This window comes from Zophobas morio, unplaced genomic scaffold (genome assembly GCF_036711695.1).
Source record: "Zophobas morio isolate AGI-343-1 ecotype UQ-CSIRO unplaced genomic scaffold, CSIRO_AGI_Zmor_V1 ptg000014l, whole genome shotgun sequence".
Lineage (NCBI taxonomy): Eukaryota > Metazoa > Arthropoda > Insecta > Coleoptera > Tenebrionidae > Zophobas > Zophobas morio.
In genome coordinates this window covers 2,034,988-2,089,087 of record NW_026972119.1, presented here as the reverse complement: position 1 = coordinate 2,089,087, position 54,100 = coordinate 2,034,988, and the positions used below count along the sequence as shown (strand labels likewise).

At 32.2% G+C, this 54,100-nt stretch overlaps 5 protein-coding genes across 15 annotated transcripts; 4 read left to right on the top strand and 1 right to left on the bottom strand.

Moving 5' to 3' along the window:
* The first annotated feature begins 559 nt into the window (after positions 1–559).
* LOC135129157 (poly(A) RNA polymerase gld-2 homolog A-like) lies at positions 560–15,830 on the top strand. Of its 4 annotated transcripts, none has more exons than XM_064056264.1 (8): positions 560–1,040; positions 1,123–1,912; positions 2,030–2,455; positions 2,510–2,633; positions 2,684–2,948; positions 3,322–3,490; positions 12,583–12,855; positions 14,407–15,830. In XM_064056264.1, the coding sequence occupies exons 3-8, from the start codon at positions 2,086–2,088 to the stop codon at positions 14,856–14,858; spliced, it is 1,653 nt and encodes a 550-aa protein (XP_063912334.1). In that variant the 5' UTR covers positions 560–1,040; positions 1,123–1,912; positions 2,030–2,085; the 3' UTR covers positions 14,859–15,830. The 4 variants fall into 4 exon arrangements, with proteins under 4 accessions (XP_063912334.1, XP_063912333.1, XP_063912332.1 ...); XM_064056263.1 differs by having other exon boundaries at positions 561–713; positions 2,030–2,461; XM_064056262.1 differs by having other exon boundaries at positions 561–1,040; positions 1,123–1,872; positions 2,030–2,461.
* Positions 15,831–16,136: 306 nt separating this feature from the next.
* On the bottom strand, positions 16,137–19,412 carry LOC135129160 (DDB1- and CUL4-associated factor 12 homolog). The gene is made up of 5 exons (XM_064056267.1): positions 18,633–19,412; positions 18,180–18,578; positions 17,918–18,133; positions 16,376–16,564; positions 16,137–16,327 (listed from the first exon to the last, which is right to left on the bottom strand). Exons 1-5 carry the CDS (start codon positions 19,038–19,040, stop codon positions 16,172–16,174), a joined length of 1,368 nt encoding a protein of 455 aa, XP_063912337.1. The 5' UTR covers positions 19,041–19,412; the 3' UTR covers positions 16,137–16,171.
* Positions 19,413–19,433: 21 nt separating this feature from the next.
* LOC135129159 (U3 small nucleolar RNA-associated protein 15 homolog) lies at positions 19,434–21,336 on the top strand. Its single transcript, XM_064056265.1, has 3 exons — positions 19,434–19,709; positions 19,759–20,015; positions 20,065–21,336. Exons 1-3 carry the CDS (start codon positions 19,620–19,622, stop codon positions 21,293–21,295), a joined length of 1,578 nt encoding a protein of 525 aa, XP_063912335.1. The 5' UTR covers positions 19,434–19,619; the 3' UTR covers positions 21,296–21,336.
* A 621-nt stretch (positions 21,337–21,957) lies between these two features.
* LOC135129156 (anaphase-promoting complex subunit 15) lies at positions 21,958–22,825 on the top strand. The gene is made up of 3 exons (XM_064056260.1): positions 21,958–22,375; positions 22,429–22,488; positions 22,547–22,825. Exons 1-3 carry the CDS (start codon positions 22,250–22,252, stop codon positions 22,700–22,702), a joined length of 342 nt encoding a protein of 113 aa, XP_063912330.1. The 5' UTR covers positions 21,958–22,249; the 3' UTR covers positions 22,703–22,825.
* Positions 22,826–23,074: 249 nt separating this feature from the next.
* On the top strand, positions 23,075–44,479 carry Ctr1a (Copper transporter 1A). 8 transcript variants are annotated; one of them, XM_064056255.1, is made up of 7 exons: positions 23,075–23,212; positions 23,879–23,944; positions 36,014–36,141; positions 39,564–39,691; positions 39,756–39,851; positions 41,068–41,097; positions 43,361–44,479. In XM_064056255.1, the coding sequence occupies exons 3-7, from the start codon at positions 36,019–36,021 to the stop codon at positions 43,560–43,562; spliced, it is 579 nt and encodes a 192-aa protein (XP_063912325.1). In that variant the 5' UTR covers positions 23,075–23,212; positions 23,879–23,944; positions 36,014–36,018; the 3' UTR covers positions 43,563–44,479. The 8 variants fall into 8 exon arrangements, with proteins under 8 accessions (XP_063912325.1, XP_063912328.1, XP_063912326.1 ...); XM_064056256.1 differs by lacking the exon at positions 23,075–23,212 and adding an exon at positions 23,322–23,340; XM_064056257.1 differs by lacking the exons at positions 23,075–23,212; positions 23,879–23,944 and adding exons at positions 24,013–24,031; positions 24,084–24,124.
* Positions 44,480–54,100: the final 9,621 nt, after the last annotated feature.

The window sequence follows — 54,100 nt, the reverse complement described above, 5'->3', positions numbered from 1 at the left end:
CTGGATTTATATTTATTGATGACGTGTTTTACAATGATTTTCGAGATCCAAATGCAATTGATTATTCATTTCCCATTATGGAGTGGGCAACAAAGGAAAAGAAAATTAAAAATCTTCAAGCTAAAAGTATGGAAGAGGTAAGTCTTCACAATATCTCATCATTAAACTAAACCACTAATACAAAATAGGTATCAATAAGCAATCTCACACCAAGACTTGGGTACCCATATGTATACATGCACCAAGGTGACTGTGAACATCTATTTGTTTTTGCTGATGCAAGACTTTTAGATTCTAGTGATTGTTTACACTCTGAATGTTATCCTCATGTATTAAAGTTGAATCGTAGTGCCAACAAAATGTGTTTCATGTGCTCAGTATCTTTTGCAAAGTGGATTTGTGTTGGTAGCAATAGATTACCTCAGCATAAAGTATTTTTATGTACTGACTGTTGCAATGCTTACAATTATGTAGATGGTAAAAAACTTGGAAATTTTAAATTATATCCATATTACGAAAAGCATGTTATTGTGTAAACTGAGAAAGAAATAAAAATTTTATTACCCTCGAAAAATTTGAATTTAGCGCCATTAACAGCTGTGCTGTGCCCTGACATGTGTGGTTATGGCAGATGCGGATGTTCCAGCGCTTTCAGTTCTGAACATCTGTTATGACTCCACATGATTCCAGTTCTCTTTTTCAAGCCGTTCCATGTATGTTCGTTAATTATTTCCCACATTGTTAACTTCTACATTAAGCCATAATAATTTGTATACATTATTAAGTTGTTAGAACATTTAAAAAAAAAATTTAATCGTCAAATAGTTATTTGTTAAATAATATTAGCCTAAAAGTAATTAACACAAATCGTGTCGACATATTCTGGAATTGTCAACTCCATGTCAGGAAGAAGAGGAACGTAAAGAGAAAATTTTCAAAAATGAGCTTAATAGAGATAATCTGTGACGATGAACCTGTTGATGACCCTTCGGAAGAAAAAGCTAAATTAAATTCCTTAACACTGAACAATTTATCAAATGGTACATACAAATAAAACAACAAAAATTAGAAATGATATTTAAAAAGATGTATATAATTGTAACTGTAATGATTTATTTTAAGGTGGCAAAGAAGAAGCTCCCAGTGTTGACAAAGTTTCTCAGTCTGACATGATTACAAGTGCTGAAAAAAGTGAAAGGCGTTCTAACATTAGTAGTACTGTGATTACAGAATGGAGTGATAAAGAAACAAAGTATCTACTAAAAAAGTATAACAAATATATCCTCCATACAGGACATAACAAAAAGTTTCGTACAAAAAAAGAATTGTGGAATCACATTGCATATGAGATACAAAGGGATCTAAAAGCTGATAAATCAGGATTTCAGTGTGAAAATAGATATAAAACCATATTAAGAAAATGGAGAAAAAAAGAAAAATCTAATAAAGGAAAACAATATATTAATTCTGTGGGTCCCCAATTAAATACGAATGGTCCTAATATATCAAAAAAAGTTACTGTAGTTGAAGAAAATAAGAAGAAGGAGCTGCCAGATGTAATGTGGGAGATCTTTAAACAAAAAGAAGAAAGCAGGGAGAGAAGACATAAAGAGAAAATGCAGTTGATTAAATCGTTACTTCAGAATTATATATAATTTTGTAAATTATTCCTAATGTAATAAATACAGTATTTTTGTCTACGGTAAAGAAAAACAGTTTTAAAATTATTGGGATTTGCACCTCTGATAGTTGGTATTTAGTTACTGAAAATTTGACATTAACCAGAAATGAATGCGCAGGCGTTGTTTGGCGGCAATCGTCGAAAATAAATTGTAAAAGATGTGTTGATTTGTTATGTTATTGTTTTCAAAGGTAATAATTTGTTATTGTTAATAAAATTTAATCCCTAGAGGTGAGTGGCTTGTTCGTAGTTGTTTCCCAGATCAGTAAGTTTTTAACCCCCATTTTCATTTTTTTGCCATTGAAAAAACTTTGTAAAAACCATTTTGAATTATGGTATATTTTATAGAATGTGCTGCAATTGTTGTAAGTGGACAGTTTAATAATATTTGAGAACACTGTATAATGGCATCTGGAGTTCATACAGTATCTCCCCAAAATAGTATTAATCTCATCAACGAAGCTCTAGGATATGATGGTTTACCAAAAAAAGAATTCAGTTTACACAATTTTGTCAACTTTGAGGAAACCCAGGAATGTCCTTTGTTTCGAGAGAGTCCAGATGTCTATGGTTATGTAAATGATTCATCAGGAGTCGAAATGAACATTTCACTTAATTTACCAGCACTTGCTCCACAAACAGTCATTACATGCAGCAATAATAACACGTCAATAACCAGCTGCGAAACAACAACTACATGTATGAGAATTTGTCCTCATGGTTATGATAGTGATGAAAGCAGCATTTCTTATTCATCTAGGGAAACTTCTGAAAGTAAAGGTAAGATGACATTAAAATTAAATGGGATTTACCAATCCACTGTTACAGAAACAAAGTTTCAGTGTTCCATGACAGAGAAAAATACTGCAAAAGATCAAAGTGAATCTTATTTGAGGTCTTGTGTATTTCAGCCTAATTTGTATCAACCTAACAACTATTATCAGAAAAGCAGGTATTATTGTCATGATAGGTTTGACTGTAAAAAACATTACAATGCTTCAGCAAGTACTATTTTCGTGGGGGACAACGAACAAAATTTCTTAAAAATTCAGAAGAAATTGAAAGAAAAGCTAATGGATTAATGAGAAGATTCAAATCAAGGGCTCATAAAATGAAAATTAATTCTCTTCCCCAAATTTTATTTAATGGTGGTCCATGGGATTCACTTAATCAAGCAGTATGGGATGTTTTTATTAACAAAATTCAAAGAGCAGAAACATATATCAACAAATTGAATTTCTGGAAAGAAGTTTTTTTATTTTTTAAGGTAGTGTATATCAGTGTTTCTCAATCACCTCACCAGCCAATAAAGAAGATTTGACCATTTTACAAAAAAACATTAATGCAACAGTAAATATTTCATTAATATAAAGTATGTTTATTTTTCAACTTCAGTTAAAAAAAATTGATAGGTTATATTGGTTGGCCTGCTATATGAAGCAAAAAAAAAGAGAAAACAGCTTATTGCCACATTAAATTCAACATATGTAGAACATGTAAATTCACAAAAAAATATTTTTTCAGCAATAGAGAAAAGGTTGAGAAATACGAGAACATTAAACAAAAAAAAAACTGTTAATTGTTACAAGATTCAAATATCAAGACACAGACAATACATTTAAATCCAGTCCCATTTCTAGGTGTGTCTCAACAACTGTGGACTGTACTTAGTAGGATCGACAATGTCAGGTTTTGCTCTAGAGGGAAGTGATATTGATATATGCTTTTTAATAAAACCCTACAGTCATGAACCACGAATAGATTCACTACATCATTTAAACTACCTTCAACAAGGACTTCTTAAGAGTGGTATGTCAGACATTTATTCTTTATATACAAAACTTCGTGCTTTACACTAAACTTAAATTTTCATTTATTGGTTTACTTTATTAATATGGAAAGCTAATTAAAAGTTAATCGCGATTAACTTTTAAATGAGGTCCGTTGCTATGCAACGTGTATGTTTACGAGGACTGTTTGATAAGTACCCGTTTTAAGAAAGAGAAAGCATTTTTTTTAAATTCTGTATATTTATTTCTCAACATAGTCTCCTTTCAACTCTATACACCTCGACCAGCGATATTCTAACTTTTTTAACCCATTCAAAAAATATGATTTATCAAACTCTGCAAAATAAGCCTGTTTCATTGATTACTTCGCCGTTTGAAGTAAACCGCCTTCCTTCAAGCCATTTTTTTAGATTTGGAGATAGATAAAAGTCATAGGGTGCTAAATCTGGCGAATAGAGAGGTTGCAGCAGTAATTCATAGCGTAATTCAACCAGTTTTGCCATGGCAATTGCAGACGTGTGAGCCGGTGCGTTATCATGGTGAAACACGACTTTTTTTTCGACAAATGGGGCCGTTTTATTTTTAATTCAGCATCTAATCGGCTCAATAGGCTAGCATAATACTGCCCCGTGATTGTTTTGCCATTTTACAAATAGTCTATGAAAATGATGCCATGCGAATCCCAAAAAACAGTATCCATAACTTTTCCGACCGAAGAAACCGTTTTCGCTTTCTTTGGAGCACGTTCGCCGGGAAGAGTCCCTTGTTTTGACTGTTCTTTGGTCTCTGGAGTTAGTGGTGTATCCACGTTTCATCAACACTCACGTAACGCCTTCGAAACTCCTTCGAATTGTGCTTAAACATATTCAAGCAATGTTCCGAAGTTGTAACGCAATTCCGTTTTTGCTCCACTGTGAGCAAACGGGGCACCCATCGTGCCGATAGCTTTCTCATGCCCAGTTTTTCTCGAAGAATGTTGTGCACACGTTCGGTTGAGATGTTTGCAATCTCAGCAATCTTTCTGATCTTCACCCGATGGTCTGCTAAGACAATATCGTGGATTTTGTTGACCATTTCCTCAGTAGTTACTTTAATCGGACGACCTGGGCGCTCTTCATCCAAAACCGATGTTCTGCCACGTTTGAATTCGTTGAACCAGTATCTGATGGTAGTCATCGAAGGTGCTTTGTCCTTATAAACTACCTGCAACTTGATTTTGATTTCTTCACACGTTTTCCCATCCAAAAAAAGAAATCGAATCACAGATCTATACTGCTCTTTTTCCATTTTTGCAAAAAAAACAAAATTGTCAAGTTTCAATAAGTGCTGTAACAAAACTACTTGACAAATTTGACTGAAATTTTGACAAGCCTCGTTTGAAAGATGGCATTAGACCATGGCATACAAATTTTGGGTCAGTGGTACCCACAGTCCTCAAACACGGGTAGTTATCATACAGTCCTCGTAAACCAATCACGGGCTCATATTCTACATTTTAATCATCTGTCAAATTAATCGAGGATTAAATATTTAATTCGCTTTCACATATCTACACATCATTGTTTTGTGAAGACAGATTCTTGTGTTAATTATATTTGACAAAATTGGTATGGAATTTTTTTTGCACGTGTAGTGTGCGATAGAAAACTAGAAAACTTTCAAAATTTAAAATTACTTATACTTAATACTTCAAATAAAAAATTCTTACATCTCAATATATCTATGAAGTTTTCTTGGAATATTTGAATCTTTCTTGTGTACTTGTTTGTCTTAGTAGCTTTAATTTAAAATGCATGAAAGAGTGATTACAGAATTATAAAATATATGTTAATTGTGGTGAAAATTACTGTAATTTTATCAACTAAAACAAAAACTTTCAATTTGACATTTACGGACAGGTAGTGTTCATTAAGTGCATTGCAAAGATCAATATTGTAAAAATAAATTGTTACGCCATTCAAACGTGAGAGTCGGTGATCACCACTGACCGGCGACCTATATACCTTTTCAATGACGGCTCGGCACGCTGCAAAACCGTTGGCTCTGCTTGGCGGTTGACGGCGTAGCTTCAGCTATTTCCATTCAGGTTTCGATGTCTACTTGTTTAGCTATAAGGCTTTGTTTGGGTTTATCAGATGGTATGCCTCGAAAGCAGCGGATCACCTTGTTTTCTTGACAGAGTCGATTTCTTGTGTTCTCAACATTCGATTTTTGGGGTAATTATTATTTGTGTAAATTTAAACAGAGCCACTGCATCGTGGCGTATCATTATGTTAATGGCTGATCGCTTCAATACTGGTCGACATTACGCGAATACACTGCGACGCATTTACTTGGGCGACTGTATAACGTTGCTCAAGCTATATTTTACGCCGGTCAGTGGTGATCACTAATCAGTAGAGAGCGGATTTCTGTCGGGCTAGGCAAGGCCAAACTCGGTACGGCTCGTACGGGATGGGAATTCATTGCAGTTACGGGCTACACTTTATTTGAGATTAGAATAACGCTGCTTCTTTACACTCTGCTGTTAATTTCCGTTCTCATTTACTTAACCGTTTGATTAATAAATCGTTAATTGTATTTATGGAATAAGTGACGATTAAATTTAGTGATTATCGATCACCCGCTACTGAGTCCCGGCGATCCAGCGCGTCCCCACCTATTATCGTGACGTAGCCCGACAGAAATCCGCTGTCTACTAATCAGTGATCAGTCATCACGCGAAATGTGGGTATTCAACCCTGTAATTTGCTGCACTGTACAGTTCTTACTTGCTTTAATACTGGGAAAACAGGTGCGTAAATAGGGAGGATTCCAGAAAACCATAAATGCAACAGCTTTTTTAAAACGTTTTACGAATATGTATATTATCTGCAAAATCTTAAAATAAGAATGAGTCATTCTGTAGTGTGTACACTTTTTTTTTGTTATATACACTGACCGGCAAAAAACCGGCCACCCTGAAAAATTTCGCAAAACCACTTTAAAAATTATTAATTTAACTAGTGATCGTTATTTTATTAAAGAATCATTCACTATTGACACATGATGTACAAATTAGCAAAAAAAAGAAAACAATTAAACGCAGAATTAAATTTAATTCAACAAAATAACAGAAACAGACCAAGTACGATATTTTCTTAAAAAAAAAAAAAAAACAATAAAGGAGGCTGTTGTTGTAAACAGTGATTTTCATCATTTGATTATAAGTTTGGCAATTAATAAACGTTTTCACGCGAAAATAATTCCGTTAACTCTTACAGACGTCTCTCAAAGTGTCGCTCTGTTTCTGTTATTTTATTAAATTTAATTTAATTCTGCGTTTAATTGGCTTCTTTTTTTTTGCTAATTTATACCCCATGTGTCAATAGTGAATGGTTATTTAATAAAATAACGATCACTAGTTAAATTAATAATTTTTGAAGCTTGGTTTTGCGAAATTTTTCAGGGTAGTATTAAGATGACAAATGGGTAAATATGAAGTATTCGAGGAGAGTAGAACAAGAACGGAGGCACAATACGGTGAAATTTGCGGCACCGACCTCTCTGAATCCAAACGCCGTTTACAACATTGCACCCGAGTTTACTATCTTCATGATATTTCTAATATACATACAAAATTTGACAACAATCGGTTCAGTAGTTTCGGAGATTGTGTGTCTAATAAAAATGAATAGAGACGATAATCAGATAGACAGACAGACAAACAGACAGAAACGGGAGACTACTTTTTTCGTACTGTAGGGGTGATGAAACGTCGAGAAAACATAAAAGTGGCAATTCTTCCAATGGACTCGACTATTGTACTTCCTTAGCTTACACTCGGAAAATAAAAATGGTAAAGTATGAGGTAATTAAAAAATAATTAACAGCTACTTCCCGAGTCACACATTAGGATATAAAAACCAAAAAAAAGTATTTTTGTTAGTTCCCGACTCGCCGCTTTTGTATTTTCTCCACGTTTTATGACCCTTACAATACTAAAACAAAGGTCTCTCGTTTCCGTCTGTCCGCATGTCTTTTATTACACAAACAACCTTCTATCAATCGGGCCGATTGTTATATGTATATATTAGGAATATCGAGTAGGTGGTAAAAAAACGCTAACCAAATATTTGTCTTATCATTCCCACCAACAATGATATGACGTCATCTCCAACTTTTTTAATATTAAATTTTATGAAATAACATACCCCTCCATTTGTATTTTATGAATCCGCGTTGAACGTTTACCTTAGGCATCCAAATTTTCGTAAATAAAATCTAAATTTTATAACAACATTTTACAATTTAACTTTGGAATTACAAAACCGAATGCTCTGAAACCTTGCAAACGTTTTAATGTTATCGGAAACATGGTAAATCGTTGATCAAAATTATCCGTTTACAACCCCCCTAAAAACTGATGACGTCATCTTACAATTTTGATGACATACTCCTGCATGTGTGATTGATGACTCCGTCTTGAGTTATTTATTTCCCTAGATATGCAGATTTTTGGAAAAAAAATCAAAACTGTAATAATAACATTTTGCAATTTACTTTTGAAACTGTAAAGCCGAATACTCCGAAATCTTGCAAACAGTTTTACGATTATCGTAAGCATAATAAATCATTAATCAAAATTTTACTGAATAATTCTAAAATATGCGCAATATTAAGAGCTTTTACTCGAGGTTTATCAATGCATTCATATTTTTTTGAATTGCTTGTACAAGGTGATTCAAAAAAATTAATGAATGAACTTGTTTTATTGTCGATCCTTTTTTTTATTTTAGGATATAGTACTGTTATTAATAGTATTGCAAAGTGCCTGTTCAAATAGCGAAAATGTGGATGACGTCATCAAAAAATTATAATATGGAAAAACTCACTAAAAACATGCATGCAATACTTCTTTACCGGTACTTTCACAATCCACACATATATTAATTTTAGCTCACATGGGGTCGATCATCAAAAAACCTAAATTCTCAAAATTAAATTTGATATTTCTTCTAAGCTGTATTTGTTCGATTGTACTTTAGGGGTGAGGGAAGTTATATCGACCATCTTTTTCAATTTCTCCCACTAAAAAATAACAAATTTTGCATTTGCCTCTTTTCAATACACTTATTGAAACCTGTTCATTAGTGTGAATCAAATCCAACAGTATACTTTATTTTACATTAAATCCAATATTGTAAAGTATAATTATTAGTTCAGGTTAATATTAGTTATTTATGCAGCTAATAAGTAAAGTGTATCATTTTTTCACGAGATGGAAAATTTGCCGCACGAGCCGAAGGAAAGAGTCACTTTACTCACGAGTTGTATACAAAAATTTTTTCACGTTCGTAACAAAACTCAATAACCACCTACTTCAAAAACTTTTTTTTTTGGAACAGAGATTAAATGTAGCCGTACTTGCCGTCTAAACAATTTCTTCAGGGGTGCACCAGAAATCTTCATCGCTGTCCGATTCCATTGTGCGAGCACTAAATTACCACAAAAAAAAACAACTAAACTAATACAAAGCACTTAAATAAGGATTAAATTACAAAATTTTTGGATGGATTTTAATTTGTGACAAATGTGTTGATGAATCGTCATAGCAACGGCAGGCTTCTATGTTTTGCGTTTAAATGTCTTCCATTAAAAAATGACACACTACGACACATTTTTTCATTTAAATGTGTGAAAAAATTAAACCCCATGCCACTTTTTTCGGGTTTCAAGTGCGATGAAACAAACGTATTCTCTATAAACAAAAATTAATAAAAAATGTTATACCTACTTTTTTTAACGAACGTGAAAAAATTAGTTTATTAGTAATTAATTAAATCTGCACATATGCAGTAGTACTAATCATTAGAGAGCGGATTTCTGTGGGGCACGTCACGATTATAGGTGGGGACGCGTGGATCGTCTTGAATCAGTAGCGGATGATAATCAGTGAATTTAATCGTCACCTAGGCCCGGTTTTACAATGAGGGTTTAAGCTTCGTTCAAGCGTCGATAACCTCAAACCTGTGTGCTTTATCATTTTGGTGGTGTGATAAGAGGCGTATGTACTCTCTACAGTCGCCCTATTTGACATTTACGCCAATGGTCTAACCATACGGTTCTCAAGTTGGAAGTTGATGACAAAAGTGACGGCCATTCTTAGTGCACTTGAGTTGTTGTATAAGAAAACTTGAATTTTGCAATAAAAATTCCTGTTATTAGTTGCAAACAACAATAAATTCATTATTATGGTCGAGTAGTCTGATAAATGATACTGCGCTCACGAGTTTATAATGGTATTTGGCTCACGTATGATGTACAACGTTTTATCTTGCAGTAGCTGCTTTTATGTAAAAGTAAAAATAAGAGGAATCCAAATTGACAACTCATTTAACCTAAAAAATCGTATTGTTTTAAGATGTATTGGTATTCTAGTACCGTGATCCATAGTTACATTAAATTACATCACTTGTTAGAGCAGGTTTCATCACGAAAGGGTACAGCTGGTGGGAGTGCGCAGAACATTGTTTTGATTTGACCTTACAAATATCGTGAGAGCAGTGGCAGCAGCGATGAATATTTCGAATTTGAAATATCAAAATATTATTGGTGTTAATAAAAATATCAATTTTCTATTTTATTAGCGTTGACATTATATAAAATGAATTTAAAGGTTTGTTAATGCTGTATTATGATGTATTAGTTGAATAAAAAACTAAGCAAAAGAAGTAAGAAGGTAACTTTTAGTGAGCAATAACAACTGATAAATTACGGTCCAGTGTACAGTCAAAGCTATATAAACGACAATTATGCTAAAATATGAACTGTGATTATTATTTCGAGGTTAGACAGAAAACGTTAAGCTTTATTGTAATCCGACTTTATATATAGTATTGACAAATTGTGCCAGAACATTAAAAACCATGTAACTATAATCATGGGTTGTTAATTCTCAGGGTTTTATCCCCGCCTTTATCTAAAGATTTAACTATTGATTTAGTCGACTATAAAATAGCGTAATGCGGGGTTCGTGAAATTTTTTACTCATGCTATAATCCTTCACATTATAAACTCGTTTAATAGGAATTAAAAATACCAAATTTTTTATGATACATTATAATAATTTATTGTTACGTAAGCCTATTTTTTACCAAACAAATAAATTTATTTTTATTAAATGGTTGTCTGTATTCTTTTGTAGAAATTGCTCTATTCTTAATTGTTTTTGAAAGAAATATAACTCAGCGGCAGCCGAGCCTCCCTTCTCAATACATCGATGTTACGCCACTGCTAGCCCGACTACAAGTCGCGCAACTTAAGCCCCGCCCCTGTACCCTTTCGTGGTGAAATTACTTCTAATAATATTGAATTTTTTTCTCGCAAAACAGTTGTATAATCTCTCCCAAAACCTACTACTGTACGATAATAGTATATTATTATACATATAAGTACGCATGCAATAATACCTTGAATTATAAACTATTATCCGAATATACTATATGCTGCCATTATTAATACATATTATAATATTTATTAGTGGCAAATTTTGACTCTTCAACTTTTTTTTTATTTCTAAAAATGATTTCCAGGAACAGCATCCGTTGTTGTCAGAAAGACTGAATTACTCTAGCGTTTTTTTTTTTGTGGGGGAGGGGGATGCCTTGGGTAGACCACCGCACCGTGTTAGTTTTATGTACGGGTACTGTGGGAGTGCAATAAATTGCTTACCACACTAAAACCCCTCCTCCATCTTCTGCTCAGGCACCAGAACTTTGTCCTCTTCAGCTGGGTCCTGACTTCTGAGTGGTCACACAGGTGCTGTGTTACTGCAGTTCGGTTCTGGCTTTTTTCGGGTGGTATGTGCCTTTATATAGGGGTTGGTACGGCGCGTACCAATGTAGCACTGCCCATGGTGGGTCGTTGGCGGTACTGTGGGTCTGGGGAATAGTGATGGTAGATGGTCCGGTGGACATATCACAAACGAAATAAGGGCTGTTACAATTCTCCCTTTTTGGAATCGGTGGGCGTCTCGGCGAAGGTTCTGACTCCCTGGGTCCGGAGATTTTTTTTTTAAGAGGCGGCCTCACTTGCCAAGAGGAAGTTGAATTGGCGAAGGGCTCGGCGGAGAATCGAAACATGGTAGATTCCGAGAGGTTGATCAGTCTGGTTAACACCGACTCGTAGCTACAGAGCCCTTTGGCGGCGAGGATGCCGTACGGACCATCCCATTTAGGCTCGAATTTCGTTGTGTGTTCTCTTGATCCTTTGCTTATTGATTGCTTATTGGATGTGTGTTGACGAGAAGCGCTCACCCGGTTGATAGATGCGAGACGGACGTCGTTTGACATCTACATACCGCCAACTAGATAGTTCAAAACGTGACCATTTGTTTACGTTTTAAAAGTCTGCGCAATTTATTGCGCACTTTATCATCAAAATGTAGAATATTTTTCTTCCAAACTTTCTAACAAATTTTAGTATGTAGTAATTTTCGGAGTAATTCTGTGATGTGTAAAACGGCCTTTTACTATTCAGTTTTAAATTTTCCGAAGAAAAGTTTCAACTTTAGCCATTCTGTACCAGGCTATTAAGTCACACTTAACTTAGGACCAGCTCATTTTGTTGGATGGCTGTTCTTGAACTTCAATGTATGTTGGAGCTCAACATCTAAAAAATTCTATTCTTATAAATGTAGCAATATTCAGTTCTTATCACTCTTATCAGTAATTCTACTTCTTCTACAACTTTAATTATAATAAATGAGCATGAACAATTAACAAAACAAGAACAAAAGACTAATAAACTCTCCTAATAAATTTAGAATATCATTGATAAAACTAAACCTAAATGATTGTTGTCGCTTTGTTGCAAATGTTAATAAAATTTTTTGTGTTTTTTTTTGTATCTTCAGTGATTAATTAATTCGAATCATCGGCGGTAGGAAGTCATTTATTAACGGCTCGAAGCACATCAAATATGTTCTTATGTCCACAACTATTTAGAAACGTCGTCGATAACACATACCTACGTCTTATATTAATATGTACAAACTTATACTTGTAATGTTACTTTAGTTATTAGCAGCAATTGTATACTATAATAATTCTAACACAGCCTTTATTGTAGGTCTGGCAAGTGAAGCAGAACTGGTAATGGCGAAGGTACCAATTTTAAAATTTAAAAACAAAGACACTGGCTTCAAAGTAGATTTGAACTGTAATAACATTGTCGGCATTCAGAATACGCGCCTGTTGTATTCGTACGCCCAATTGGATTGGCGAGTTCGACCTTTAGTAGTTATAGTGAAAATTTGGGCACAAGCTAATAACATAAATGACGCCAAGAACATGACAATTTCTAGCTACTCTTGGACTTTAATGGTGATCCATTTCCTACAATGTAAGCTTTTTTGTCCCATGTTATAAAACCATATTTTGTGTGTAATGTAAATGCGTCAATATTTCAAATCTCTACCACATCTTTAGAGCCATTTGTATCAAGCTTGGCATCGAGTATGAGTGGAATAAAAACAGCGTAAGCTAGTATTGTAATGGGGTCCATCCGGCGAACGGTTGCTTTCATGTTTTCTTAACGTTTCAAGACTCCTAGAATATGAAAAAATAGATCTCCTGTTTCCGTCTGTCTGCTTGTTGTCTGTCATCTGTTGCAGATTTTATTAGACGAAAAAACTCTTAAACTGCTGGAGTGATTGTTATGTATTTTAGGAATATCGTATAGACGGTAAACCGCTAACCAGAATTTGTCTGTCATCCCCATCAACAATTTGATGGCGTCATCTCAAAATTTTCCATAGTAAATGGTATTAATTTTATACTTCTCTGTTTGTGATTTATGAATCCGCGTTGATTTTTCTCTTTTCTTTTACTCTATATATCTAAATTAAAAAAAAAGTCAAAATTGTATAACATTTTACAGTTTAATTGAAAACTGCATAACCAAATGCTTTCAAATCTTGCAAACGTTGTTTTAAGGTTACCGCTAACATGATAAATCGTTAATCAAATTTATCTGTACATCTCCCTCAAAAATTGATGACGTTATATCAAAATTTTGCTGCTCAATGAATTCATATTTTTAGAATTACGTAGACAGAGCGAAAAAAATTAACGAATGAATCAAATTTTTTTTTATCAAATCAAGAACAGCTCACCCCATTTTCCCGAAATTTTGAGAGTACAATGCCGTTATTAGACCCCGCACAATCTGAAAATAGCATAGGTGAGTCATCACCGACTGCACAAACTGGCTTGAAACTTGATCGTTAGTGGCGTCGGTTACATTTGTCACTATAAGTAATTTTGAGTTTGCCTTATTTTTGATCTACATTAAAAACTAGATTACTTGTAAAACCACTGCTATAAGAGGTATTATGATAGGGGCTTCCAATTTTATTTTTAGTTTACACTTGAAAATGTAGGTGAGGTACCTAATTTCATCTATTCTTTCTCTTGAAAATAAAAAAAAAATACATATATTCGTAACTACGGAACCGATTACTTTGAACTTTAGAAAAGTGTATTTTAAGATTTTCGTGAAAATGGTAAAACGATAACCTTTTTTTTTTTTTTATTTTGTCATCTAGAAACTGATTTTGAAAAGTAATTTCACTTGAAATGTGCAGTACGATATGCTCTTTTAAATGTGGTTTAACATAATGCGTCCTACTTTTAACGTTTCATAAGTGAGTTACCCTAAAAAATACTTCAATGACAAAATTTTGCAATTCTCTGAAAAACGATTTAGTGGTAGCGAGCACCACGATACCTTTTCTCTAGCATATTCCGAGAAATGTACGTCAAGAGCCATAATAAATTGACTTCATTGACATTTTTTTAGTCTTGGACTTGACTAAATTCTATTAACTTTTAAAATCATGATCTAACCGTCTAATGTAATATCATGATAAGTACCATTATTACTATTAATTAGGTGGCGTCTTCCCTCCAGTACTGCCCTGCCTACACAACCTTTATCCTGAAGAATTCAACTCACAGGAAAACCGTACCATGGACGTCCAAGGAGAAATCGAAGGATTAAAAGATTATGAATCTGAAAACACGAGATGTCTCGGTGATTTATTAATCGGCTTTTTTCATTATTATTCATATTTTAACTATCAACATTATGCCATTTCAGTACGAACCGGTTCACGTTTACCAGTTGATTTATGTAAACAGGCAAAAAGCCCCAAAAACGATCCTCACCAGTGGAAGTTTTTATGCATTGAAGAACCATTTGATTTATCAAACACTGCAAGATCTGTGTTTGATGTAGAAATTTTTAAACATATCAAGCAAGTCATTATAGCGTCTTACAAAGAACTTGCGTGCAATAAGGTATTAAATCAGATACTTCCCATACATTTGAACGATCAAAGATGATCTTAAAATTAAAGTGAAGCAGCTTTCTTGTCGAGATCTTGTGGCAATAGTGGCCTTGTACATTCCATATTGTTGAACAAACGAATAGGATTTCTTATTTGTTTGTGATCCAATACAATGTATTACATCTTTCATTTTATTCTAGGGAAGTTGCCTTAAGTTTTTCATATACAAGATTAATTTGGGGATGTTTGTTCTTTGCCTATTTTTTTGTGATTAGTTTGCTTACCTGTTTCGTTTTATGACTCAAGTTGAAAATTTATGCTATAATGAAACATTTGTAAAAACTCGTTATAGTTTAAAAAAAAAAAAGATTCCTTCGATCATAAAACGTTTTGTTTATTTTTCTTTGTATTTATTTATATAATTGTTCAAAAAATCACTACCACTATGTTTACGCTTAATGTTACGAGAGGTTAAATAAATCGTGCTCGTAATTTGGTAAAACATACATATCAAATACGGGTCTGAGGACTTAGCCTTGTGAAAAAAAGAAAAAAAAACTTAAAAAAAACAAAATCGAAACAAAATGCAACGATGAAATACGAAATTGTTTGATTTTACTGTATTTGTTACTTTTGTATTAAGACTAAATATGATGTGCTACCTACATATACCTATGTCATATTTTTCTTAAGCCGATTTTTTTTACCAATTTCAATTACTTAACAATGTTGTGATTTAATATCTGATCTCAGCGGTAATGTAATAAATTATTAGTCACAATGTGCCAAATACTAAAATTAATATTTATTCTAAAAACAATACTTGTAATTAGACAATATTAACATCGGATACAATAATTGTAAACAATAACTTAAAAACTGTTTATGTAGCATTGTAGTTTACCCTTATATGTCCAAAAATTGTAAAAACTTTGTTAATTACGAAGATCTTTGATAAGATATAAATACTTTAAATGTTCCAAAATGTAAAGCAGAGGGTTTCACAAATTTCTATAAACCCTTTTGCTAATGTTTGGTTGTATGAGTAAGTCAATACAGTTCTTTTCATAGTAAGAAGTTGTTCACTGAAAGATTTATCTGAAATTATTGAAATAAGCCAAAAATCTGCCACCTTTTTATTAATTAAAATTAATATCACAAATACAAATCAATTCTGCTTATATTGTATGTACAGTTTGTAACATAGACTAGTTTTTCTCTTTTATACATTAAATTAAGATAAATAAATGAAGGAATGTATTGCACAATTATTTCGAGCAACACTTGTGTTGTTTCTAAACTATACATACAATAAAAGTACTTTTATGTCAAATTTAAATTGTCTCCATTTTATTGTAGCCCTTAAAGCTATTGCCATAGACCTGCGTAATTTCCTGTTAAAGTAGCAGGCAGAGGACCTCCAGCTGTAAACAATCTAGTGCCACTCGTGTCATAACAGTGAGTATAAATGGCTGGGACATATTTTACATTTTGTATGTTATCTACATATTCATCATCTGGAAACTAATTCAACATTTTTAAAAGATGTTGTATCAGATACATTTAACTTACCACATAACCTTTACTAGATTTAAGTACGACCGTCCTCGAGGAATTAATACTGGAATCCAAATATTTTCCAGCCTTTAAATCATAAAACATTAACATGCCCAAGCCTGTACCAACAGTCAAAACGTCTCCTTGGAAACTAGCCGATCGGATTCCACAGCCAGAATAACGGGATGACACCTTTTTGACAGCCTAGAATATAACACTGTTGGTAAAATTTTTTTCCTCAGGATTACAGTAAGTGGATAGGATTTTTAAAATATTAAGCAAATCCATCTATTATATGCCCTACCTTTTTTGCAATATCATAAACGTTCTTTTGCTACAGGATTTTCTAACATGTTTCATTCTTTTACAAGCTTTTATTAGACTGACGCCTGATCTACATGAAGTACAAACTGTGGAAGAAATTACTTACTATTCACGATTAAATGGTGAATTAAATTATTAATTAATTGGTCCCTTTTACCTCAACAATAGTTACGAGAAATATTGGAATATTTACTAAAATAATAATTTTGATGAATGTGTTTAAAACTTTATTATGTCTTTATATCTATAACGGGAATCCACGATGTTTTAAAGTAGACATCATTCGTTGAACAATTAAATACAACTTTTGGAATAATTTTCTTAAGTAATACATTTTCAAATAAGAACTATTTAATGCATTTGAGCACTTCATTAGTAAATTATGCATTATGTCGTACTTCAAGAAATGTTCAAAGTCTCCCTGCGTTCTTTAAATATACATGTGAACATAAATATAAAGTACATGGACTATTTTCAAACTCAATGGTGGATTTGACTTCTTATCTCAATGTTATGAAAGCGGTGTTCAAAACTCAAAGTATGACTTGAAAGTAACCGTCAAATCAATTTTCATTTTTTGTCATTTTTGAAAAATTAACTTTACAACTTAAATTCCAACGTTGACATGACGGCATTTTGACAAATTCCTAATATGAGTTTATAGTATACTTATTCTTAAATAACCGCCACTAATCTTCCTATTTATTAATTTCATTACTGCTTATCTTTTTTATTTGCAACTATTTTTTTGTTATAAAATTCATCAATTCGCGAACGCGAAGAATAAGAAGACCCAAGAATAACAAGTATTTTTCTAGTACGCTTCAGTACAATTTCATGACTTTTTGCTGATGTTTTAAAAATTATTTATACGAAATTAGATTGATAAATATAAGTATCTCCTGACCCATTTGCGTACAATGTAATTTCTGAAAAATCTTACTGCAATTATGAATCTCAAAAATGCTGTCTCAATTTCCCCTTTATTGCATGAAATCATTTTAAGAAAATTTAAAAATTGAAGTTTCAACAAGGCTAGATTTTACAGAAAATATGAGATTTATTCAATAGTTTGAATTTTTTTTCCAATTCTACATTTATGAAAACAAAAGTTTAATCTCGTCTTATGATGGACGCTATACTACAATTCTGATCCTTATTTTACATTATAATAAAATCTTACAAGTTTTCTAGACAATCTGATGCAAAGTTCTAAATCATTGATTTATTTACCTGTAAAGTTCGACAATCTAAAAGGAGTGTATATGATCTGCATCCTATTGCATACAATCCTGATTCTTGCACTGCCAAACAAACATTTTCTTGTGAGGATGGCAACTTCCTTGATAGTTTCTGTTTAAATGTTTCAGCATTCCAAATATGTATATAACCATTTAAACTAAGTGCAGCAATTTCTTCATAGGACTTATTGAATGTTAATGCCCTCACCTAAACACATTATTTATATAAGCAATAAAAAGTTAAAAAAACTTACCCTTTGTGAATTGCGGCAATCTTTTACAGAAATAGCACTAATGTGTTGGTACATGGGGACGTCAGTTTTGTTTTCAAACATGCCTGGTGTTATTCGCCAAAGTGCCATTTTTGTATCTCGAGATCCAGAAACAAGAAATTCATCATCTAACCAACACATATCAAACACCCAATCCTTATGAGCATTTTCTCCTACACACACAGGATCTAAAGTTGGCAATCGATAGACAGCTATATCACAAGTATTTCGAGCGCCAGTCGCCAAAAGAGTTCGAGAGGGATTTATTTGTACCGAATGAATACCACAGTGTGCTTGTTCAATAGTACCTGGATTATCCCTTCGACTCATTAAAGAAGGAATTTGATCTAATTTATGAGTGACTACATTATACACCATTAGCTAAAATCGTTTATTTTTATATGTGATAACCTGATAACATTTACACCCTCTTACCTTGTTACATTTTGTACCAAATACAACTTGTCTATCACTTAACCACTGTGAACAGAACACTTTATTCATATTGCCAAGCGTGATAGGTGTTTCTCGAAACATTTCATGGGTGAGGATATGTCGAGAACCGTAGTCACTTACAACAGAAGTCGTGTTTTTACTACACATTTCCCTACTTTTAACATAGTCTACAAAGTTATACGAGGTATTTAATATCTCTTTTTGCATTGCCACTGGTTCTTCATCACTGTCACTATCTTCATATGCAATAAAGTCTTCTGGTTTATCAGTTCGACGATTTTGTTCTAGTCTCGTTGCTTTAGCCCTATTTCTACGTTCTTCCAATCGTGAAGTAATAGAACAAGCTGGAGTTTTCCCATAAATGGGAATCATCCTAGTTTTAGACATGGTTAGTGTAACTTGTGTTTTAACAGAGTCAAATTATCCTATTATGAATAAAACATAACACGTTTTATTAACAAAAATAACTTTTTAAATTAAAAACTCTGATCTTTTCGAGAAATAAGCACGACAATATGAACACAGACCACCAATTTGACAGTAAACAAACTGCTGTGGTGCTGGGTGCTGTTCCATTATTCTGTCAGAAAAGCATATCTGTCACTGTCAAAATGCTGTCACCTGTCACTATTTCCTGTCCACAGTTAACCTATCAAAAATATGACAAAATTCAAATTGACGTTCACTTTTTCATCGACTTTTTACTGTCTGTATGTTAAATAAATGAAATTAAACTTAAACAAATACAATGGTGATTCAAAAACTATAATTGCAATTAAAATGTCTGTTGCTTGTCAACTATCAAAAATAAAACAAAAGGTGGGGGGAAGAAATACCAATAGAAACGCTCTCAATACTCCCTCTCCAAACAAAACTGAGCATGAGCAGTGACACAAATGTCAAATAAAAAATAATTTACGAAAATATCCAAATATTCTACCACGTGCAAAATAAGAATATGCAAATATGGGTTCGTTTAAGAAATTAAATTCGAAGATATATGAAAAGACTACATCAGTAATTACTCCAGATTCTATATACTGGAAACAACTGGGGGTATGTATTCTAGGCCACTTTTTCATTAAATACACCTATTATTTTTTAGACTCCAGTTTTAGTAAAGGAATTTGGTACCGTTGACTATATAAACTTTTCCCCAGTCGAACCATACTTCTTTGCAGTAACATGCTCCGTTCGTGTGCAAGTGTATAATCCCATTACAAAATTAGTAGCAAAAAATTTATCACGATTTAGAGAAAATGCTTATGGTGCTGTATTCCGATCAGATGGACGATTATTATGTGCTGGAAGTGAAGAAACACATGTTAAGTTATTTGATGTGTCAACTAAGAACCTTTTAAGGTATTGAATCTATAATTTGTGTACTGTTATTCTGATATAAAATTTTTAGGCTATTTAAGGGCCACAGTGCACCTGTTCACAGGACTTATTTTGTTGAAAGTAGACCACAGATTGTTTCTTTTTCTGATGACAAAAGCTTTAAAATATGGGACATTCCAACTGAAAAAAACATTTTGTCATATTCTGACCATAGTGATTATATTAGGGCTGGAGCCACTAACAGTATTATTCCAGATTTGGTATTGTCTGGAAGCTATGATCATTTTGTTAACATGTATGATACAAGAACAAATCAGAAAGTGTTAAGTGTAAATCATGGGAGTCCTGTGGAATGTGTCTTATTTTTGCCAAGTGCCAATGTGTTTTTATCAGCTGGAGGAACAGAAATTAAAGTATGGGATGTTACCGCTGGTGGCAGATTGTTAAAAAGCATATCCCAACATCATAAAACCATCACTAGCTTAAAATTAGCTTGTGATAATAAAAGGTTATTATCTGGGAGCTTAGATCGACATGTAAAAGTCTATGATATTAGCAACTTCAAAGTTTTACATTCCTTAAATTATCAGAATGCTATATTAAGCATGGATATTTCACAAAATAATGACATTCTTGCTGTTGGTCTTATCGATGGTGTGGTAGCAGTTAGTCGGAGAGAAGAAACAGTAAAAGTGAAAAAAGATGACAAAAAGACAATATCATGGAAGCATCCTTCGAAATCATTTCAACCAACTGTTGACAGCGTCACTCCTTGTTTAAATCATGAAAAAGAAACAAAACATGACAAATGCTTAAGAAAATTTGAATTTTCTAAAGCTTTAGACAGTGTTTTATTACCATATGTCGCAAATAAAACCCCGCAAGTAACAGTGAGTTTAATACATGAACTAATAAAGAGAAGAGCTTTGCAAAAGGCGTTCACGGGACGGGAGCAAAAGTCAGTGGCCCAGATTTTACGTTTTTTCATTCGAAATATAACAGAACCTCGTTTTGCTAAAGTGTTAATTGATGCTGCAAACATATTTGTTGACACTTTTGAAGATAGTCCACTAATAATGGATCCCGAGATTGCAAAGCTATTGTTAAGCTTAACACAATTACTCAAGGAGGAAACGGCAATAGCCAATGACCTAAGTCAATTACAAGGTGCAATGTGTATGATCTTGGCAGGTGCCGCACAACAAAAAACTGCAGCAGTTGGGGCAAATCTACGACCCGTACACCATAATTTAATACCAAGTATTGATGCACAGAAAGATCTAATTATTAACATTAATTGATAAGATTAATAAAGTACTTTTTTGTTAGTTTTAATTCAAAACCTATTTGTCTTCCATTGTAAAATGTTTTAAAACTCTGTGAGTGAGAAGTTTTAATTTTGTGCTGCAAGGTGATTTAGGCAAAAGAAACACAAAGTATATTAGATTTGGAATAGTAGCAAAAGTTACTCATAAGAGATTGAACTCGGTCTTGTTGTATAATCGATCTTGACCAAGTAGCCATTGTATGGACAAACCCGACATTAAACAATTATATGTACTATAGTTTGCTCATTCCCTTACAAATTAAGCATCACCACTGTTAGACTGCAAATAATTAGCTGATCAGTTTACTAATAATAACATAATAATAATTAGATGCGCTTTTCACATGCCATAATTTCATTTAAAATCAGAAATGCTGCCAACTCAACTTCGGTGATCTTCTTTTATGCAGTTTGGGCAGCGGCAGTGTTCGGGGGTTTGGGCCGTGTCTTCTTGCAGTCTTGTATGTACCATGGTTTGAGCCATAGACGTTGAAAAGTTCCAAAGTCCCATAAATAGAAATTATAACTTAAATAACTCTATACAGAAGCAAATAATTTTAAACAACAAATTTTTATCAAGTCTAGGAAATTTCATTTTTCATGGTTTCATTGAACAATAAGATTTGACATTTTGATGCTTTGACACTTGACAGTACTGACACTGATGAATTAGTATAAATAATAATAAATTTGATACTGAATTGGACTCTGTTGGTTAAATTTCTGATTGCTGTGTTACGAAAATTGATTTAAATTGTGGTTTAGTACTGGGATTTACTATTGAAAAGTACTACAAAAAAATAAGTTTAAATTGTTTCGTTTGCCGAATTAAAAAAAATGTGAACGGGGAGACTATCCACTTGTTTTCCTGATGCTTGTATTTACTCAATTGCTTTAGCTACACTGAACAAATATATTTTCTACAAAAATGAGTGTACCACCTCTGTTCCCAAGACTAAAACCAAAATCCATAGATCCATCGTGGTTTGATGTTGATCAACCTTGTGATGATGAAGAAGAAGTGTCCCAACTAGAAGCACAACATCAAGCATGGGTAGTAATGAACATAGTTTCGGTTATTTGTAATTTAATTTATATTTGTTGCAGTTGCAATCCATTTCACAACGGGACAGTGATGTTACACCCATTGGTAAAACAATTTGTGAGGTATGTCCATTAAAACATTACTCTGTAAAAAAAATTGTAATTACTCAATGTTTAACAGGCTTTAGATGAAGAAGATGATGAAGAGGATGAAGACGATAATGATGATGATGAAGAATCAGAAAGCCATGATGAAGAAGAGGAAGATGAAATCGAAATGGATGTTTCACAGGAACGAAATTCACCAGATGTGATCAACGTTAGTGATGTATTCTAACTGAAATTTAAAATTTGGTAATATTTTTATTTTATTTGACTTTAATATTAAATCTGAAAAAATAGTGCAGAAAGTGTTATTTTTTTTTAAATATGAGATTGTAATAAATGTGTTCCATTTTCATCTTGAGAACTCTTTGTCTTATAATTCAGTATTTTTAACTGTAGCACGATGTCTATGTAGTGACTAAAAAAGCTATGAATGTGCCACATTTTGCGATAAACCACTAATAAAAATGTAATAATAAACTGCAAAAACGAATGTGTGCACCCTTCAGTTACAATACACTTCAGTATATTTGGGTGCCTACATCCAACATTAAAGATATTTTAATCACAGCATAGAGAATAGAGATCAATGTGCTTAAAATGACAGATTATGAAACCAAATCGCAAACATGTAAACAGTGTTTGAAATCCTAACATTGTATGTGCAATAAAGTTTTTAAACTGGACAGTCGACTAATAAAAGGAAGTAAAAGAACATCTAATTCTAGGACTTGATCTTTAGGTTGGTAAGAACATAAGTTTTAACTTTTAAATTTGCACAGCAGATATCCGGACCAATCCGGATCCTTGTGTCCAGTCTTTTATCAACTTGTGTACTTCAAATTAGTTTTGAACCAGTTTTGAACATTCGTAAGTTCTCTCGGTGGAAAGTCAGTTCCGTATTTCAATGATCTTGATTGACCTTGAATGTACAAGAGAATATTAGCTCGAGCGCTGCTGAAATAGATATCTGTTGTGGTGCATGTATTAATATGTTTTTATTAGACATAAAACATTCCTTGATTAGTGTGTTGCAAGATTAGACCACATTAGACATTTAACAATTTTAGAATCAAAAATCCCCAAAACCACATGACAGGATACAGGATAATCAATGAGAAACTGGAAATGTCAAATTATTCGAAGGAGTTTTGTTAGTTTCTGCACTGTGATTTCTGCAGTATTGTATAATTTCATGTACATTGGTTTTCAATTAAAGATTCCTTAAAATGATAATTACAAACGGAAAATATAAAACAACTTTCTAATGCTCTTTTATTCTAAAACGAATCTCATCAAAAACATAACCTAGAAGTGTGACTTCTTGTAACAGTTTATGGTGAAAGGCACTTATTCCCTTCCGTACTGAACTAGAATGGTTAACGTAACTTTCACTTCGAATTTTTAGCACTGAACAGCAGTAGCAGCAATTATCTTGAAAACCTCCGACCAAGGACAAGTACTAAGATTTAAGGTTAGTGCAGCCACTATACGCCTAATAAGTTCCGTATGGTTATGGTGTTGGTTTCGGTGTGAATGAATGTATTAGTAATTTCACTACGTAAGTTGGACATAAGACAAATTGGATAAATTAAAAGTGATTGATTCTTCAGTGTGTGAATTTTTAGTAAAAAGTGTACTGGAAAAGGATTAGGTATGTTGCAAATTTATTTAAACAAACGTAAAGTGAATAAGACTACTACACAATATCACTTTTACTTTCTGTATCCGGGTATAATTTGGCAAGCATTCACAAATCACTACAGATACAGATATTTGATTAAAACAAATTTTACACGGACTTTCCAAAAATTCCATTAAAAAAACTAAGAATTTTGTTTTTCTGCAAGAATAGGATGATTAATTATTAATAATAAAAGACCATAACAATAATGTTAATATATGCCTAACTCGTTATGAACTTGGATGCTTATGTAACTTCATAAATCAATATTCCCATGAGTATAGTAGGTATTACAGAAGAATAGTTGGGATATTTTTTACTTTATTTATACTTTAAGAAATTGCCTGCAAGCTACCGTTAACACTATCTCGATAAATACCCACGTAGCACAATAGCCACGTTCCAAGTTGCTGTTGTTCTACTACCTATTACAACTACTTTTAAAAGAGGATATTTAATCCCATGCTTTAATCCCTTCTAAATCAATAATAACAATAATGTAGCCATGACACAAATATTTTAAAATGAGTATTTTTTATAGTGAAATATAAATTCCTGCTTTATCAATAATGTTTAATCTGCTAGGGTAATACATACATGTTATTCAAGATTTACAACATTGTGTCTTTTGTGGTAGGTACTTCCCCATTGTCAACCCATCAAAGCTTTTCTACATACAGTAATCGGTATATCAACTGCAGGAATAAAATTAAAATTGATTACACGTCAGCTTCGGAAGGATTCGAATTGCTGAAAAGAACTTATAATCCTCATTTTTGTTTGCTAAACTAATGTTTATAAATTTTTTATAAATTCACAAAATTCAAGGATGATTAATATGGCATCTGCATTAAAAATGCTAATGTAAATTAGTGGATCAGAAGTGCAGACTTCGTGCCATGGTTTAATTTGAACAAGCTAAACTTCCATCAGCTTATGAAAATATATAAAAGAGTTATACTTTGGTATTTACTACTTTACTTTTCAATAATTTACAGCACAGTGAACACAGTATATTTTCCAAATTCGACAGGGTTATAAAATTAGGGTATTGTGAATCATAATGGAGAAGTTAATAAGGCAAAACCACAATTGTAAATTTTTCGACGGTACCCTGCTCCCGTCCATTATTCGTTCCAGAGACGGTTTCAAGATAATGTGTTACTTTTCAAAAACTCAATTATTTGGGCAAATCAGAGTCTACATTGGTATAAAAATACAGTGTATTATCATATTATATTACACAGTTTTGTTTTTGAAATCTATACGTTACTTTCGTACATAAATAAAAACCTGGTGGTCTTAACTGTTCTGGAAAAAGGTCTGTAGATAGAAATAACCAATATAGCTGAACCATTTTTCCTCGCATTTTTCTATGGTCAAAGTCATATCTACGCCCTTTAGCAAGTTGTTGGTATAAAACCTTTATTTATGACGATAGACTCGGCCGGGGACCAATAACACAAAAGGATTATTCCGCATTACTAGGTTTAGAGGGGGCACATAACCTTACATAATTTAAAAAACTAAAAGACTATAGAAACAAATAAAGCTTAACTCTGTGTAGCCGGAAGTCAATAGATTTAAAGGATTTGAGGTTGAGGGAGTCACTACATTTAGATCGGGTCAATTTCCGTTACTCTTATGAAAGCCAATTTTTCATTTTTCACTCCGAAAGATTGCCATCTCAAGTCATTTTTACTTCCGGAGTGTAAGCTGAGGAAGTGTTGTAATAGGATATCCATCCTCTTTTCATGTTTTCTCGACGTTTCATGACCCCTACAGTACGAAAAAGTAGATCTTTCGTTTCCATCTGTCAGTCTGCGTCCGTCGTCTGTGGTCTGCCGTCCGTGTCGACTTTTATTAGAGGGATAATCTTCGAAACTAGTCGATCAATTGTTGTCAAATTCATTACAAAATTGTTCATAACAAATATTTAAATTTTATAAAATAACATAACATCCAGATTTTTGGAAAGATGGTCGCAACTTTATAACAGCATTCTACAATTTAACTTTGACACTGCAAAAACAAATTCTCTGAAATCTTGCAAACGTTTTATTAAGGTTATGTTAAGCATGCATAGTAAATCGATACCTCCCAAAAAATTCATGACGTCATCTCAAAATTTTGCCGAATAAATCCTATCTATAATATGAGCCTATACTTGTTTTATCAATGCATTGTTATTTTTTAGAATTGCTTATGTCGGATGTCTAAAAAAATAATGAATAAGACAATTTATTTTAGTGGTGAAATCAAGAACAGCTCACCTCATTTTCCAGAAACTTTGAGTATACATGTAGATATAAGGTGTTATGGAAAAGGTCTAAACTTTTCTATATAACATTTTATTTAAAACTCTATTCAAGAATCTAAATTTAAAATATGTATATGGACTATAAAAATTGCTACCGGCCTATGTGTAAATTCTGATCGGGGGTCTGAAATTTCCTGAAATCACGTAGGTGTTAAACTGCTACAGTAAACGTGTTCCAGCTGGAAAATGTCGGTTTGGACAACCGACACTGTACAGACGTCTCGCCTCCCGGACATTGTCCAAAGCATCATATCCGTGTATTCTATGATGGTATAAACCATTGTACCACCTTTTGCACTGGGAAAACTACGCGAATGTGGTGAGAATTCCTTGCCAACTGCACGTTTGTAATCAAACCACAACACACTCAGTAGTGTTTAACCAAAAAACCTGTCTGTGTCAACTAAAGTGATTTTTTTTATACATTGATCGGCTCGTTAAAACGGAAAGGAGAAAAAGGCCAAAAAATATGGCTTTTGGAAAAAATGTTATATAACTAAGTTTCATATATTGATGAGTTCTAATACCAGTTAAATTTTTTGCTTTCAGTTCCATAACAAGCTATACAACTTATAGCGGTTATCTCGTTATTATTAAAAAAATTAAATTCGCAAAATAAACTAACAAATATAATAAATTTTTCGAAGAAACTGTACTTGTTCGACTGTACTTCCGGGGCGAGGGAAATTCTGTCTAAAGAACCTTGGATCAATTTTTTATACGTTTCAATGTTGATTTGTTTCTATCCGGGTTAGAGACGTTTGACCAAATTCACGATTTCAATATAGATCTGTTGGACTTCGTTACAGTCAGTTATAGTAGAAATTACCATTATACTAATTTAACAGAAAAATCAAAAATTTTATCACCACCAAGATACTTGTATACTAAAGATCACTTTAAATACATACTAATAATATTTTACAACTTTAGTGAAAGAACCCAACCTGAAAAACTCTAAAACAATAAATTATACAGATACGACCGCCAAAGACCGTCTTCTTGGGACAACACTGAAAATTCTGTAGGCACGCGACATGGCTTACAAGTTTACAAGGACCCTAATGCGAAAAGCCGATTCGGCATGGTCAACCAAATAATCCTAATTATGTCATTAAATTTTATTAGTATGCTTTTAAAGTGATCTTACAATATGTACCGAGACACCAATAAAAAACACGTTCAAAGACACCCACGGGTTTTTAAAAGTTTGTCATAGAAACGATTTGTACCTAAGTTATGCGCACAATGTACAGGCATGCTTACATAAATCCCATACAACCTCACTTTTACGTAGTGTCAAAATCAATAGCGTGGATACAAATTCAGATTGTCAGTTGTACGGGATTTATATGAGCATGACTGTTTGGACACATACGGTAAAAATAATTGTAAATTTTTTTGTCATTATTTTCTTGATTATATGAGCAGAAAAAGTATAGTGTTAAACTCGTGAGAAATTGGTCATTCCACTCGGATGACTCTCATCCTCGTGCACTGACCAGTTTTCTCACTCATTGAACAATATACTATATTTTGTTTCCTGTTTTTCTGAATATCAATTAGTTAATTTTAGGAAGCACATTGCTATTAACCCCATTTAAAAGCGAGTATTTTTTAAAACTAGTGATTTTGTTGTAATATTTAAAAAATGAAAAGTGAAAATTGCTCTTTGAATTTAATTTTAATTGATCTGGAAAGATGTATTTGTTGTCTGAATTTAGATTTATTTTCCTCACTTTGCCCAAAGTAATTTGTATAACGAGAAAAAGTGCAACTAGCTGATATGATTCCAACCAGTAGATATGTGTCAATTTACATCAGGTGGAACAAACTTGGGTGGGTAAATTAAAAATTGGTCGAAGTTTGTTTCCTACAAATCCTGCTTCTTTGAAAAATGATAAAATTAGATTTTGCGAAGTTTGTTTTGTGATAACCTCTATAAAGTAAAAAGCAGCGGCATTAATAACACTCCTGCAACCCCTGCACTGTGGGGGCGAAAATTCCACAGGGACATCGAGATCATTTGTGTCAACAGGTGAAGTCGAAATTGTATTTTTGTAATAATCAATCACACCAGTTCACTCGAATTTGTATGAGAACATTTGGCAGCTAGTAAAATAATGGTCATTTCCGTTCATGAGTAACGATGGTCCCTGCCCGGACCTGGATTATTCTGCTTTCTAACATCTGGGAATTACCGGCACGCGACAACTTAACTTGTAAATATCTCTTCCTTTTGTACTACTATCCATCGTTACTGCCAATAAAATTTTATAGGGTACAATGAAATTTCCAAAACTATACGTACATTATTGCTTTTCATATTCACTTCACACGGAGTATAAAATTTAACATGGGAATTGCTATGGCCACTTTTAAAAAAGATACATTGTATATCCAAAGAATGTCACGTAGCAATGTGTTTGATTTGAATGAGTTTATCGCCTCAAAACGAAGGATTAAAATTATTAATAAGCCTCAATTGAACAAAATATTCTGAATATTAATATTATAATAATTCTTATTTTATTATTATTTTATTATTATTTTATTATTATTTATAATGACGTGCTTATTCTCGCATTTTCGAAGAGAAATGGCGTAACTCGTTCTTAATTTGATCAAAGAACAAGGCAGCTGGAACAATAAACAAATATATCAATCATAAATAAAATCAAGATAAGATTTGTAAACCACAAGTCAATACTTGTGGTTTACAACCACTTAACCTGGGAAGACAATTCTTCCCAGGTTAAGTGGTTTTTATGATAAGTGCATTGTATCGAAGTTGATGATGGGGACAATGGAGTAAATCCCTAGCCATAAATAAGAAAGTGGTGCATTTCTTGCATGGCCGTACATACTTTGTTATTCAACTCATATTGTCCGTCGTGGGTCGTGGGGTAATAATGAGGTGATAATGTTTGTTATCTTGTCATAAAAACCACTCTAAACTGGAAGTACTTGTACATAAATAGGTATATTATCATACAAAGTCGTTAATGTTCTTGTTCATGATATTCCTAGTATAGATACAAAATTTAACAACAATCGGTCCATTAGTTTCGGAGATTATCTGTCTAATAAAAATCCGGACACACGGCAGACAGACGGATACGTACTCTGGGCGTCATGAAAGGTCGAGAAAACGTAAAAGTAGGCAGTCGCCCGACGGTCCTCGTTTCGACCTGCTACCTACAAAGTCGAGATATCGTGCGCTAATGATAAATTCTTATTATATGATGCAAATGTTTGTGCGAAAATTTCGATGGTTAGGGAAAAAACTCAAAACGGATTCGTACATCACACGTCTAGGAGTGCATTGTTGTAGAACATTTAAATCATATAAACGTAGAATTATTTGAAATAACATCATCAAATTGTTGGTGGAGCTGGTTACCCAAATTTTGGTTAGCGTTTAACCATCTACATGATACGCCTAATATACATACAAAATTTGAGAACAATCGATCCAGCAGTTTCGGAGATTACGTGTCTAATAAAAATGGATACAGACGTCAGACAGATAGACAGACGAAAACAGGAGATTACTTTTTTCGTATTGTTGGGGTCATGAAACGTCGAGAAAACATAAGAGTGGCCCTTCGTCCGATGGACTTGATTATTGTACTTTTTACTTCCCGAGCGTAAGCAAAGGAAGTATTGTAATCGAGTCCGTCGGCCGACTCTCTACTTTTACGTTTTCTCGATCTTTCATGACCCCTAGAAGACGAAGAAATAGGTCTCCCATTTCCGTCTGTCTGTCCGTCTGTCCGTCCGTCTGTCCGTCTGCCGTCCCGGATTTTTATTAGACAGATAATTTCCGAAAGTACTCGACCGATTGTTGCGAAATTTTGTACTTATATTAAGAATATCATGTAGATGGTAAAACGCTAACCAAAATTTGTCTAATCATCCCCACCACTAATGCGATGACGTCACTTCAAAATTGTACATAGTAAATGGGTTTTCAATTGTATAAAATAACATAGTCCTACACATGTAGTTTACAACTCTGAATCGACTTTTCACCCGAAACGTCCAGATTTTTGGAAAAAAAATCAAAATTATAAAACAACATTTTGAAATTTAATTTTTAATCTGCTAACCAGAATGCTTTGAAATGTTGCAGATGTTTTAAGGCTATAAAGAGCATCATAAATCTTTAGTCAAAATATATTTGCTTATCCCCTCCAAAAAATTGATGACGTCAGCTCGAAAGTTTGCCGAATAAATCCTATCTAAACTGTAAAAATATGATGAGTCTGTACTTGTAATTTATCACTCCATTCATATTTTTTGGATTTGCATATACAGGGTGACTCAAAAAAATTAATGAATGCGTAAATATATTTTATTGATTTAATCCGAATGCTCTGAAATCTTGCAGATGTTTTAAGGTCATAAAGAGCATAATAAACGTTTAGTCAAAATATATTTGCTTATCCCCTCCAAAAACTTGATGACGTCAGCTCGAAAGTTTGCCGAATAAATCATATCTAAAATGTACAAAATATGATGAGTCTGTACTTGTGATCTATCACTCCATTCATATTTTTTGGATTTGCATATACAGGGTGATACAAAAAAATTAATGAAAGCGTAAATTTATTTTACTGATTTACTCAGAAACTACAAAACCGAATGCTTTGAAATCTTGCAGATGTTTTAAGGTTATAAAGAGCATAATAAATGTTTAGTCAAAATATATTTGCTTATCCCCTCCAAAAAATTGATGACGTTAGCTCGAAAGTTTCCCGAATAAATCCTATCTAAACTGTAAAAATATGATGAGTCTGTACTTGTAATTTATCACTCCATTCATATTTTTTGGATTTGCATATACAGGGTGACTCAAAAAAATTAATGAATGCGTAAATTTATTTTTTTGATTTAATCATGAACTGCAAAATCGAATGCTTTGAAATCTTGCAGATGTTTTAAGGTTATAAAGAGCATAATAAATGTTTAGTCAAAATATATTTGCTTATCCCCTCCAAAAAATTGATGACGTCAGCTCGAAAGTTTGCCGAATAAATCCTATCTAAACTGTACAAAATATGATGAGTCTGTACTTGTGATTTATCACTCCATTGATTTTTTTTTGGATTTGCATATACAGGGTGACTCAAAAAAATTAATGAATGCGTAAATTTATTTTATTGATTTACTCAGGAACTACAAAACCGAATTCTTTGAAATCCACTGCGAAAAAAAAACATAATAGGCATGCAGTCGTCACGTTTCCGACAGCGAGGGAAGTACTGTCTAAACTCTTTAGACCAATTTTTTTAAATTGTACCATCAAAGCTTGCAAAATGAATTTAAATTTTAAATCTAACACCCCAAAGTGTCTGGTAACCCCATGAAGTATAGTTACATATCGAATAATTTGGACGTATAGTGTATATACTGAGCTTGTGAAGTACAAAAACGTCAATAAAAAGGATTATAAATGGTGTACACTCAAACGCTATGATTTATTCAACAGGCAAATTTAAGGACTTTGTTAATCGATGATAACAGAAGCAGGACGTTGATCACATAATTATTCATCAAATTCCATTTACTTTTTATTGCTGGTCAATAAACAGGACACTTGATAATTGCAATTTCATTGTCTTCAGATTACATGTAATAATATTGATAACATCATGGGTAATACGTTCTTAAAAGTAATTTGGCCTCTTAACTATAAAGTATTGAATGGAAAGACGAAAACTTATAATACGCAAACATCGTAAGACAAAACTTTTATATTGCTGTTTTTTTTATTGAATGCACACACTAAACTTTTTTAAATGACATTTTATTAGCTTAAAGACGTTATATTTTTTATATTATTATTTTTTATCAGTAATCACATCACTACCAATAATTAAAAACAGATACACATGACCTGATAACACCTGAAACTGTTGCCAAATGCTAAGTGTACGTGATTGGCCTCAGCGTTAGTTTTGCACACGATACTAAATTGTAGTACTATGTAGCATCGTGTGCAAAGCAATGGTTTCTCAAACAAATATAGACCACTTTGTCAATATCCTTAACGTCGAATTTCGTTGATACTGCTCTATTTATTGAATTTGTGGTGTCGTGTGCACGGCATAGTAGGTTCGTGTGCAACGAGAATCTGAATAAATTGGATGAATACCGCCTAATTTTTTTTTAGTCTACCTCTCGGCTCTCGGTCATCGCAGCATGAAGAACAATACACTTTTTAAATTATTTTATTCCAAAGTAGTTTTATTCTCACAGTTTCCAGAAAATCAGAAATGAAGGTTCCTTACTCTTAGTCAAATAGGAAATTTGAATTTTAACTTTGCTGTTGTACATATCTTGGAAACTTCTTGTATAGTGTTAGTTATTCTTATCGAAGTAATTTTTTTGTTTGTTACTACGAAAACTTTAAACGAAGCAAACTAATACAAAAAGAGAAATATCTGATTTTTTTCTCTTGGTAGTAATGTCTAAATAACTGCTTGCAGACTACGCAGATATACGTACGTTTATGTATATGTTACTTCTTCAATTTAAAGAAAATTATAATACAGAAAAGTACTACTAGCTTCAAATCTAAAATAGTGGTCGTTTTTTGTCTTTAACAATTAAATAATTTCGAATACTTACTGTGATGCAAAAAATAATTATAAGTAAGTGTCTTTTTTTATTTCAATTTTGTTATCAGAGTTTCAGATTCTCATGTTAATTTCCTTGCTTTACGTCTGAAAATATCAACGCTATTATATTATTGCAAAAAAAAAAAATTAAATAGCTACTTTGTCCAATGCAACTGAAAAATATATACCGCTCTATATAAAAAAGTTGATGATTACTTACGGAAAAGGACTTTCATTTTTTTTTAAATCGTTTAATTTGGTGTACCACGGGTCATATGTAGATGCAAATTCCCAAGTGAATCACCCAATATGTGCTGAACTTAAGGAATCGTGTAATCGTTTATACTAAATAATAGTTTAAAAAACTAAAAAAACACGCTTTTATTGCTAATCGAACTAAAAACTAGAAAATAATTTTTAATGACAGAGTTTAATATTACAGTAGTAGAAGATCAAACAATCAATCATAATAAATCACCTCAAATTAAAATTATAATAAAATTTAAGTTATTAACAGAATAATTCAATTCAGAGTAAAAAGCGTGGGGTGCTTGATATTTTAAATATTACAATCATTCTATTGGCAACTATCTATGAGAGGATGGTTATGAACCGCAGTAAAATGCACCCCACGCTTTTTACTCTGAATTGAATTATTCTGTTAATAACTTAAATTTTATTATAATTTTAATTTGAGGTGATTTATTATGATTGATTGTTTGATCTTCTACTACTGTAATATTAAACTCTGTCATTAAAAATTATTTTCTAGTTTTTAGTTCGATTAGCAATAAAAGCGTGTTTTTTTAGTTTTTTAAACTATTATTTATTTTTCATTTTTTAGTCTGCGACAAATTCATAAATTGGGGAATTAATTACTTATTTAGATTTTTCTAGAAAGAACCACTCAGTGGTCTCCGTAGGATCGAGGATCCTGGCGGTCCTAATAAGGATAATGGGAAACTGTTATCAAATTATTGCATTGTCATCGATCCTTGAGACGTGTGCAAAGTTTCAAGATGATCAGACTTTTAGAAACCGATGAAAATTAAGCTCAAAGATTCCGTTACATACATACATACATAGATACATACAACCCAAGCTAATAAAAGCGTGATAAAAAGGATTTGGGGGTTTTTGTGAAATACACACATTTCATCCTTCCAGTATTCCTATCTGTTCGACATGCATATACTTCTCTGAAATGAACACATGTAATAAACTCATTGAAAGTGATTATAATAAACAGCTAGAAACGTCATGTTTATGATATTAAAATTGACCACTACTACCTCACAGCATAAACCGATTATTTTTTTTTTTTTTTGAAAGATATGTTTAACACATCGTTAATAATGAATTTATTGCGAACTTACAATATTTTACCATTAATAAACTAACAGAAAGGGATTAGGTTGTTTTTGTAGTCCACTCTATCATTGTTACGTTGTTTGTTTTTCTGTACATAGCTGTTTGATAAACAACTTTTATCGTGTTAGATTGCCACCGCAAATTATCTTCAAGTACATCTTGTGTCTATGCCAAAACTTTCTTTTCAGGCGCAACAAGGCATTAAAAAGTACAATTAAACAATACAAGGGGCAATGAAAATGAAGTGTCTTTAATGTAATAATAATATATTATTAATCCAGATTATTTTATCAGAATCACAAATAACATTCGTCCTTAATGAAGAATTAAACTAAATTTTATGTCAATAATCGATAAGCATGTCCCCAAAAACTGTATCTTTTAGAAATCACACTAAAACACCTTTTTAAAAATTCCATCGTAGAGGTCAACATTTATTTATACACCCCACAAAAGTTAAGTCAATAAATCTTATTACTGGAAAATATGTCAGCGTAAGCTATATATCAGTTTGTGGAATAAGTGAATTTTCGTTTCACGCTAAATAAAAAAATCCAGGAAATTTCGCTTTACAATCTTAATGATAACTGCAACAAATCTCAAGCGTCGAACTTCTATTCCTATTTTCATTTAATCACTTATTCATTAATAATATATTTATTACAGTTTAAGGTCAGCAGAATAGAAGCATAAAAGTATAAAACAGTTCACTTTTTACAGGTAGGCAAAATGTTCCTCGGTCGTTGACTCTGTAGAAAGGAATTTGCAGCGATTTCAATTGGTTGTTTTTTACAAGTATCGTGCAAACAAAAGGCAAAATAACTATTTCAAAATTGGCTATAAGATTAACTATCAAAATAAAATGTTAGAACGTATGTAGCATCCGATTGCAATAAAAATAATGAATCGACAATTTTTGATACATACGGTTATTACTGCAGCCCTAACTTAATTAACACTTATGTGGAGCACTTCAGTGTCGTAAATGAAGACTATATTTTTAATGAAATTTATTCTAGTATATAGAGTTCACAGTTCTTAAAATTAGAAATAAGAATACGCCACTGATAATATATGTATGCATGTATTTTTTCAAACTGCCTCATTATTATTTATTTTATATATAACTTCTTATATTAAAATATGTTCGCTTTATGTGGTGACGGTGACAGTGTCGGTGATAATTTCCCTCCATTAAACCGCAGATCTATCGGTAGGCGATAATAATCGTGAAATACTTTTTATTTGACTAATCGTCACTCTATGAATGAAAAGTTAGACCAGTTCAGATCCTTGTTGTAAGCAGACAACACTGACTCTTTTGCAAGAAGCAGTCCGTATATTTTACATGGGTTTCATAGGTCAGTTTGTTATAAGTGTAATAAACTATAATTGTACCTCCAGTTTGAAAAATAATAATATTACATATTAGACTAAACGTGATTTGATTCACCGTATATATTATTAATTAATTATACGCGATTGGAATTATTTTATATTGTTTATCTAAATTTGTACATATTTATATTTTTTTTATTTTAGGAAATATGGATCATCATGCACATATGGATCATAGTGTTCACGGTATGGATAGCCATCCACTGCATGACGGTATGGATATGACTACTGATATGCCTCCACATTCAATGGATGGTCATATGTCAATGGCGGTAAGAAATAAATTTATAATTAGCAATCATTAGCAGGTGTTTGTTCTTTTTTTAAATTTAAAAATGACAATTAACATCCTGATCAAAAAGTAGTGCTAAATTTTTAGTAATTATTATTAGTGATGGACACTGTAGGCTTTTTTCTAATTGTTTTCTGCTGTGCAGTTATTTACCTTTAAAATAAATATTTTTTTACACAAAACTTGTTTTCAAATTTTCAACAAGTGATTTTTTTATTATTAATAAAATCACTAAATCGCCCACTGACAAAATTTTGGATTATAGTGTAAAATTATTTTTAAAAGAAAAAGATATTTTACATCAATCTGTAGCCTTTTAATCTTTGAACTCAACTACAGACTACGCACGTAAAGTGATGGAGATAGCTACAACTTTGTTGCTGATCATTTTAAAAATTGTCAATTGTCAAGAAACACTTGCTAAAAAATCAATTAAAAGGAACAATGGGGTTTCGTGTCATTTCTATTAAAAACTATGATAAAATTTGAAATAGATTCTAAAATATGATAACAACAGAAAAATCTAATTTTAAAAATATGAAAACTCAAAGTAACATTGCATTTCAACACAAAAAAAATCTAATTTTAGTAGCAGTATACATATATGTACTGTAAAACCAGCACAGCTTAGGTAGATATTTTTGAATAAGAGTATTGTCATGATGCCCTTTGCTGAGCTCTCATTTTACAATTTGTGACTATTTTATTTAAAAGCCGTCAACGTAAATTCATCAATATCTGTCACACAAAAATCTTCCTTCGGTTAAGGTTAGTTCTTGTTTTTTAGGCCTCGTCATGAACTTTTTATTGGGAATAAATATGTTATAATTTTAATATGTACAATATAAGAAGCTAGCGATGAAGCAATTCGAAAAAAAAAAAAATATTACCGAGTCAAGAAACTCGTGTCTCCGGATTTTTCAATAAGTTATTTAATATTTTTTGTGTACTAATTAGATACTCATATTGTTGTTTAATATGTGTATATAAACACATATATAATAAATCTATTCACATTTTTTTTCTAGACAACTTATAAACATAATCAGTTTGAAAAGTTAAGGCATATTACAGAAATACTAACAAAATAGCATTTTCAAGCATGTTTATCAATACAAATTTATTAAATCCTTTTTTTTAGAGGATTCATCAACTTTTTGTAGGAGATGAATAGACTTTTAATGTTCTATAGTTCTTAAACAATGTTGGTATATGGTATGGCGGGCGTACCTGTGTATAATTTATGGTTTTAGAATTTTGCGGGTTCGGTTCTGTGACTAAAGTTGTAAAATTTTATTAGTATTATATCTAAAGTGATCTTACAATATACTGCCAAAATTTCAAAGAAATTAAAACGTAGTTTCTGAGATATTCTGTGTAAATTATGAGATGACGATTAAATAACTGTTGTATAAATTTTGATTTGCACAGTCCGTGAGTTTTAGAAAATTTCGTTGACCCGTTTATTTGAGATAGAGATCCATCTTCATTCAACACATACCATTAAAAAAAACGCGCTAAATCTTGTTGTAAAACTATGGTTTTGAAAAGTAACCACCCAATATAAAACGACTTTGAGTCGTCAACAAACATTAAGAGCAAATATTCTGCGATCACAAATTTTCATCATTATAGGGAAAATAACAGTTGTACTTTATAAGACCTTTTGAAGAACCATATAAATTGATACAGTTTAACGAGGCATATTTTGAGCAGTTGGTATTTTTTCATAAAGTTTTATTTATTTTAAATTTGATTCCTTCAGTTTTCTTTTAACCTTGAAATAGTTACACATTTAAAAGCTTCGTTAGACGGAACTATAATAATATTAAATGTAGAAACAAACAATTATACCCAAAAATATCTATACTCGTCTTACAGTTGGAAAACATCCATCAAACATTCATATTTTAAGTGAACTCTTTTCTAACCATTAGTATTAAGAAAATATGCAATTTTTTTATCTAAGTTACAACCACAAATATGTTTTTGGAACAAGTTATTTAACTGGATTTTAATAAATTGAGATCAAGTTATCTTATAACTAAAAAATCTGTAATATATAGAAAACATTAACTAAAATTTATATTTTGATGGTCGAGAAAATCTGATACATCATTTAAAAGTTTATATATATATATGTATATTAGGGTGATTCAAAAAAAAATAATAATTTTTTTTTTCGTGTCAAAGAGGTTCAAAAGTTTCTTTTCAACGTAAAAAAATACCAGTTAAAAGTTGAGCTCTTAATATTAATATTAAGACCGTCCGCATCGCGTTTTTCTATTTCCCATAAGAATAACATGGGAAAATTTTTGTTTGCACCTTCTGATTTTTATTGCTAGCCCGTCGTGTGTCGTGAAAAAAATTCAATCACATATTTTTATAGAGAATTGAACGCTCTACAAAAAGTGTCTCCTATGATTTTGCGAGAAACCTGACTATGATTTTTTAACCCACTGATGCTGAAAATGTTCGGAAAGAGTTTTACTGGCCTTATTATAGCATAAAATTATAAACAATTACTGTTTAAAAAACTAAATTTAAAATGTGTATAAATTTTTGTGGTGATTTATTCCAATAAGACCATCAAATTTATTGTAATGCATCAAAAACGTCAAAATTTGGATGAATTTAACTTTAGCCTAAAATAACTCTTCAACTATCAGGTTTCTCGCACAATCATAGGAGACACTTTTTGTAGAGCGTTCAATTCTCTATAAAAATATGTGATTGAATTTTTTTCACGACACACGACGGGCTAGCAATAAAAATCAGAAGGTGCAAACAAAAATTTTCCCATGTTATTCTTATGGGAAATAGAAAAACACGATGCGGACGGTCTTAATATTAATATTAAGAGCTCAAATTTTAACTGGTATTTTTTTACGTTGAAAAGAAACTTTTGAACCTCTTTGCACGAAAAAAAAAATTTTTTTTTTTTTGAATCACCCTAATGTATATAAAACCGCGCTAGTGCTTCTTAGTAACAAGTTATTTTTTTATGGCTGTTTACTCAGAATGCCCAAAAAATATTAATTACTGTGTAAGTAACTGTAAAAGTATTATTATCTTCTCAATCTCTCATATAATCTCCCCAAAATTCTGAAAACCCAGTACTTTTATTATGAATGCTACATATCAAGCATGATATAAAAGTAAAGGGTTGTTGACGTTACTAAGAGGAAAAATTATTAAATAAATAGTTATCTGTCGAAATACGCTGTGATGTACATGTGTACTGATTGTGTTTCTGAAACAAAGAAAATTAGGTGCATGCAGTTTGTTTTTTTAATTTTGTCGTTTTTTGAGTAGTAATTTATAACATAGGTAAATACTAATAATATTGTATTAAAATAACTATACCATTCTAACTATTATCGTATTGCACATTTGTTGCAGTTCCACACTGGTTTTAGTGAAACTGTGCTGTTTGAACAATGGAAATTTTCAACCATCGGAGGATTAATTGGTTCGATGATTGGAATTTTTTTCATGGCTGCGCTTTATGAAGGTCTTAAGTATTATAGGTAATATTGAATTAATTAACATAATTATCATGATTCTAATTTGTTGACATTGTTGCCATTACAGGGAATATCTATTTTGGAAAACCTACAATGCTTTGCAGTATAGAGCAGTAACTCTTCCCGAAAAAGGTGTGGTATCAGAAGACAACCAAATAGTCCAGTAAGTTGCCAAAATAGCGTACTTTGTTTGTGTATTAAATCAGAACTGGGCTAAATATTGTAAGCAACAAATATAATTTTGATCAAAGGCTCAAAAATTATAAATATTATATTTATTTACGTCGTCATGATAAAAAAATGTATTTTTTAAAATGTTTTCATTAATACGATATATAGAGTAATATAATATAATAATTCTATAATTTTTTTCTGTTGGCCGAAATAGAATTAAACGAAAAGACATTTTACGGCTTGATTACCTATTACATATGAACAAACTCCCCTTTTTCTCTGTAAGGGATTCAACCTTTCAATTCTGTTCGTTACATTTGTGTTTCAAGTTATAGTAGCATTTTTTGAACGTTGTGTTTTAATCACTAGTATTTATTCTTGCAGACATGAATAAGTATCTTATGATAAATTTTTGCCTTAAGTTTGAGAAGTCGTACCCCCCCTTGGCTTGTAGTTGTCTATTAATTGTGCCATTTAAAATTATTTGTAAAAAGTAGTTGGATAATTAAATAATAAAAACAGAATACCAAAGTCTTTATTCAGCGTCATCATACTCTTGTTAACACCAACTGCTATTTTCACACATCACATGAGCATAGCATAATTAATTATTCAGTGCGCGGAATTATATCTCAGTGCTGCAATCCCCCAGTTGAAGTAAGGTATGTTTTACGGCGAGTAGCGGGGACGCTTTGATCTGGTCCACAAGGCCGTAGCCAGTGCTTCGTACTAAGAATGTTTACGTTTGGTAAAAAAAGTACTTCTATATTATTATATTACTTCAAATCATAATACTTGGTGCCCTTTTTAATTTTCCAACCATAGGACCACAGATTTGTGATCCTGAAATATTATAATTATGTTGATATAGTCCAAAAGGAAAATATATTTGTAATCAAAGTATTGACACCGCAGCACTGGATCGAGCGTATGAGATATTATTCCGCGCCTTGTTAATTATACATATATTCCAGTATGAAATAAATTACTGATTACAAGTACATATTAATAGATTATGGGAAAGTTTGAAAAGCCTATGCATCAAAGAATATTTAGCATAAAGATTATTATTTATTATAAAGATAACTTGAAACCATTTTTTTTTTTAAACTATCGTTTACAAAAAAATATTGTATTGTTATTCCTATGTAATTCTTTGCACATTGCATTGTGTTTTTTAATTAATAAATGTTTTGTTTATCTAGCGTGGTTGGAGAAGTCATCCATAAACAGCCGTAAGTTACATATTTAACCGTAAATGCACCGCACCCTATAGTTTTTTATTAGTCACAATATTAATTTTTAATTCCTTTCGAATAGCTTATGCTTCTATTACCACCATGTGTTCTAACAAGCTTTTATTAATAATTGCATGTAAAAATATGAACATCACATTGCTGTTTCCTACTCGAAATGTTTTCTTTAAAACTCAAGTAGCTACTAACATCCAAAAAATCTTATTTCTTGGAAGATGGAGGTATGATTTTATTTGCTGAGCATAAGTAATTTATAACCGGTTCGATTTAACGAATAGCTAAAATTGCATGTTTTCTTAATTTTTGATAACTTATAGAATAGGAAAAAGTAGTCCCTCCATTTTCGGATATCTATTATCTGTCTATGGTTTGAAGTGATTTTACTGAGCATGCAATCTCTGTATCCCACTGGACAATTTGTGGTGAAATTATAAATGTATTTTTTCAACATCATAAAACTCTGGCCAACATTTGCTTAATAAACTGTACATAAAATGTGAAAAATAATATGCTCCTGTAAATTGTTGAAAAAAAAATCACAATAGAAAAACAAAATTTTACAATTGATCATAGAAACTAAGGAACTACTGAGATTTTACACATGCAATTTTGTTTGAATGATTTAGAAAACCAGTAATACATGTAGTTTCTTATCTACTTCTATTTTTAGAATTGTTGCTACAGTTGTGTCAAAAAAATTAATGATATAAATCGTTTATTTTATTTAATAAATCAAAACCGACGCATCTCATTTTCTTAAAATTCTAGTAACGCAGGGTTGTTATTAGTACGGTACCTATCCCAATTGATATAATTTGCCTCCACTAAAAACTTAATCACAAAATTTTTCTAAACAACTTGACTTGAAGCAAACGCATAGCATACTCATTTACCTATATTTTAATAATTCGTCCATATTTGTATATTAAGTTAAATAAAAATAATTTCGTAGAATCAAATTTTATAGTATATCTAAGAAATCGGACTTAGGTTAATTGAATGTGCTTCAGAAGCGAGGAAAGTTCTGTCTAAACAACTGAAGACAATTTTTTTACAATTTGTTTACAACTAATAACAATAGTTATTCATCTGTAAACTTTTCAACATCATATCGGTGTTAGGTAATTAATATACTTTATGATTACCATATAGATGATAAAACATGATCAAAATTTCCACATAGTTTGATCTCTTGATTAGAGAGCATCGACTAAAATTTATGCATTCATGCCCATCAAAAATGTGATGACGTCGTCTCAAGAAATTATTAAATCAATTTTCTTAAAGATATGTCTTCCAGTCCAGTGTTATTTTGTGTTTTGGTAACATAGTTTGATATTTTGAAATAATAATATATATGTAGATGGAATAAAAAAATGAGAATGAAGTAATTTCTTTATCAAATTAGTTCAAAGACGGCTTACCACATTTTTACTAAATTCGAAGAATATTGAAATTTTTATGTTGCTCTGTACATATCAAAATTTATGTCGCTATTCACGCAAAAAAATGATGGCGTCATCAGAAAATTTTATTAATAAAATATCACTTTAATATGCTGCTGTACTTAAGTTCTATTTTATTTTATTATTTAAGGGTCTTCCTAAGAAATCAAGTTAACTAAATAGAAATTTACGATTTATCTAAGAAATTAAGTAATGGACTTCCTTAAAATTTTAAGAAGTAAACACTAGTCTTGATTTAGTGTTTACAAAATGTTAACAAAATTTTCTCTAATCATCTGCAAAAAACTGATGACGTCAACTCAAAATTCTGTTGAGTAAATCTCGCTTTAGATGTGTAAAATGACATGCTGCTTTATCTGTGGTTTATTAGTCCTGTATTGTTTTCGACTTTAGCATAACGAATTACAGTTACCTAAACGTTAAAATGTTATTACATAATAATCAGAAATCTAAATACAGGTACAGCAAAAGCTTAGAACCGTTAAAATATCTGACATACGAGGTATTGCTCACGATTCAAAAAGCGAGGGAAGTACTGTCTAAACTTGTTTTTATTCTCCCGTGTCTTGGTATAAAAAATATTGAAAAATGTGTACATACAGACATGATGCAATCCATCATCCTTGGCAAGAATGAGATCCGACATTATGTTATCAAAAAATGAAAATTTGTTTTAGATATTTATTACGTAGAACTATAATATACTGAGATTTAATTTTTTATATGCATTTATACGATCGATTTATTGATTTTCTCACTGATATTATTTGTTACAGACCCACTATGTTGAGCGTCATGCATTTTTACCAAACGGCTCTTCACATGATTCAAATGGTCCTATCGTACTTTCTTATGTTAATTTTTATGACATATAATGTGTGGCTATGTTTAGCAGTTGTACTAGGAGCTGGTGTAGGATATTTCTTATTTGGATGGAAAAAGTCAGTTATTGTTGATGTGACGGAACATTGCCATTAACTAAGTTAAGTGAATAGGTAATAAGCACATTAAGTAGCTGTAAGGACTATATACATTCAGATGTCTTGCCAGTGCAGTATGTAAATTAATAGAGAAAAAAAATCATATTGTTTTTAATAAGACTGACAATTTTAAGTGCCTGCATTTTTTGTCAGTTGTAACGACTTAGTTTTCTTTTAATGTGTTATTACTTTTTTTTTTTTTTTTGTTAAATAATGACATACAGAATGCACTCATCTCGTAATTGTGTTGTGAGCCGAGCCTAATTTCTGGACATATTTTTCCTTAAAAAAAATTGTAGAAGTACAGTCATCTTCTGCAATATGCTTGTTTATGTTTAGTCACTATAATTTCCCATCAAGATTTTGGCTAATACAGCTGGATCAATAAATACTGTTTCAGGTGGCAATAGAATTAACCAATTCTGAGAAATTTTCTTGCGCTGCTATTGCCGAATCTAATCTAAATGTTTGACACTATGTCATTTTGGAGCGCTCAAGAAAGTTAGGTAATAACATTTTAATAATAACACACTTTGATTGAAATTAGATGTCAGTGTCAATCATGTCACTTCTGACAACGGGAAATAAGGTGGTATGGCAGGTCTGCAATTCTGCTAATTTCGATGAAAATTTGTTGAAATGTTGACACCAACTGAGGGAGTAATTATTGATCGCACATCGTACTGTATGCCTTTGCCATTTCTATTGAAACACCACCTGTTGATTTTACTTAAAATTTAGCTTTCGGTTGATTGCCAACGGCTTTTAGTTAGAAAATTATCTGAATATGAACGTTGCCAAATTTACAATTAACAAGTGGTGTTTCAATAGAAATGGCAAAGACTTATATTTGTTTTAAACATCAAAATCATTTATATTGAGTTTTTCATCAAATAAACCATAATCTCAAGTTTACTTACTTTGTTGTTCTTGATTAAACCTTCCAGATCATATAGGTATAAAAGTTGAACCTGCTGATGGTTTTATTATGTAGACAACAATCTCCGAAACGATCTGTGATCCTACGAAATTTTTGGTGTTGGTAATCGTTCAGACGATAAAATACAGCACTTGGAACATTTCTATAATACAAAATGCAAAGGTTGGTTGACCACTTCATTTCATCAGCTATAGCGGCCATGCAGATACATTTTATACACATTGAAGTAAAACTTTGTAAGTTACGTGGGTAAGTACTTCATTCTACACATGATGTTAAAGTTTAAAAAAATATCAATACAAAGAGAAACAATCAAACATACTTAAGAAATATGTTTATGTTATGTTAATAAATGCTTGATATGAACCCTTTGGATCTCTTGACCACAGTAAAATAAATAATAATAATAATAATAATAATAATAATAATAATACATAACAGTAAAATTTGTTATGCGCCTTCTTTCAACTAAACATATTCGTTTATTTTCAAGACAAAGTCGTCTAATTAATTTACGAATTTTGTTAGGAACTAACTAAAATTAATAACTATCATTTTTGCAATTTTTTTTTAAATTTTGGCATCATGTATAAAATGAAATAAGTTCTAAAAAGAGGGATCATTCGCCCCTCTATTTTATTAAAAAAAAATACGGATATGTCATAGTTTTGATAATTTAATATAACGACGGGCTATGAGCATGATCAGTATCATTTCATGACTCATTCATACATTAATAAATTAAATTTAAATTTCAAAACTATACATCCAACGGTTCCAAAGTTAGACGTGTAGGGGCTTACTTTAAACACGTCCTGAATACGTATACTTGGGGATGTAAGAGGTGACGTAGAACTTAGTATCTCTTATCAAAAGCGGTCGATGGCATAGTCAGCGGATGATAGACGGTCACTGATCCTCTCACAACATACCCCATCCTCACTTATGGCACTCCGCGCTACACCGTGGAAACTATGTCGACCCGCAGGTTGAGCTAGAGGAGGATATGGCGCCGAAGTGTGGTGAAGAGCAGTCGTAAGAGTGCAAGAAAAATTATTTCGAAGCAGTATTAACGTAAACAACGAAAGACAAGACTGAAGCAACTCCACCGGTTTCCACACTACAGTATAGTAACTAAACTCTTAATACTGTATCTACTATCTGAAATATCCAAATGAAAATATGTGGTTGACAAAAAACATAACAGAGCCCTCAATCTGGAACACTTTTTAAGTTCAGTTAGCTATTTGGATCACCAACTTTCACTAGAAGAAGGCGACATAAGAATAAAAATAGTAATAGTACAATCTAAAAAAATTTAACAGTAAAATTTTCTTCAAAATGGTGGTAAAACGATTTGGAAGTCGTCAATTTGATGCATTTAGGTATCCTTGGGTACGTCTCTTACATGTTGGGCGAGTTTCTTTCCGCTAAACTATCAGGTCCTACATAAGTAGGAGTAGGTAATAATAATATTACCTACTCCTTACTACCACGTGATGCCACAACTCATTCAAAAGATTTTCGACTATATTGAAAATTGGTAACAATAAGTGTGCTCTAAAGAAAAATAGGGATACTGATTTTGTTAAAAAAGTTGTTTCTTTTATCGTTTTATGGTGTGATAAATCAACACAAAGTACACAAATGAACTTTTTTTTTATATCGCTACGACAACACATTAAGTTCATCAAGTCGTTGCACCTTCTAGTTACGACTCTGGATTTGATTTTTTTTTTTTTTTTGGAGAATTCAGAAAGTTAAGGTGTAACTATCTAAAAAATTTCTTTTACATCACAGTGATTTTTCCGATTTAAATAAGCGGTCACAGAATTGTTACAAATTAAGTACGGTGTATAAATACAAATATTGTCTGCCTATCCTAGCTAGTAAGGTTCGACTATCGCTATTTGGAGGTGACTTCACTGGGGATTAAAGCTTAGTTAGCACTTGGAATGATTTATTACTATTTCAATGAAAAGAAACGGTACGCTGCGGGCCACGGTGGCCCGGTCCGACCCTGCAGACCGTCGTCTTGATGGACACATTTACAACAGGGTCTAAGCAATAAATCATCTCAAGTGCTAATTACTCTTTAATCCCCAGTGAAGTCACCTCCAAATAGCGATAATCGAACTTTAGATAGGGTATACAGGATGATTCCTAATTTTTAAGACAATCTTGAGGAAAGTCATGACAATAATAAAAGTTCATGTAGATATAAGTGAGATACTAAGCGCACGATCTTTGATATTTAATTAATTATTATTAGAGACTGAAAAAAGTATACTCCATTAAAAAAACTAAGTTGTATGTTACGGGCCTGTCTAATTTGCAGACCACAGTTTATCTTGCAGACTGGGGGTTAAAAATGCTGCAATCAAGTCGAAACTCGACATTTGCTTATTTCCCAATACGAAGATTGTTGGTACAAAATTTCAACCTGTTCGGAGAAACCCTTAAAAACCACCCCCAAAAAAACCTTGCAGACTGGGGCTTAAAAATACTCCAATCAAGTCAAAATTTGATATTCGCTAGTTTCTCAATACGAGAATTATCGATACATAATTTCAGCCTATTCGAAAAAACCCTCAAAAATCACCCCCAAAACAACCTTGCAGACTGGGGATTAAAAATGCTTCAATCAAGTCAAAACTCGACAATCACTTATTTCTCAATACAAAGATTGTTGATACAAAATTTCAAGCCGTTCGGAGAAACCCTTAAAAATCACCCCCAAAACAACCTTGCAGACAGGGGGTTAAAAATGCTCCAATCAAGTCAAAACTCGATATTTCCTAATTTCTCAATACGAAGATTGTTGATACAAAATTTCAACCCGTTCGGAGAAATCGTTGAAAACTACCCCCAAAACAACCTTGCATACTGGGGCTTAAAAATACTCCAATCAAGTCAAAATTTTATATTCGCTAGTTTATCAATATGGGGGATTATCGATACGAAATCTCAGCCTATTTGAAGAAACCCTCAAAAATCACCCCCAAATCAAGCTTGCAGACTGGGGATTAAAAATACTCCAATCAAGTCAAAACTCGACATGTGCTTATTTCTCAATACGAAGATTGTTGATACAAAATTTCAACCCGTTCGGAAAAATCGTTAAAAACTACCCCCACAACAAGCTTGCAGACTGGGGCTTAAAAATACTCTAATCAAGTCAAAATTTGACAATCACTAGTTTTTCAATACGAGGATTATCGGTACAAAAATTTCAGCCTATTCGAAGAAACCCTTAAAAATCACCCCCAAAACAACCTTGCAGACTGGGGATTAAAAATGCTTCAATCAAAGCAAAACTCGACAGTCGCTTATTTCTCAATACAAAGATTGTTGATACAAAATTTCAAGCCGTTCGGGGAAACCCTTAAAAATCATCCCCAAAACAACCTTGCAGACTGGGGGTTAAAAATGCTCCTATCAAGTAGGAACTCGATATTTCTTAATTTCTCAATACGAAGATTGTTGATACAAAATTTCAGCCTATTGAAAAAACGCTCAAAAATCACCCCCAAAACAACCTTGCAGACTGGGGATTAAAAATGCTCCAATCAAGTCAAAATTTTATATTCGCTAGTTTATCAATATGGGGATTATCGATACGAAATCTCAGCCTATTTGAAGAAACCCTCAAGAATCACCCCCAAAACAACCTTGCAGGCTGGGGATTCAAAATACTCCAATCAAGTCAAAACTCGACATTTGCTTATTTCTCAACACGAAGATTGTTGGCACAAAATTTTAACCCGTTCGCAAAGACCCTTAAAAACTACCCCCAGACAGACTTGCAGACTGGGGGTAAAAAATACTTCAATCAAGTCAAAACTCGAGATTTGCTTATTTTTCAATACGAAGATTGTTGATGCAAATTTTCAACCCGTTTGGAGAAACCGTTAAAAGCTACCCCCAAAACAACCTTGAAGACTGGGCCTTAAAAATATGATTACCAAATCGAAAGTTGGTGTTTAGTTTTTATCTATACGAGAAGTGATAATGCAAAAAAAACTGTCTTTTTTAAGCTGCTTTTAACAAGTACCCCAAAGCAATCTTTCATACGGGAGCTTAAAAATACTCCAATTGAGTCGAAAGTTACCACTTGCTGAGTTCTTTACACAAAAAATTATCATGTCAAATTTTAGTCACCTTGAAGCAACTTATAAAAATGATTGATAGTTGACATTCATTTAAAGTACAAGTAGCAGAAAAATTTCAGACACATATAAAGAGACAGTACATTATGTCTGAAGTAAGTGCGCACCATAGAGGTAGAATGAGAGGAGGGAAGATTGATTGAAAAAATGCCTGGTACCGCGCTTTCTACTAGGGTCATAAATGGTTATTCCAGGTCCTCGGAGAAACTGGTTGTTCCAGTGGCGTGCTCGAAAGCGTTTGCGGGATACTAGGCATAAAACAAAAATAATTTCATAAGAAAGCATATAAAAGCAGCAGCAGCAAATTTACTTGAGTTTTTAATTTGTTAAGATTCGTTGCTACGGTCGTTGTGTTATCTCCACCTTTGCGCAAACCGAGCTAATTCCTACAATAATTAATCACCTAATGATCTTAATATGCATTGTTAATTATGAAAAATATTGTTTTGTTACCTTTTATAACTGTATTTTAATGTATATACACTGACCGGCAAAAAACCTGCCACGCTGTAAAATTTCGCAAAACCAAACTTTAGAAATTGTTAATTTAACTAGTGATCGTTATTTTATTAAAGAACCATTCACTGTTGACACATGATGTATAAATTAGCAACAAAAAAGAAGACAAATAAACGCAGAATTAAATTTAATTTAACAAAATAACAGAAACAGAGCGACAATTTGGGAGACGTCTGTAAGAGTTAACGGCATTATTTTCGCGTGAAAACGTTTATTAACTGCCAAACTTATAATCAAATGATGAAAAATATTGTTTACAACAACAGCCTCCTTTATTATTTTAATTAAGAAAATATGCTATTTGGTCTGTTTCTGTTATTTTGTTAAATTAAATTTTGGGTTTATTTGTCTTCTTTATTTTTGTTAATTTGTACATCATGTGTCAACAGTTTATAAATAAGGTATGTAGTGCCATTGGAAAGATTAAAATCATGTATATTTTCAAATTCTATTTTTTTTTCTTGAATTTTCACATCTATATCGTTATTTCCATCTAAGAATTTAATTTATCAATACAACTAAAATTTCCCTAAATACATGCACTCAACTAGATTAGTCTTAACTGTGGTCGTCTTTACTTTTACTAAGATTTTCCAATTCTATGTCACTTTTACCGCTAGTACGTAAAAGAGTTTTGAGAAAAATTTACATATACTCCTATCTTTTTTTTAACTTAAAATGCAATCGAATCAAGTTACATTTGCAACAGTGTAACCAAACAAACTTTCTTATTTCCCATTTTAGACAATTTATGTCATAGATTTATGTCAATTAACGCTTAAACAATGTCATACAAAATAGAGTTGCAAAGAGCCATATACCAGTTAGTTACCCAAGTATCTAAAAGTGAAATTGTGAATATATTTTGGACCAAATATATTACACGCGCAACTATATACAGAACAATTAAAGACTGCGAGGTAGCAATATCACAATAAGTTTAGAAAGATTAAGAAGAAAGACAAGAGCCTGGAACATCAACAAGAAGATTGGCTCGATTGTTTAGAGTTCCTATATAACAGTTTCTAGAGAAATAGGCAAAAACAACTTAAAATACAGCAAAAGAGCTAAATGTTCAAAACATACAGCATCGCAGTTAGAGAGAATTCTTAGATGTTGCCGGCTATTGAGAATTCATCATTTTCTGGACAATCGTGTGGTTGTGCTGGGCGATGAAATAGTTATTTATGTTACAAGTGTTGAAAACGGTCCATTGCATTACGAACGGGAATACGGCGCGAGACGCAGTCGAGCGCTGTATGTAAGTGAGTAATGCAATGGAGTTTTCACACGAGTATCATACAATATTTTTTGTGCTGCCTTTTTTGAAAAAATAACATTTTTCAATCGCTAAAAGAATAAATATTACTGAACCGAAATTATGTTGGTATTGAATTTATTACCAAATACGTCAAATACCAATCTGTCAATTTGTCGGGGCTAGAATGGGGCTAGATTTTGAATTTCAAAGTTGAAATGGAAAATCGTGCACGTATTCAGAAAATTGCAAATAAAGCAACTGCAAATTTGTTGCCTGCAAAATCCGCAGGTCCATATGAAGCCGAATATCAAAAATTCATCAAGTGGTGCGAAGAAAATAAAATACGCGAATTTTCTGAAAATACGCTCGTGGTTTATTTCCAAATTAAGTCGGAAATTATGAAAGCCTCCACACTGTGGACAATATATTCAGTTCTGAAAAGTCCTCTTGGCATCAAACATAACATAAATCATTCGAAATTTTATAAATTAACAGCGTTTTTAAAGCGGCAGAATGACACAAGCCCAAGAAGTCTGAAATACTTACCAGTGAAAACATTTTACGTTTGCCCATTCAGAGATGGAAGGTAACGATGGATTTTATACAAACAATATAGAAGAAATTACAAGTAAAACTTAAGTCGAAGGCAAAGTTTGAAGATAAAATTTTGGTTTGATGGGCTATATCTCCGGTCGGCGTTTCAGCACAATTCATTGGCCGTTGACGCGGTCAATACATAACAATATATGGGAACATCATAATAACGACGATGTAATATTTTGGCCAAATTTAGCAAGTTGCCTTTATACTAGAATGTCCAGGGATTGGTTAGAAAGCAATAATATAAGTTTTGTACCTAAGAAAAGGTAATCCCCCCATAGTGCCCCCAGTGCGAACAATCGAAAACAAAATTTGGGGAATACTAAGTAGAAAGGTTTACAACAACGGCTGGGAAGCCAATTTAGAAGAACAATTAAGAAGAACAATTTACCAGACAGAGAAATGGACGTGGACACCATCCAAAGGCTGTAAGACCTACATATGAAGACAATTTTGCGTCGTATTGAATATAACGAATCTTTATCTGTTTTCCCATTAATAATAATTAATTAAGAAATTAGCATATTTCTGGGTTCTTTCTGAAATTCAAATAAAATTAACTTTGAGCTTCCTATATTAATTTAAACTTTTTCTCGAAACGTTTTTTTTTTACGTTAGGTTTCTCGGAAATTAAAAATGTCTCTAATTTTCTTTAAAATATCTTTAAGATTTTGTTTCCTCTGAATTTTAAATTTTCTCTTCTGGACACCACTAACTTTGTATTTTTTGACTGATGATGAAAGTTTAATTGTATCTCAAAGAACTCAAAACCAGCATATAGTATGTACTGAATGAACCAAGTTAACAGCAAAAATGACGTGTAAAAACGCACAAAAAATGAGAGATTGGACGAAAAAATGCCCAACTTATGCATTCTTACATAGTAGCAACTGATTATTATTAACTAACAGCGATAAACATGAACTAAAATTATCACAATTCACGTATCTGTAACAAATACTCCTATATGTATTCGTAATTTATATATTTTTTAAATTTAAATATAAATAAATTAATTAATAATTAACAATAAAATAATAAAAAAATAAATTAATGTCAAATTTTGACTTGATTAGAGTATTTTTAAGCCCTAGTCTGCAAGGTTGTTTTAGGGGTAGTTTTTAACGGTTTCTCCGAACAAGTTGAAATTTTGTATTAACAATCTTCGTATTGAGAAATAAGCAAATATCGAGTTTTGATTTGATTGAAGCATTTTTTACCCCCAGTCTGCAAGGTTGTTTTGGGGATGATTTTTGAGGGTTTCTCCGAATGGGGTGAAATTTTGCATCAATAATCCTCGTATTGAAAAACTAGCGAATGTCAAATTTTGAATTGATTAGAGTATTTTTAAGCCCTAGTCTACAAGGTAGTTTTAGGGGTAGTTTTTAACGGGTTCTCCGAACGGGTTGAAATTTTGTATTAACAATCTTCGTATTGAGAAATAAGCAACTATCGAGTTTTAACTTGATTGGAGCATTTTTAACCCCCAGTCTGCAAATCTGTTTTAAGGGCGGTTGTTAAGGGTTTCTCCGAACGGCTTGAAATTTTGTATCAACAATCTTCGTATTGAGAAATAAGCAAATATCGAGTTTTAACTTGATTGGAGCATTTTTAACCCCCAGTCTGCAAGGTTGTTTTGGGGGTAATTTTTGAGGGTTTCTTGGAATGGGGTGAAATTTTGCATCAATAATCCTCGTATTGAAAAACTAGCGAATGTCAAAATTTAACTTGATTAGAGTATTTTTAAGTGCCAGTCTGCAAGGTTATTTTGGGGGTAGTTTTTAACGGTTTCTCCGATCGGGTTGAAATTTTGTGTCAATAATCTTCGTATTGAGAAATAAGCTAATGTTGAGTTTCAACTTGATTGGAGCATTTTTAACCCCCAGTCTGCAAGATAAACTGTGGTCTGCAAATTAGAAACGCCTGTATGTTACACCTTTAAAACAAGACACTGTACCTATAGTTGAAAATAATTGTAGTGTACACTACTCAAAGAACCGTCCAACATTAATCTTTGACTTTTCCTTATTTTTATTATTTTTTTTTGTGTTTTGTGTGTGAACTCTGCACTTGTACAACATGAAGTTTCTTTTATAAATATTTGCTGTTTTAGTGAGATTACTTACCTAAATTTTGTACCACAGTGCAATATAGTTTGATTTGTTTAAAACTTGAAAATAGTTTAGTAATTTGCCTGGTAAGTCAATGTAATTTGCTTGCTAGTTTATCTCACGTATTTTTGTTGATACTTCGTTGACTAACTATCTATATTCGATTACGTTCCTACGTTAAGTGTGTACTGTAATACTGTATTTTAAAAATATTTAAGTGATTATTTGAGGGCATACTGTATTTTAAAAGGCGCATCCTAATCACATTTGTACCCTGTAGCTGATCCTTGCCGTTGTCGCCTAACTCTTTACATCATAATCGGCACCGCTAGCGTGAAAGTTATGACTTCATTTATATTTTTCCTGTCATGTATGCCCACAAATCTGTAAACTGCTCTGTATGTGATAAACCTTTTAAACTTGAGTGTGTAGGTATTTCAAGTACCGAAGCCAGGCAGATTCACCACAAATTTGGTCTTACTTGGACGTGTAAACAATGTATTCAAGTTAGTTCTGATATTAATAGCTTAAGACGTGTAATTATTGATCTGCAAAATAAAATAAAAATGCTAAAATCATCTCTTCTCACTCATCCGCCACTTGATTCTGCGGCTTCGTTGCTCGAATATGAAAGAAGTTGCAGAGCGTGAAAAACGCAAAAGTAACATAATTATATATGGTTGCAAAGAAGACAACATAAAGTTAACCAAAGATCAACTTAAACCGGATACGGATGCAATACCTAAAATCTTATCGGCTCTTGATGTTAATGACCAACCACGTATTATCAAACTGGAATAGTTAGATACTACAAGTGGAGCAAAATGTCGACATATTAAAGTTACACTATCTTCAGTTGATTATGTGTATCACAGATGTATATACTGTATTACGTAATTCTTTCAAACTCAAAACCCTTCCTCAATACGATTTATT

Bases quoted from the DNA above. Each gene is read 5' to 3' on its own strand.
- LOC135129157 (XM_064056263.1), top strand. From the start codon at position 2,086: ATGGCATCTGGAGTTCATACAGTATCTCCCCAAAATAGTATTAATCTC. The intron at 3,491-12,582 runs GTATGTCAGACA...CCTTTATTGTAG, and splicing joins ACAAGGACTTCTTAAGAGTG to GTCTGGCAAGTGAAGCAGAA. The intron at 12,856-14,406 runs GTAAGCTTTTTT...ACTATTAATTAG, and splicing joins GGTGATCCATTTCCTACAAT to GTGGCGTCTTCCCTCCAGTA.
- LOC135129160 (XM_064056267.1), bottom strand. From the start codon at position 19,040: ATGTCTAAAACTAGGATGATTCCCATTTATGGGAAAACTCCAGCTTGT. The intron at 18,579-18,632 runs GTAAGAGGGTGT...AAACGATTTTAG, and splicing joins TTGGTACAAAATGTAACAAG to CTAATGGTGTATAATGTAGT. The intron at 18,134-18,179 runs GTAAGTTTTTTT...TAATGTGTTTAG, and splicing joins ATTGCCGCAATTCACAAAGG to GTGAGGGCATTAACATTCAA.
- LOC135129159 (XM_064056265.1), top strand. From the start codon at position 19,620: ATGGGTTCGTTTAAGAAATTAAATTCGAAGATATATGAAAAGACTACA. The intron at 19,710-19,758 runs GTATGTATTCTA...ATTATTTTTTAG, and splicing joins TATACTGGAAACAACTGGGG to ACTCCAGTTTTAGTAAAGGA. The intron at 20,016-20,064 runs GTATTGAATCTA...TAAAATTTTTAG, and splicing joins TCAACTAAGAACCTTTTAAG to GCTATTTAAGGGCCACAGTG.
- LOC135129156 (XM_064056260.1), top strand. From the start codon at position 22,250: ATGAGTGTACCACCTCTGTTCCCAAGACTAAAACCAAAATCCATAGAT. The intron at 22,376-22,428 runs GTAGTAATGAAC...TATTTGTTGCAG, and splicing joins AAGCACAACATCAAGCATGG to TTGCAATCCATTTCACAACG. The intron at 22,489-22,546 runs GTATGTCCATTA...AATGTTTAACAG, and splicing joins TTGGTAAAACAATTTGTGAG to GCTTTAGATGAAGAAGATGA.
- Ctr1a (XM_064056252.1), top strand. The intron at 39,692-39,755 runs GTAATATTGAAT...TTGCCATTACAG, and splicing joins GAAGGTCTTAAGTATTATAG to GGAATATCTATTTTGGAAAA. The intron at 39,852-41,067 runs GTAAGTTGCCAA...TTGTTTATCTAG, and splicing joins GAAGACAACCAAATAGTCCA to CGTGGTTGGAGAAGTCATCC.